At 39.6% G+C, this 71,928-nt stretch overlaps 10 protein-coding genes across 10 annotated transcripts in view; 5 read left to right on the top strand and 5 right to left on the bottom strand.

Annotated features, from left to right (window-relative positions):
* Positions 1-107, bottom strand: part of LOC113123657 (olfactory receptor 11H2-like) — a 942-nt gene extending 835 nt beyond the window's left edge. Inside the window, exon 1 of the mRNA XM_026295869.1 lies at positions 1-107. This exon is cut by the window's left edge and continues 835 nt beyond it. Within this exon, the coding sequence (XP_026151654.1) occupies positions 1-92 (92 nt within the window). The 5' untranslated portion in view covers positions 93-107.
* A 3,402-nt stretch (positions 108-3,509) lies between these two features.
* On the bottom strand, positions 3,510-4,451 carry LOC113123204 (olfactory receptor 11H2-like). The gene has a single exon (XM_026295025.1). The coding sequence runs from the start codon at positions 4,434-4,436 to the stop codon at positions 3,510-3,512; it is 927 nt and encodes a 308-aa protein (XP_026150810.1). The 5' UTR covers positions 4,437-4,451.
* A 3,450-nt stretch (positions 4,452-7,901) lies between these two features.
* Positions 7,902-8,837, top strand: LOC113123203 (olfactory receptor 11A1-like). The gene has a single exon (XM_026295024.1). The coding sequence runs from the start codon at positions 7,911-7,913 to the stop codon at positions 8,835-8,837; it is 927 nt and encodes a 308-aa protein (XP_026150809.1). The 5' UTR covers positions 7,902-7,910.
* Positions 8,838-14,821: 5,984 nt separating this feature from the next.
* LOC113123917 (olfactory receptor 6N2-like) lies at positions 14,822-15,748 on the bottom strand. The gene has a single exon (XM_026296293.1). It carries the CDS (start codon positions 15,746-15,748, stop codon positions 14,822-14,824), a length of 927 nt encoding a protein of 308 aa, XP_026152078.1.
* Positions 15,749-21,063: 5,315 nt separating this feature from the next.
* Positions 21,064-22,367, top strand: LOC113123201 (olfactory receptor 11A1-like). The gene is made up of 2 exons (XM_026295023.1): positions 21,064-21,164; positions 21,452-22,367. The coding sequence occupies exons 1-2, from the start codon at positions 21,064-21,066 to the stop codon at positions 22,365-22,367; spliced, it is 1,017 nt and encodes a 338-aa protein (XP_026150808.1).
* A 12,952-nt stretch (positions 22,368-35,319) lies between these two features.
* On the bottom strand, positions 35,320-36,246 carry LOC113123200 (olfactory receptor 51E1-like). The gene has a single exon (XM_026295022.1). It carries the CDS (start codon positions 36,244-36,246, stop codon positions 35,320-35,322), a length of 927 nt encoding a protein of 308 aa, XP_026150807.1.
* A 6,072-nt stretch (positions 36,247-42,318) lies between these two features.
* On the top strand, positions 42,319-43,254 carry LOC113123199 (olfactory receptor 11A1-like). The gene has a single exon (XM_026295021.1). The coding sequence runs from the start codon at positions 42,328-42,330 to the stop codon at positions 43,252-43,254; it is 927 nt and encodes a 308-aa protein (XP_026150806.1). The 5' UTR covers positions 42,319-42,327.
* Positions 43,255-46,173: 2,919 nt separating this feature from the next.
* On the bottom strand, positions 46,174-47,100 carry LOC113123681 (olfactory receptor 11A1-like). The gene has a single exon (XM_026295909.1). It carries the CDS (start codon positions 47,098-47,100, stop codon positions 46,174-46,176), a length of 927 nt encoding a protein of 308 aa, XP_026151694.1.
* Positions 47,101-49,770: 2,670 nt separating this feature from the next.
* On the top strand, positions 49,771-50,706 carry LOC113123198 (olfactory receptor 6N2-like). The gene has a single exon (XM_026295020.1). The coding sequence runs from the start codon at positions 49,780-49,782 to the stop codon at positions 50,704-50,706; it is 927 nt and encodes a 308-aa protein (XP_026150805.1). The 5' UTR covers positions 49,771-49,779.
* An 18,287-nt stretch (positions 50,707-68,993) lies between these two features.
* LOC113123197 (olfactory receptor 11A1-like) lies at positions 68,994-69,911 on the top strand. The gene has a single exon (XM_026295018.1). The coding sequence runs from the start codon at positions 68,994-68,996 to the stop codon at positions 69,909-69,911; it is 918 nt and encodes a 305-aa protein (XP_026150803.1).
* The last annotated feature ends 2,017 nt before the right edge of the window (positions 69,912-71,928 follow it).

Here is a 71,928-nt window from a genome sequence, read left to right as displayed (position 1 = left end):
GTAAACATGCAAAAAAAATATAGATATTTGTATTTTTGCACTTCTACATACCCATCAAGAGTTATGTATGTTACATTGAGTTCATTCTCCATTATTATTGTCCAATAGTAAAGGAAATAGAAAAATGAAATAATAAAACAGACATTCAGAGTGAAGTCATTGAAGGTGTGGAAAGTTTTTATAAGATTGCTTCAGCCTCCACTGATCTCATTAACCCTCTATCAAATTAGATATTCACTTGTGAAGAGACCCTGGGGGCCGGAAGTGTCTTAGGCATCATTAGTTACACATCGTTTGATCTTTTTCATTTGGACATGTGCTCTATTATGCAAACTTTCCAAGTCACAATATCAGCTGTTCTAGTCCACAAACGTTATTCTAAAATTATTTCCAAATATTTAAACAAACTTCAATCTTTACCTCCACTGACAATCAGCTCTCATTCCTGTTACACCACAGTTGAATGCAGATCAGGGTCTCTAGAGGTCCTGTGGTAGACAGCATTGAGTTTTGACTATCTCAGGCCCTAAGCTCTACTAAACAGAGGCTCACAGTATTGGAAACTAGGCTAAGGACATAAGAGGCACAGACCAAAAAGATAAATGTCATATTCTACGTCCAAGGTGTGCTCCCAGCAATAACAAGAACAGAGTCCACAGAAGCAGAAGCACACCACTGCCCACTGCCTGCAGGACCTAAGAGCAGACCACAGAAACTCCCCACAACAGGATCCAGTTACCATCACAATAGAAGACAGACAAAATATTCCTTTTAAAGTATAGTTTCATATGTATAGTTTACATATAGACACATACCTGTCATAGGCCATGGCTGCCAACAGTAAAAACTCTGCACTGCCTAAAGAGTAATTTGTAAAAAATTAAACAAGACAGGCTGAATATGAAATGATCTGTTTTTCAGATAAGAAGTCAATCAGCAGCTTTGGATAAACTGTAGTGCTGTAAAGAACAGAGTTCAGTAACAAAGCTGCAATGAAAATGTACCTAGGCTCATGGAGGTTTTTGTGAATCCAGATAAGACACACAATAGAAGAATCACTGCAAAGCATAAGAAGATATAACGTAAACATGATCATACAGTAAACATATCTGTATTTGTTAACTTCCATATATCCATCAAGAATTATGTGTGTAGCATTAAAATCATAATCAATTAATTTAAACCTAATGTTCTATAGTAAAGCAGGGAAATTATATAACCACTGAAAAAAAGAAAATGGGGAAAAAAGAAGTCTCATTATTGTGAAACCAACATCTAACCTGTATTAAAACATCTTATTCATTCACAAACTACTGACCTTGAAATGCGCTTGTGTGTTGATCTGCTACATCCACATAATGAAGTGTTTGAAGTTGTGGAAAGTTTTTATTAGATTGCTTTACCCTCCATGGATCTCATTAAACTTCCCACCTCAGCTGAAACTGTCCTGCAAAAAACTTCATTAACCTCTGGAGATCTGAAGTAACATCATTAGATCTCTGTTACTTGAGCCTGTGTCTCATCAACAACAACAACAACAACATCAACATCCACTAGCCAAAGTAGTCCTCTCTGTTGTGTGTGACCAGCTGTTTTCACAAAACTAGTTGAAATCAGAGAAAACAGAGTTTTATGTAACTGAGAACATTTATTAGGAATCTGGCTAGTAGGGTCATCAAACAGCAGGTTGTAAATGCAACAGATGAATATGTTAGTGGCAGTTAAGTCTAGCGTTAGCAGCTGGATCCACAGACATGCCTGGAAAGTAGCCAGCAGGATTGATAGTAGGTGCATGAAGATTTGAATGAAAACCAGGCTGGAGGCTAACATGAGGAAACACAAAGAGGCATGTCATTACCCTGAGAGAAGCCATCATGGCTAGAAATTGGGCTACTTCTGACACATTAACCAGAGTCTGGATGTCAGACATTTTCCCACATTTTTTCATCTGGGACCAGGCAGCAACCATCTTCTCTAGGTACAATGTTGATGATGACTTGCAAGGCAAGCAGGGCTTTATTAATGTCTTAATCTTTGGCTGCTCTGTTTATAATGGTCAGGTGTATAATCAAAAACAAGCAGAGTCAAAGCAAAGGTGAATCCAAACCAAAAAGGTATAATTAGGGCAAACCGGAACAAACAGATGTAGAGAGGCTACTCTGAGCACAATTGACATTCAGGCCATGAAAGAAATGTCCAAAGGTGTATGCTGAGGAAGATAATCAGGGAAGTGGAGACAGGTGTGGTAGGTGTTTTTCCTGGGAATCCCCCGTATTTCACACCAATATCCTGTCCCCTCCCATTCTGTTATTTCTCTTGGGAAACTCCCAACTCCCTTTAGCTTGACAAGGGTATGTATTGTTGGAAAAAGTATTATTAACAGTTACATTCCATTTAGCTTGTTAAATATTGTTTATGCACACATTGTTGCAAAGAGTTATGCAGACCTGACACACTAAAGAAAGAAGGTTAAAAGCACTGTCTCCACAGTGTGAAGAGACACACAAGGTATTGAAAAGAGCGTAGGTTTCTGCAGAAGGAACACACAACTTACACTCACACTAAAATTGCATATTAATATACCTATGTAAATGTAGATATGAATAGCAGGTTAAGAATGTGTTGTGACTCAGGGTAATTAGACACTGAAAGCTGGAGGCAGAGAAGAGACTGTACCTCGACACTGCTGAGTGATGAATAACTCCAAATAAGGGAATGACATAAGACTGAAGCTTCTAACTTCCTAGTTCTCACAACAGGGCGCTGGCCCCCAGGGATTGGAGGAGACAAGTGCCAAGAGGCCAGGACTGAGCCTGAGCACGAAAGAAGGGGAGTCAAGTCTACACCGGGACATTCCCCACCTGTAGTTAACTAATAAGATGTGATTTTTGGCTAACATATAATGTCATGTTTTCCTTTGTTTTGCATCTCTTTCCTGCATGCAGACTGCGATTTTCTGACCAGGAAGGGGTCCTTGTACAAGAGTTTGGAATTTCAATTAAGATTTGTGTGTGAACCAAAAGAATTTCTCCTCTGCTAATTTCCAATAAACGGACACGCTGACAGTATGGAAGGTGGTTCTTACATAATTTCAAATCTTGTAACCTTTTCTTCTACATCTCAGATGAAAAGTGCCTTTGTGTCCAAATAATGTCTATTATACCATTACAGGTTATATGTGGTCTTGGTGTAAACCCATCATGGAGGTTTCATGGTAGCGGTTTCTGTTCTTTCTAATTCTAAATTTAAGAAGTGGCTTAGCAGTCTCTGTCCCACCTGGAAGCAAACCGGTAAAAAAAACAATCTTAACAGGAGAAATTATGTCTTTTTAATGTCACTGATTTGTCATTACAGTATTCAGATTGTAAACACTCCGGACTGTTTCTGGACAGTGAGAAAAAAAGGATCTTTGCAGATTGGAAACAAATCTTTATATGAAATACCTCCCAAAATTCAAAACACAGCTCTACATTATTACTGAAGAAATGATCAGTTTCACTCTTAAGACATTAGATCACTTTGAATTGACAGAAAAACATCTTGAGATGTTTGGAGATTTCTTTCATTTTTAGTCCATATATGATTGGGTTAAATAGAGGATGATACAAAATCACTTGCAGCGTCATTATTAAACGCACAATTTTTGGAAAATCAGATCCCAGTCTAATTATAGTGACATCATATGCAGAGAAACAAGAGAAGCTCAGTAAAACCAACAGGTGAGGTAAAACGGTCTGAGCAGCTTTGTTTCTGACTTTTCTACCACTTCGATATGATATAATAAATATCCTGGTGTATGTAAAAAGTATGAAGAGCAGAGGAAGAAGTGCAGAGATTGTCAGTGCAACTGAACCAAATATAGATCGTGCTTTTGAGCTCACACAGTGGAGACTGTAAATAGAATTATTACAAAATATTCCATTTAAAAAAAAATTGCACAGTTTCATATCAGCACTCAGTATCGTTGGGACTGCAACATTACATGCAGGTACAAGCCAAGCTAAAACCAGGAAAATACTCACTGTGCTTTTCCTCATGATAGTTGGGTAGTGTAGAGGTTTACATATAGACACATACCTGTCATAGGACATGGCTGCCAACAGTAAAAACTCTGAACCACCTAAAGAATAACAGATGTAAAACTGAACCAGACAGGCCTGATATGATATGATCTGTTGTTCAGATAAAAAGTCGATCAGTAGCTTTGGGTAGATATTAGTGCTGTAAAGAACAGAGTTCAGTAACAAAGCTGCAATGAAAATGTACATAGGCTCATGGAGGTCTCTGTGTTTCCAGATCAGGTACACAATAGTAGAATTACTGCAGATTATTAGAATATAAACTGTAAACATGCAAAAAAAATATAGATATTTGTATTTTTGCACTTCTACATACCCATCAAGAGTTATGTATGTTACATTGAGTTCATTCTCCATTATTATTGTCCAATAGTAAAGAAAATAGAAAAATGAAATAATAAAACAGACATTCAGAGTGAAGTCATTGAAGGTGTGGAAAGTTTTTATAAGATTGCTTCAGCCTCCACTGATCTCATTAACCCTCTATCAAATTAGATATTCACTTGTGAAGAGACCCTGGGGGCCGGAAGTGTCTTAGGCATCATTAGTTACACATCGTTTGATCTTTTTCATTTGGACATGTGCTCTATTATGCAAACTTTCCAAGTCACAATATCAGCTGTTCTAGTCCACAAACGTTATTCTAAAATTATTTCCAAATATTTAAACAAACTTCAATCTTTACCTCCACTGACAACCAGCTCTCATTCCTGTTACACCACAGTTGAATGCAGATCAGGGTCTCTAGAGGTCCTGTGGTAGACAGCATTGAGTTTTGACTATCTCAGGCCCTAAGCTCTACTAAACAGAGGCTCACAGTATTGGAAACTAGGCTAAGGACATAAGAGGCACAGACCAAAAAGATAAATGTCATATTCTACGTCCAAGGTGTGCTCCCAGCAATAACAAGAACAGAGTCCACAGAAGAAGAAGCACACCACTGCCCACTGCCTGCAGGACCTAAGAGCAGACCACAGAAACTCCCCACAACAGGATCCAGTTACCATCACAATAGAAGACAGACAAAATATTCCTTTTAAAGTATAGTTTCATATGTATAGTTTACATATAGACACATACCTGTCATAGGCCATGGCTGCCAACAGTAAAAACTCAGCACTGCCTAAAGAGTAATTTGTAAAAAATTGAACAAGACAGGCTGAATATGAAATGATCTGTTTTTCAGATAAGAAGTCAATCAGCAGCTTTGGATAAACTGTTGTGCTGTAAAGAACAGAGTTCAGTAACAAAGCTGCAATGAAAATGTACCTAGGCTCATGGAGGTTTTTGTGAATCCAGATAAGACACACAATAGAAGAATTACTGCAAAGTATAAGAAGATATAACGTAAACATGATCACAAAATAAACAAATCTGTATTTGTTAACTTCCATATATCCATCAAGAATTATGTGTGTAGCATTAAAATCATAATCCATTAATTTAAACCTAATGTTCTATAGTAAAGCAGGGAAATTATATAACCACTGAAAAAAAGAAAATGGGGAAAAAAGAAGTCTCATTATTGTGAAACCAACATCTAACCTGTATTAAAACATCTTATTCATTCACAAACTACTGACCTTGAAATGCACTTGTGTGTTGATCTGCTACATCCACATAATGAAGTGTTTGAAGTTGTGGAAAGTTTTTATTAGATTGCTTTACTCTCCATGGATCTCATTAAACTTCCCACCTCAGCTGAAACTGTCCTGCAAAAAACTTCATTAACCTCTGGAGATCTGAAGTAACATCATTAGATCTCTGTTACTTGAGCCTGTGTCTCATCAACAACAACAACAACATCAACATCCACTAGCCAAAGTAGTCCTCTCTGTTGTGTGTGACCAGCTGTTTTCACAAAACTAGTTGAAATCAGAGAAAACAGAGTTTTATGTAACTGAGAACATTTATTAGGAATCTGGCTAGTAGGGTCATCAAACAGCAGGTAGATAAAGTTAGATTCTTAATTAAGCCATCCAGTGTTTTAGCACTGATAGCACTAACTGTTGACAGACCAACCAACAGTGGCAAACCAGAATAATTAAGATTCCTTTTGATGATACTAGAAGAAAGACGTTTGTCTATCAATATTTATTTCAGAGATGTAAATGTGACAGATGAATACATTAGTGGCAGTTAAGTCTAGTGTTAGCAGCAGGATCCATAGATATGGTTGGAAAGTAGCCAGCAGGATTGATAGTAGGTGCATGCAGATTTGAATGAAAACCAGGCTGGAGGCTAACATGAGGAAACACAAAGAGGCATGTCATTACCCAGAGAGAAGCCATCATGGCTAGAAATTGGGCTACTTCTGACACAGTCATTAACCAGAGTCTGGATGTCAGACATTAGCCTAAGCAGGGATGCCCAGACTGCCTTTTTCCTGGACACTTCCTCCAGCTCTTCCGGCGGACACCAAGGTGTTTCCAGGCCAGTCAAGTGACATAGTCCCTCCAGCATTTCCTGGGTCTTTCCCCAGGGTCTACTCCTGGTGGTACATGCCTGGAACACCTCCCTAGGGAGGCAGCCAGGAGGTATCTGGTACAGATGCCCAAGCCACCTCAGCTGGCTCCTCTCGATGTGGAGGAGCAGCGGCTCTACTCCAAGGTCCTCCTGGTTGACCAAGCTCCTCATCCTATTTCTAAGGGAGTGCCCAGCCACCCTGCGAAGGAAACTCATTTCAGTCGCTTGTACCCGAGATCGTGTCCATTCTTTCATGACCCAAAGCTCATGACCATAGATGAGAGTGGGAAAGTAGATTGACCGGTAAATTTCTAGCCAGGTACTTATGTGCACACCCCAAGAAATGGCATAAAACGTCAAGCTTCATAATAGAATTTACTCACTTATTCTGTATGTTCAGATGATGACATGCCACGCAGGTGAAGAAACATTTTGGATAGTTCTGGACAGCAATGAAGAGTTTACTTTGTCCTCAGAGGAAAAATGCGACGCATATGATGAACATTTGAATCTGCATTGTATTGCACTAATTACCTCTAAGCCACATTCCAGCCTGAAAGGCTCATTATGTGGGTCTTTGTCTTCTTGGGTAAATCACATGTTTATTCATGGTCAGACACACCTTCCTGCATATGCCATTTCGAAACAAAAAGTGTTTTAGAAAATTTGAATCAGTGTATTGTTTTCTGTGAGTGAACAAGATGACTTTCACATCATGTTGACAGAGGGTTCGGCCAAACATTCCCAACAGACCCTCACAATACGTTTAGGTCTGCTAAGTCTGTCCCGCTTCCTCCTCCGACCAGCAGATCCAATTCACCACCAGGTGGTGATGAGTTGACAGCTCTGCTCTCTTCACCTGAGTGTCCAACACTGCCAAAGGTCAGATGACAACTGAGCAACAGTAATATATAGTAAGAGTAATATTTTTTTACTTTGCCATTTTCCATACAAATGAACAGAATAATATCAATCAATAGTGTAAGTACCTTATAACAAAACAAAATTGCTGCTCACAAGACCCATTAAGAAGGTGATGTCAACAAGAGGAACAACAACCTTGGATTCAGGCCTCCAGAGTTTGATGAAGTTGTTTACATGTTAGTCGGTCTGGGTGGAAAGTTTAATGAGATCCATGGAGGATGAATCAGGCTGATAAAAATATTTCACAGGGTCCAACTGTTCTCTCTCTGAGGTTTGGACATGAGCACTTTGAAGATCAGGTAACTGTGAGTCAATATACGAAACTAATACAGCAGAAGTGTTACTACAATTTTCAAAGCAAAATCCTCTTCTATTTTATTTACATATTCCTGTTCGATATTGTCTGTCTGCCAGAATAATCAATAGTTTATATTTAACTTAATGGGGGAAGAAGTAAATATAACATATCTAATTTTTGGTGGGCATGTGGAGGTTCACAAATACAGATATCTTTATTTTATGGTTCTTTTTACAGTTTATATTCTAATACTCTGCAGTAATTCTACTATTGTGTACCTGATCTGGAAACACAGAGACCTCCATGAGCCTATGTACATCTTCATTGCAGCTTTGTTACTGAACTCTGTTCTTTACAGCACTAATATCTACCCAAAGCTACTGATTGACTTCTTATCTGAACAACAGATCATATCTTATCAGGCCTGTCTGGTTCAGTTTTATATGTTTTACGCTTTGGGAGGTTCAGAGTTTTTACTGTTGGCAGCCATGTCCTATGACAGGTATGTGTCTATATGTAAACCTCTGCAGTATCCAACTATCATGACAAAAAGAACAATTAGTGTCATTCTGGCTTTATCTTGGCTTGTGCCTGCATGTGAGGTTGGGGGAACAGCAACACTGAGCGCTAATCAAAAACTCTGTGGTTTTACTCTGAAAGTCATTTTTTGCAATAACTCAATTTACAAACTTCACTGTGTGCCTTCAAGAGCTTTATCCATACTTGGTTTGTTCATTTTGCTAAATGTTGCATATGTTCCTATGATTTTCATACTTTTTACATATGCAAAGATATTTGTAATCGCCTATCGAAGTAGCAAAGAAGTAAGGAAAAAAGCTGCAGAGACCTGTTTACCTCACCTGCTGGTTTTGATCAACTTTTCCTTGCTGTGCACATATGATGTCATATTAATGCGACTGGAATCAGATATTCCAAAAATTGCACAATTAGTAATGACTTTACAACTGATCTTGTATCATCCTCTATTTAATCCAATTATCTATGGACTAAAAATGAAAGAAATCTCTAAACACCTCAAGCGGTTGCTACATATAGACAAAAAGAATTAAGGTATTCAGTATTGATTAGTTCTTCAGTCATAACAATCCAGAGGTGATATTTCTCTGATGTGTGGAAAGAATTTCATGTCAGGGTTTGTTCTGATGACTAACACTCAGTAAAGACCATTGTCAGCTCCAACAATGTGGTGACTGTTTTCTGTAGTTTCTCTAAAACCAGTCATTTCTGTCCTGTGGGCTACAAGTTTCAGTCTGGATCTTAGATTTTTCTTGTACAAATCAATATGTGTGTAATAACACCTACATGCTATTTCAGGTTTATTGTGTTTTTCAGAGGTTTTTCATTGATGGTTTGTAACAGGATTTTTAAGTCAGTTTGCACACTAACAGAACAAATCAGTGGATGATGCAATTTGCATGTGCCTATGTTCTATACATGAACATTTGGAGACATATCCTAGAGTGTTATTTACAACCCACAGCTCTGTGTGAATCCAAGTTGTAGGACAAACTCCTTCATCTCGAAGTTCATTGCTCCCTGTGTAAGTGGATTTTAGCTGTTCTACATTGGAGGAAGCAGACAGTTAGGACAGGTCACGTAGTTTCTCCCACTTTCAGTCTGTACAAATGTTTAATTTTACAGATGACACCCGACTAGTGGGTGTAGTGACAGGTAATGATGAATCCTCTTGGTGAAGTTTTCTCTGTAACAGATTGGTGCATCTACAGCAATATGAAGTTCAAGCTAAGACGCATAATGTCTGTCCCTTTTTAACTGTTGATTTGTTTAAATTTATGTATTTATTATACTGTGGTACTTACATTGTGTTACTGTAGATTGGATCAGCTGTCATTGTGTCACTTTATCTGTATATGTATTTGTCCTATGAGAACTCACTAAAGTAACTTCCAGTCAACAGTAATGTAATACCATGAAGTTGCAAAAGTCAAATAATCTCTGTAGTAATGTAACTAAATTAATTGGTATCATTATAATAAAAGCAGACTGGCTCAACATAAATGTGTCTTTACACTTCAGCCCCCCCATAATTTACTGTCATATAATGTGGGCTGCTACATGTTCCAATCAGGGTACACATGAACCAGATTTGTGCATTAGTGGCAGATCTCGAAACTTTTAAATGGGGTGGCAAAATGTTTTGGTAGGGTTGTATACAGAGATGGTACACAGGGGTCCTTATACACAGTAAAAATGCAATTACAATACAATTAACATTTATTTTTACAATATATTTATTCCTACATTCCATTTATAAACACTTCCCACTCATTCTTAAACTTCAATAAACGACAGGGGACTACAGTGTGGGGGTGGGGTGGCAGCTGGCACCCACCTCCCACACTGTAGTCCCCTGTAGATCCACCCATGGTTTTCCTACATCTTGCAAGAACAATCATTTGTCAATAGTCAATTACATTAATGTGATGATCGGCAACTTGACTTCATGTCTCATTCTATTACTTTGAAGGACCATACAGGGTCTGGTTACATACTCCGTCTACACTCACTTGATTAAGTGATTGATTTCACCTGTGTTTTTTCAAATATTTTTTGTCAAATATTGTTGTTCTCCCTGTGCTCTTCATTCTTTTTACATACACCAGGATACTAATAATATGTTATCACAGCTCTGGAGAAGTCTGAAGAAATGCTGCACAGACCTGTTTACCTCACCTGATGGTTTTATTCAACTATTTCTTTTTAGTAATATATGATGTTATTACTGGAAACTGATTTCCCTAAAACTGCACATTTAGTAATGACTTTACAGTTAGTTGTGTATAATCCTCTATTTAATCCAATTATATATGGACTAAAAATGAAAGAAATTTATAAACACGTCAAGAAGTTGTTCTTTCAGGGTAAAACAAACTAATTTCATCAACCCTGATTCCTTATTGTGAAATAATATTGCAGAGATGTGATTTGTCTGATCACTGGAAATAATTTCATGTCAGGATTTGTTTAGTTTCCTTACAAACATTATAGTTCATTTTTTAGGAATTTTTCACTAAACAGTTGCCTGTTGTGTCTCCAGAAACTGTGCTCATTACAGGTTCTAACTGCTACTATTTTTATATAGCACATTTAAAACAACCAGGTCGAGCCAAAGTACTGTTCTATGAAACAACATATTACAATAAAATGTGCAGATAATTAAAATCGGTAAAAGCAACGAATAAATACAAAATAGTAAAGCAAAACTATATAAATAATAAAAACACCAAAGTGCAAAAGTCATTCTGATTTGAAAGTTAAGGAATATAAATAAGATTTCAACCAAGATTCGAAAACAGGTTTTTAAACGTAAATGTGATTTCTGCTGTGAATATTCTATGATGCAACTTGACCAACTCTTTCAGTGGTCTCCAATCATGAACTTTCAAACTTTTTTTGGACACATTTCTTCTGTGAAAGTCTTCAGACCCCCTTCACTTTTTTCAGTTTTATAATGCTGCAGCCTGATACTACAGTTCTTTATGATCATTTTTTATCAGTCCTACTCAGAGCCACATAACGACAAAACAGTATTTTATCACATTTCCATAAGTATTCAGACCATTTGCAACGATGTGAAAATTAGCTCAGGTGCCTCCCAATTCTCTTGATCATTGCTGAGATGTTTCTACACCTTGATTGGAGCCCAGCTGTGGTAAAATAAATTGATTGGACATGATTTGAATAGGCCCATGCCTGGCAATGCATATCAGGGGAAAAACAGGTCAAAGGAACTGCCTGCAGAGCTCAGAGACAGGATTGTTGATAGGCACAGAGCTGTGGAAGGATACTAAATATTTCTGCTGCACTGAAGGTTCCCAGGAGCACAGGGGTCTCCACAGTACTCAAAATGAAGAAGTTTCCATCTTACTAAGAGGTTTCCATCTTACTAAGAGGTGACCATCATTTCTTGGTCACCTCTTAGTAAGATGGCAAACTTCTTCATTGATCCCTCCACCGATCTGGGCTTTATAGCAGAGTGGCTAGACAGAAGCCTCTTAGTACAAAACACATGAAAGCTGCTTAGAGTTTACAAAAAAAAAAAAAAATCACAGAAGGACTCTCAGACTGTGGAAAAAAAAAGATTCTCTGGTCTGGTCTGATGAAGACTGAACCGTTTTGCCTCAATTCTAAACATTATGTCTGGAGGAAACCAGAAACCTTTCATCAGCTGCCCAGTACCATCCCAACAGTGAAGCATGGTGGAGGCAGCATCATGCTGTGGGTGTGTTTTTCAGCAGCAGGGGCGGAGAGACTGGTCAGAGTTGAGGGAAAGCTGAGTGGTGCAAAGTGCAGAGATATCCTCAATGAAAACCTGTTCCCCAGTGTTCAGGACCTTAGGATGGGCGGAAGGTTCAGCTTCCAACGTGACTACGACCCTACACCCACAACCAAAACAACACAGGACTGGTTTAGAGACAACCCTGTGAATGTCCTAGAGTGGTCCAGCCAGAACTCTGTCCAACATCTCTGGAGAGACCTGAAAATGGCTGTCCACCGATGGCCCCATCCAACCTGACAGAGCTTAAGAGGATTTTTAAAGACAAATTGCAGAAAATCCCCCAGTCCAGGTGTGCAAAGCTCATTGCGTCATACCCAAAAAGACTTGAGGCTGTAAATGCTGCCAAATGTAAATGATATTGCAGTTTTTGTTTTTAATAAATTTGCAAACATTCGTAAAATTCTGTGTTCACTTTGTCATGTGGCATTGAGTGTAGATTCATGAGAGAAAAAAATATTGAATTTTTAACAACTGCAAGGCAAGTCTATTTGTATAGCACAATTCATATGCAGAGTAATTCAAAGTGCTTTACAGAAATAAAAGACTAGTTAAAAGTACATAGGCAAGATTAAAGGAAACTGAGCCCAGATAAAACACTGTCAGTTGTTATCTGTTATATGCCACCTAAAAAGAAAGGTTATTTGCTTGGACTTAAACATTGCCAGAGATGAGGCCTTTCTAACATCATCGGGAAGACTATTCCAGGTTTTAGCTGCATAGAACTGAAACGCTGCTTCTCCCTGTTTAATCCTGACTCTGGGCACGAGTAGAAGGCCTGTCCCTGATGTTCTCAGAGTTCGAAATGGCTCATATGGCAGTAACATGTCAGAAATGTAATGTGGTGCTGAGCCATGAACAGACTTATACACAAGCAGCGCTGTTTTAAAGTCTATTCTCTGAGCGACAGGAAGCCAGTGCAGAGATCTGAGAACAAGAGTAATGTGGTTGTACTTTCTAGTTCTAGTCAGGACCCGAGCAGCAGTCTTCTGAATGTACTGTACAGCTCTTTTTGAGAGCCCGTGAACAGGCCGTTACAGTAATCTAACCTGCTAGAGATAAATGCATGGATGAGTCTTTCCAAGTCTGATTTAGACATGATCCCTTTGATTCTGGCAATGTTTTTGAGATGATAAAATGCTGAGGATGTTATCGATTTAATGTGTCTGTTAAAATTCAAGTCTGAGTCCATGATTACCCCTAGATTTCTAACTTGATTTTTAAATTTTAGAGAAAGAGACTCGAGGTGACTGCTGACACTTTCTCTTTGTTTCTGGGGTCCAAAGATAATTATTTCAGTCTTGTCACTGTTTATTTGGAGAGAGTTGTTTTGCATCCACACAGTGATCTGTTCAATACAGCTGCACAGTGAATCGACTGGTCCATACTCAACAGCTGTGAGTGAAATGTAAATCTGAGTGTCATCTGCATAGTTATGGTAGGACACATTATTGCTTATTGCGTATTAACTGGCCTAAAGGAAACATGTAAAGATTGAACAAAAAGGGTCCCAAGGTGGACCCCTGGGGGACTCCACATGTCAACGCCATTTGGTCTGACACACAGTTACCAACTTCAATGAAATATTTCCTGTCTTCAAGATAGGACTTAAACCATTTAAGGGCAGTACCAGAGATCCCTATCCAGTCCTCTAACCTTTGTAACAGGATCACATGGTCCACTGTGTCAAAAGCAGCACTTAGATCCAGCAGCACTAAGACAGAGACTAAACAACTTTTTCAATGAGTTTGCCTAAAAACGGCAGGTTTGATATGTGTCAGTAGTTGTTCAGTACCATAGCATAAAGGCTGCTCTTCTTCAGGATAAGCTTGATGACAGCAATTTTCAGGGCCCTTGGAAATGTTCCAGACTGTAATGAGTTATTAACTAATTGAGTGAGTTGTGGTAACAAACTGCTTAGTGCTGATTTCAGAAATCTAGTGGGTAAAACATCAAGGCAGCTGGTGGATGAACTCAGACTAGAGATGATCTTTTCAACTGTTATGTCATTTACAGGGGTAATTTAGGGGTGTAAAGTGTGTCAATTCTGGATGGCTGCAGAGTTGGTATCTGTGTTGTGCAGTTTATTATTTCTGATAGAAATGTAAATTTAGGAGGAGTGGATTCAATAAGAACTGCATTTCCTGTCCTGCTATCTAACCATGTTTCTGTTAAAAACATTAAATCAAGATTTTAAGAAGAAATAAAATAATTGTAGTATCAGGCTGCACCATAACAAAATGAACAAAGGTGAAGGGGGTCTGAATATTTTCTGAATGCACTGTAAATCCAAATGGTGACATTTATTTGGCCAGGCAGTGTATGCACTACATTCCTAAATAGTGATGAAAAATATGGATTGCAGTATGGCTCAAAAGAGTCCATTCAGTGCTCCACTCATATGATTAAGATTTGTTTGTAAGAGAATTCAATATAAATGTGTTATATCCAGTGCGTTTAGAGTGATAATTGTAAGCATGTAGCAAACTTATCACAACCCACTGGTCCAAACAAGAACCAAACTGTGAATTGCCATTCTTTAATTGATGATCTATGAAGTATGAACTAATCACAGAAAGTCATAGTGATCTGACCATTTGTGAATGGTAAGAAACAGAAATTCATCATACACCTCAAAGTAATTCAAGCAGTAAATCATGAGTCATGCATGAGTCAAAGTCAGTTAGGTGTATGATTTGAACATGATTGTAAAGTGTTACAGGCAAACCTCTGTCATCAGATGATTCTGGCTGGACAGAACAACCTTTTGAGATGTTTAGAAATTTCTTTCATTTTCAGTCCATATATCAGTGGATTAAACAAAGGATGGTACAAAGCTGCTTGTAAAGTCATTATTAAACGTGCAGTTTTTGGAAAACTGGATTCAATTCTAACTATAATCACATCATACATACTCAAACAGGAGAAACTGATTAAAACCAGCAGGTGAGGTAAACAGGTCTCTGCAGCTTTTCTCCTGACTTCTCTACCACTTCGATAGGCGATAATAAGAATCTTTGTGTACGTGAAAATTATGAAGAGAAAAGGGAGAATTACCAGGTATATCAAACCAACTGCTCCATATAAAGTACTTACACTTGATCTTACACAATGAAGCTCATAAATTACATTGTTACATGATATTCCTTTGAAAGAAAAGTTACACAGTTTAGTTTTAGCATTCAGTATTGTTAGGCCTGCAAAATGACATGCAGATGAAAACCAAGCTAAAAACAGGAAAATACTCACATTGGTTTTTGTCATGATAGTTGGATACTGCAAAGGTTTACATATAGACACATACCTGTCATAGGACATGGCTGCCAACAGTAAAAACTCTGAACCACCTAGATTGTAAATAAAAAAACCCTGAAAGAGACATGCTGAATATGATATGATCTGTTTTTCAGATAAAACATCAATCATAAACTTTGGGTAAATAGCAGTGCTGAAAAGAACAGAGTTCATTAACAAAGCTGCAATGAAAATGTACATAGGCTCATGGAGGTTTTTGTGAATCACTATCAGACACACAATAGTAGAATTACTGCAGATTATTAGAATATATGCTGTAAACATGATCACAAAATAAACAAATCTGTATTTGTCCAGTTCAACATACCCATCAAGAGTTATATATGTGAGATTTAACTCATAATCCATTAGTGTTATCTGAAATATTCAGAAAGAAAACAGATTATATAAACAGTGAATATCAACAAAGCAATAAAGAAGTCTGATTATTACTACACCAACACTGTTAGATAGCTGACATTGAAATGTAATTGATGTAGGCTCAGCTAAAGAAAATGAACTGTTTGTTGGTTGTGGACAGTTTTTATTAGATTGCTTCACCCTCCATGGATCTCATTAAACTTTTTAGTGAAGTAGAAACTGATCTGTAAAGAACTTTATCAACCTCCGGAGACCTGAAGCTACAATATCATTTGATCTTTATGACTTTATGTTTCAGCTAATGCAACCACAGGGGGGCACAATCCAGTGTCTTCATGTGCTGGTCCCAAGTCCGGGAAAATGCAGAGGGTTGTGTCCGGAAGGGCATCCGATGTAAAATTTAAGCCAAATCAAACATGGGAATCACAAATATGACTTCCATACCGGATCGGTCGTGACCCAGTCGGGGCAGACTTCAACAAACATGTTGGTGAGGGAAACAGAGGGGACGAGGAAGTGATGGGTAAGTTTGGTATGAAGGACAGGAATGCAGAAGGACAGATGGTGGTAGACTTTGCAAAAAGGATGGAAATGGTTGTAGTGAACAGGAGGTTCTTCCAGATGACTGGACAGCTACAGCTAAAGTGATCAGGGAGACAGGTAGGAGGGTACTTGTGTCATCTGGAAAGAGGAAAGCAGATAAGGAGACTTGGTGGTGGAATGAGGAACTTCAGGAGTGTGTTAAGAGGAAAAGGTTAGCTAAGGAGAAGTGGGACACTGAGAGGACAGAAGAGAACAGACAGGAGTACAGGGAAAAGTCACCATAAGGTGAAGGTAGAGGTGGCGAAGGTGTCAGAGCCCGAAGGCTCTTGTTTTTAAAAGGACCAAAACGCTCACAGGACCAGTACTCAGTGCAGACAGGGTTTATTAACAGAACTCAAAAATACAGAACAAAGGCTTGGATCGAAGGGACACAAAGGGTTAACAGCAGACAACACGGGACTTTGGGAAACAACACAGGAGCATAGAGCTCGGGAATACACTGAATACAGGGACCACACACTGACAGGAACACAGACTCATACGGGGAACTTGGGACGGTCTGATCACACACGCACTGGACACAGACTCACACAGGGGACTCGGAACAGTCTGGGCACACACGCTCGCGGGAACACAGAATCACACAGGGCAATCGGGAACAATCTGGTCACACACGCTCACGGGGATGCAGACTCACTCAGGAAACTCGGGAAGGGGCATCCACCCTGGGCCACACACTCGCTCGGGGACACAACAGGGGACCCTACAGACACACACAAAACTGCCAGGGTCACGCACACACAGGGGACACCGCAGGCAGACAGAAAACAAAAGACACGGCCTGGGTCACTCACACAGACGCACCAGGCTACACAGACGGATTCACTGATCCACACCACCAGTATATACAGCAACGACATTGAAATGTCATTCGGACTGGACAAGCCGGTCATCAGATACCCCGCTGGCATAATAAGCTGGCCAAAAGAGGACATAGAAGCCACTGATGTCAAGACAAGGAAGCTCCTCACAATGCATGGAGGACTTCACCCCAAATCCAGCATCCTGAGACTGTACACTAAGAGGAAGGAAGGAGGCTGCGGACTGGTGAGCGTCAGAGCCACCATCCAAGATGAAACAGCAAAGATCCATGAGTACATCAGAAAGATGGCCCCAAGCGATGGAATACTTAGTTAATATCTCAGGCAACAGAAGCCCGATGCAGAGGAAGAAGAGCAAGAACCATCATGGCAGGACAAACCCCTGCACAGTATGTACCACCGACAGATACAAGAAGTGGCTGATATAGAAAAGTTCTACCAGTGGCTGGAAAAACCTGGACTGAAAGACAGCACAGAGGCACTGATCGTAGCAGCACAAAAACAGGCCCTGAGCACAAGATCGATAGAGGCCGGGGTCTACCTCACCAGGCAGGACCCCAGGTGCAGGCTGTGCAAAGATGCCCCTGAGGCAATCCAGCACATAACAGCAGGTTGTAAGATGCTAGCAGGCAGAGCGTACATGGAACGCCATAACCAAGTGGCCACATCTGACATGAAAACCATCAGACATGCTCCAGCACCGACCACCACACACACTAAAACTTTCTTCTCCTGTTTGTCCAGGCACACAGGGTCATTCAGGTCCCAGCTGGATGTGAAAAATAATGAATTTCTCTGGTGTCAGCATGTGCAGCAGTGACAGACACAGCTGGGAACAGTAAATATGATTTTTACTCAAACCATCATGGTTTTGAGCACATACTAATCTCTAGTACAATAAGATTAAAAAAAAAAAGATTTTTTGCAGGCTTGTATATTTAAGTGTAATTAATGTTTATCACATTTTGTACTAATATACATTTGTATTCCTGAAATAATATATGCAAACATCTGATGTGACATCTTCAAATTTTAATCAATATGAACATAATCAATACACACAAATCCAATGATATGATCCTATTCAACGGCAAGGCAAATTTATTTGTATAGCACCATTCATATACTACATAATTCAAAGTGCTTTACAAGGCATATAATTACATTAAAAGCATGGAAAAGAGCATCTAAAAACAAAGACATTTAACATAAAATGCATTTAAATCAAATAAAATAAATTAAAATAAGATGTAAAAGCACATTAAGAAAACAAGAATGAACAATAATTTGAAGGCAGCAGTAAACAACAGTGTTTTCAGTCCTGATTTGAATGAGCTGACAGTTTGAGCAGACCTCAGGTGTTCAGGAAGTTTGTTCCACAACAGAGTAAACAGTACACAGAAGAGTAAACAGTTTGTTTACATTTGTCATTGATTTTATATGAAAATATTTTACGTAATCACATGTTTGAATGATTATCATGATGTTCTATCAGATGATTCTGGCTGGACAGAACAACCTTTTGAGATGTTTATAAATTTCTTTCATTTTCAGCCCATATATCAGTGGATTAAACAAAGGATGGTACAAAACTATTTGTAAAGTCACTGTCAAACGTGCAGATTTTGGAAAACTGGATTCCACTTGAGCTATAATAATATCATATATACACAAACAGGAGTAACTGATTAAAACCAACAGGTGAGGTAAACAGCTCTCTGCGGCTTTTCTCCTGACTTCTCTACCACTTTGATAGGTGATAATAAGAATCTTTGTGTACGTGAAAACTATGAAGAGAAAAGGGAGAATAGAAAAGATCTACTAAAGCAACTACACCATATACAGATATTACTTTTGATTTTACACATTGAAACCCATTAATTTTCATTGTTTTCAAAATATTCCTTTTAAAGTAAAGTTACACAGTTACCCAGTATTTCTGGGACTGCAATATGGCAAACAGGCAAAATCCAAGCTAAATCCAAGAAAATACAGATGTTTGTTGTTGTCATGATAGTGTGATTCTGCAGAGGTTTACATATAGATACATACCTGTCATAGGACATGGCTGCCAACAGTAAAAACTCTGAACCAAGTAAAGAATAATTTGTAAAAAGACAGGCTGAATATGATATGGTCTGTTTTCACATAAGAAGTGGATACATTTTGGGTAGCTTTAAGTGATAAGCTTTGGATAAACAGTATTGCTGTAAAGAACTGAGTTAAGTAACAAAGCTGCAATGAAAATGTACATAGGCTCATGGAGGTTTTTGTGAACCCAGATAAGACACACAACAGAAGAATTACTGCAGAGTAACACATGTTTTCATCTGCAACCAGGCAGAAATCATCCTGCCTAGGTACAATGTAATGTTCAATGTAATATCAATATATTATTACAAGGTTGTCCAGTTTCCTGATCTTGTTTGAAACTCATCATACTGATATAATCAATACATCACAAAAACTTTAATCCATTTGTAACCTCAGCCATGCAATCCAGTAAATACAGTTTGATATCTGTGCAGGTAGTACATATTGGAAGTTGAACCAAACATTACTGGTAGAAATGGGAGAAAACTCAGGTGGTCCTCCAGTGAAAAAAACAAAACAAAATAAACATTCAAATTTAAAAACAGCTGGATGCAACAATTTATTTTCAGTGGAGGCACAGCACCACCCCCATTCATAGGTCTCCCAGATTTTAGTATCCAAATATTGACAGGTAGGACTTACACAGGTTTGGTGTTACATAAACTGTTTTCTGCTGATTCCCTCTAAGACAACAGAAATAGATTTTCAAAGGTCTAGGTCCCCTCCTCATCCAGTCAATATCAGTGGCATGGACACTGAAGTGGTGCCAGCCTACAAATATCTAGGCATGTAGCTGGACAATAAGTTGGATTAGTCACTTAACACAGATGTTCTATATCAAAAAAGGCAGACCACTTTTCCTCCCAGGGTCTTTAGTCGATGGCAGAAGAATGCCATCCATCCATCCATCTATCTATCTTCTTCCGCTTATCTGGGGCCGGGTCGTGGGGGAAGCAGCCTAAGCAGGGATGCCCACACTTCCTTTTCCATCGACACTTCCTCCACTCTAACCTCCGGCGGACACCAAGGTGTTTCCAGGCCAGTCAAGTGACATAGTCCCTCCAGCATTTCCTCATGAGTCCCCAGGGTCTCCTCCTGGTGGTACATGCCTAGAACACCTCCCTAGGGACACACCCAGGAGGCATCTGGTACAGATGCCCGAGCCACCTCAGCTGGCTCCTCACAATGTGGAGGAGCAGCGGCTCTACTCCAAGGTCCTCCTGGTTGACCAAGCTCCTCATCCTATTTCTAAGGGAGTGCCCAGCCACCCTGCGAAGGAAACTCATTTCAGTCGCTTGTACCCGAGATCTTGTCCATTCTTTCATGACCCAAAGCTCATGACCATAGATGAGAGTTGGAAAGTAGATTGACCGGTAAATTTCTAGCCAGGTACTTATGTGCACACCCCAAGAAATGGCATAAAACGTCAAGCTTCATAATAGAATTTACTCACTTATTCTGTATGTTCAGATGATGACATGCCACGCAGGTGAAGAAACATTTTGGATAGTTCTAGACAGCAATGAAGAGTTTACTTTGTCCTCAGAGGAAAAATGCGACGCATATGATGAACATCTGAATCTGCATTGTATTGCACTAATTACCTCTAAGCCACATTCCAGCCTGAAAGGCTCATTATGTGGGTCTTTGTCTTCTTGGGTAAATCACATGTTTATTCATGGTCAGAAACACCTTCCTGCATATGCCCTTTCGAAACAAAAAGTGTTTTAGAAAATTTGAATCAGTGTATTGTTTTCTGTGAGTGAACAAGATGACTTTCACATCATGTTGACAGAGGGTTCGGCCAAACATTCCCAACAGACCCTCACAATACGTTTAGGTCTGCTAAGTCTGTCCCACTTCCTCCTCCGCCAGCGGATCCAAAGGTCAGAAGGTCAGATGACAGCTGAGTAATAGCAGGTATATTTTTTTTACTTTGCCATTTTCCATAAAAAATGAACAGAATAATATCAATCAATAGTGTAAGTACCTTATAACAAAACAAAATAGCTGATCACAAGACCCATTAAGAAGGTGATGTCAACAAGAGGAACAGCAAACTTGGATTCAGGTCTCCAGAGTTTGATGAAGTTGTTTACATGTTAGTCGGTCTGGGTGGAAAGTTTAATGAGATCCATGGAGGATGAATCAGTCTGATAAAAATATTTCACAGGGTCCAACCAACATATCTAATTTTTGGTGGGCATGTGGAGGTTCACAAATACAGATATCTTTATTTTATGGTTCTTTTTACAGTTTATATTCTAATACTCTGCAGTAATTCTACTATTGTGTACCTGATCTGGAAACACAGAGACCTCCATGAGCCTATGTACATTTTCATTGCAGCTTTGTTACTGAACTCTGTTCTTTACAGCACTAATATCTACCCAAAGCTACTGATCGACTTCTTATCAGAACAACAGATCATATCTTATCAGGCCTGTCTGGTTCAGTTTTATATGTTTTACGCTTTGGGAGGTTCAGAGTTTTTACTGTTGGCAGCCATGTCCTATGACAGGTATGTGTCTATATGTAAACCTCTGCAGTATCCAACTATCATGACAAAAAGAACAATTAGTGTCTTTCTGGCTTTATCTTGGCTTGTGCCTGCATGTGAGGTTGGGGGAACAGCAACACTGACTGCTAATCAAAAACTCTGTGGTTTTACTCTGAAAGTTATTTTTTGCAATAACTCAATTTACAAACTTCACTGTGTGCCTTCAAGAGCTATATATATATATGGTTTGTTTATTTTGCTAAATGTTGCATATGTTCCTATGATTTTCATACTTTTTACATATGCAAAGATATTTGTAATCGCCTATCGAAGTAGCAAAGAAGTCAGGACAAAAGCTGCAGAGACCTGTTTACCTCACCTGCTGGTTTTGATCAACTTTTCCTTGCTGTGCACATATGATGTCATATTAATGCGACTGGAATCAGATATTCCAAAAATTGCACAATTAGTAATGACTTTACAACTGATCTTGTATCATCCTCTATTTAATCCAATTATCTATGGACTAAAAATGAAAGAAATCTCTAAACACCTCAAGCGGTTGCTACATCTAGACAAAAAGAATTAAGGTATTCAGTATTGATTAGTTCTTCAGTCATAACAATCCAGAGGTGATAATTCTCTGATGTGTGGAAAGAATTTCATGTCAGGGTTTGTTCTGATGACTAACACTCAGTAAAGACCATTGTCAGCTCCAACAATGTGGTGACTGTTTTCTGTAGTTTCTCTAAAACCAGTCATTTCTGTCCTGTGGGCTACAAGTTTCAGTCTGGATCTTAGATTTTTCTTGTACAAATCAATCCGTGTGTAATAACACCTACATGCTATTTCAGGTTCATTGTGTTTTTCAGAAGTTTTTCATTGATGGTTTGTAACAGGATTTTTAAGTCAGTTTGCACACTAACAGAACAAATCAGTGGATGATGCTATTTGCATGTGCCTATGTTCTATACATGAACATTTGGAGACATATCCTAGTGTTATTTACAACCCACAGCTCTGTGTGAATCCAAGTTGTAGGACAAACTCCTTCATCTCGAAGTTCATTGCTCCCTGTGTAAGTGGATTTTAGCTGTTCTACATTGGAGGAAGCAGACAGTTAGGACAGGTCACGTAGTTTCTCCCACTTTCAGTCTGTACAAATGTTTAATTTTACAGATGACACCAGACTAGTGGGTGTAGTGACGAGTAATGATGAATCCTCTTGGTGAAGTTTTCTCTGTAGCAGACAAGTGCATCTACAGCAATATGAACTTCAGTGTTGATAAAAGCAGAGGGGTTGTTGTTGACTTAGATAAGAGTATAAGAGTAAATTCTGTCCACTGGTCAATAATGACCAGGAAAACAACAGGTGGATAAAGCCAGAGGACACCTGAACAAACATGTAGGGTCTTCTCCAATATGAGTCCACCCCTTTTGACAAAGATATATAAACCTGATTCTGTAACACAAAGTCAGAGAATTCTGCAAAGACTTCTCTCCAGGCACCCGTGATTACACCTGAGATGATTCATCACACTTGTGGTTGTTTCTGAGAATTAGCAACTCTCAAACTTAAAGAAATTTCCACGACAGATGTTACTGTATAAAGGTTGTATCGAGGGCATTTTTAACTTTTGCCATTACAATGTGGTTTGGAAACCCCAAGTTGGAACAATTTTAGGATGCACTTTACTACCTCCACTCCAGTGTCTGGCTTTGTCCATTCTGGGCTACTGTAGAAACATAGGAGCACTGCACACAGACCCACATTCCATAGACTCAGGACCTGTCCATGCTCTTCCCACTCTCTCCTGACTTATTGTTTATGCTCAGGTCAGCAGCAGAGAGAAATTTCATGAATAAACCCTTTACCTATGCATTACTCACGCTTCGATCACGTTCCCGCTACACCCAAAATTTTTAACTTATGATACATTTACATTTAAACCCCAAGTCAGCACCATTACCGTCCTATTTACGCTGTAGATACGCTGCTGACGACCAACTCACGGGCCAACCCACTGTACTTACACCTACCCCAACTAAGATACGCTCTTTTCTCATGAAAGTGTAGGTGATGTACACAGAAGTACATGCACGGGTTCTCTCTTTGTCAACAGGGCCTGAGTAGAATGGGAATTAAATGGCGGCGGTGCCGCCAGCGTTAATGAAGGTATAATTAGCGGTGGTCCCACACTCCCAAATTGATACTGTCCTGTTCACAGTGTTGCCGATCAGTTACACTTGACTTCCATCCCATTCCCGTTTAACTTCTGCGCTTCTCGACCCATTCCTGCTCTACTGCCGCTCTCTAGTGGTCGGGGGAGAGGTTTTTGAGCAGGTTCAAAACAGCTCCCGCCTATCCCGCTTTTGCCAATTGAGGCTGCTCTGTTACTGTTTTTATCCTGACCACAACCACTTTCCATCCTCTTGGGAACGTCCAAAATTTCGAGGTCGGGAGTAGAGTAGGGTTTTGTGGAATGTGGGTCTTAGATTAAGAAAATGTAACGGTTGGTATTTTCTGGTGCTTACACACTAATGTACACACTAAAATCTCTCTAAATAAAACAAATCGAACCTTTAACTAAGTGGCATAATTTATTGTAGGTTTATTTTGTTTTTATTTTTCTCACTAATATAAAGATGTTTTGAAACAAACAAGCATTTTAACCTTGTCAAATGGACACCTCTGAAATGAAATAGTCCACCACACACAAAAACCAGTGTGTCCAGGCACAGAATCATTCAAGTCACAGCTGGAATTGAGAAAAAAAGGATTTCTCTGGCGTCAGCATGTGCAGCAGTAAATATGATTTTTGCTCAAAGAGTGGTTAAAGTATACATGCTGAAAAACTACAAATAGAAGATTAAAATGAAAATTCAGAGGTGTATACTATATTAGTGCTAAGAATAACCACATCAGCCAATATATCACATTTATATTACTGAACTTTCTTATGTAAACATTGACATTAGGATAAATATTTTTTTTCCCTACACTACAATCTACTGTATAAAATAATCTAAATTTCATTTGTTGTTTTAATTTGTTTCATTCATGCCATTAAAGAATAATAGTGGAAAATTCCTGATCAGAATTACATTGTTGAACTTGAGGATAACTTCAGTGTGTTAACAAACAGTAAACTGCCTCTTTGTCATGCAAATAAAAGCATTTTTTAGATATTCTTTTTAGAATTCACATTTATCTGTGATTATTTCAGAAAAAATGACTATACATTAATAACCAAGTTAAGAGACCAAGAATGCCATGCCATGCTATGTGCCTTGTTTCTGTTTCATGATTAGAAAAATACGAGTTTAGTTGCAACCCCTGGATTCTCTGAGTTGTCCCCCCCAGATCACCAGGAGCCTCTGACCATGGAAAAACTGTACCATCAGATATTGCTCTGTGTGGAAACAAACTGGACTAAACTTCCCATCTGTCTCGGCTCCCTCGGCATTAACGGGTCCTGGCTTAGACAGCAACCAAGCTTACCATAGACTATTCCGGCTTCTTTCCCACATCCCGGTCACTCCATCTACCACGTTCAGTTTTCTGAACCTCCAGCTGTAGTCTACTCGATCCTAGACGTAAGGGTCCAGGACTCAGGATCGTCTCTGCAGATAGTCTGTGTTGAGGTACTCTTAGTCCATCAGGGATGGGACAAACTGAAAGTAGGGGACCCACAAATATGGGTCAGCGTGGTCCAATAGTCGATATCATAAGGGGCAAATATGGTGACAAAGCGGTGGCATGCCTTTTATTTTTATTCTTACTTATGTATTTTTAACCTGTCTTTTATTTCTGTAAAGCACTTTGAATTACTCTGTGTATGAATTGTGCTATATAAATAAACTTGCCTCACACACTCACACTCACTCCTATGGGCAATTTAGAGTCACCAATCAACCTGACATACATGTTTTTGGACTGTGGGAGGAAACCGGAGTACCTGGAGAAAACCCACACAAGCACAGGGAGAACATGCAGACTCCACACAGAAAGGTCTCTGATGGGTTTCAAACCAGGAACCTTCTTGCTGTGAGGCAACAGTGCTAACCACTGAATCACTGTGCTGCCACGCTTATATCATACAAATAAATAAATACAAACAGCCTATGTGGTGAAATTTTCATAGTGGCCTCTTGATAGTCAGAAATCATGGATGAAGGCCTTGATGACTGAGACTTTTCTTTCATAGCTCACAGCATGGATGGAGATTTTCTTTAAAATATAACTAATCTGGTTTACGACCTAAGGGCCATTCATATCATTCAGTTCATTACTGATGAGCGACTGGAACTGGTCGTCACATTCGTTTATGTATTCTACATGAACCTGTGTGTAAACTGTAGTACTGCTTGATTCATTCTGAGTCCATCATCAAAGCTATGAAACAACAGTCCATCAGCTGCAACTCATCTGTCCACTGCTGCCACCTGTTACTGATCCATCATTACCATCATGGGTCAACTGTTCATTTATGGACCAATCTCAGTATCCATGCTGAGAGACTCATGGACTTTAAGGTGCTGTCCAGCTTTTGTGCAGCCATTTTAAGTCTTTTATGCATATTTTATATAAACTGGAATTCTCTAGACTTCATAGAGCCAGATTTCCAGAGAAGCATTGGCTGGACAAGAATTCAGCAAAATAGTCCAGAATTGAGGCAGAAAGCAGAGAAATCAATTAGAAATATGACAATTCAGAAAAAAATCTCAATTCAGAAAAAAATCTCAATTCAAAAGATTATTTCTGTTTGAGCAAATAATCTCAATTAAGGTCCACTTATGAAGTTTTTCAGAAATGTTAGGAATATCTCACAAAAAGAACAAAAAGGACAAAAAGAAGAGTCAGTTTCTTTCTGGCTTTATCTTGGCTTGTGCCTGCATGTCAGGAGATAGGACCTGCAACAATGAGCGCTAATCAAAAACTCTGTAGTTTTACTTTGAAAGTAATTTTTTGCAATAACTCAATTTATAAACGTTTTTGTGTGAGTTCCAGAGCTGTAACTGTATATGGTGTGTTTTGTCAAATATTGTTGTTCTCCCTGTGCTCTTCATACTTTTTACATACACCAGGATACTTATAATATGTTATCACAGCTGTGGAGAAGTCAGGAGAAAAGCTGCACAGACCTGTTTACCTCACCTGATGGTTTTATTCAACTATTTCTTTTTAGTAATATATGATGTTATTACTGTTCGACTGGAAACTGATTTCCCTAAAACTGCACATGTAGTAATGACTTTACAGTTAGTTTTGTATAATCCTCTATTTAATCCAATTATATATGGACTAAAAATGAAAGAAACTTATAAACACCTCAAGAAGTTGTTCTTTCAGGGTAAAACAAACTAATTTCATCAACACTGATTCCTTATTGTGAAAGAATATTGCGGATATGTGATTTGTCTGATCACTGGAAATAATTTCATGTCAGGATTTGTTTAGTTTCCTTACAAACATTATAGTTCATTTTTTAGAGATTTTTCACTAACAACAGTTGCCTGTTATGTCTCCAGAAACTGTGCTCATTACAGGTTCTAACTGCTGCTATTTTTATATAGCACATTTAAAACAACCAGGTTGAGCCAAAGTACTGTTCTATGAAACAACATATTACAATAAAATGTGCAGATAATTAAAATCAGTAAAAGTAACGAATAAATGCAAAATAGTAAAGCAAAACTATATAAATAATAAAAACACCAAAGTGCAAAAGTCATGCTGATTTGAAAGTTAAGGAATATAAATAAGATTTCAACCAAGATTCAAAAACAGGTTTTTAAACGTAAATGTGATTTCTGCTCTGAATATTCTATGATGCAACTTGACCAACTCTTTCAGTGATCTCCAATCATGAACTTTCAAACTTCTTTTGGACACATTTGTTCTGTGAAAGTCTTCAGACCCCCTTCACTTTTTTCAATTTTGTAATGCTGCAGCCTGATACTACAGTTCTTTATGATCATTTTTTATCAGTCCTACTCAGAGCCACATAACGACAAAACAGCGTTTTAGAAAAGTTTGTACATTTTTCAAAAGAAATAACTGAAATATCACATTTCCATAAGTATTCAGACCCTTTGCAACAATGTGAAAATTAGCTCAGGTGCCTCCCAATTCTCTTGATCATTGCTGAGATGTTTCTACACCTTGACTGGAGCCCAACTGTGGTAAATTAATTTGATTGGACATGATTTGAATAGGCTCATGTCTGGCAATGCATATCAGGGGAAAAACAAAATCATGAGGTCAGAGGAACTGCCTGCAGAGCTCAGAGACAGGATTGTTGATAGGCACAGAGCTGGGGAAGGATACCAAAAATTTCTGCTGCGCTGAAGGTTCCCAGGAGCACAGGGGTCTCCACAGTACTCAAAATGAAGAAATTTGCCATCTTACCAAGAGGTGAGCAAGAACCGATGGTCACTCTGACTGAGCTCCAGGGATTGTGTGGAGATGGGACAAAGTTCCAGAAGGACAACCATCACTGCAGCCCTCCACCAATCTGGGCTTTATAACAGAGTGGCTAGACAGAAGCCTCTTAGTGCAAATACTTGAAAGCAAAAAGAGTTTGATTCTGATTCTCTGGTCTGGTCTGATGAAGACTGAACTGTTTGGCCTCAATTCTAAACATTATGTCTGGAGGAAACCAGAAACCTCTCATCAGCTGCCTAGTACCATCCCAACAGTGAAGCATGGTGGAGGCAGCATCATGCTGTGGGTGTGTTTTTCAGCAGCAGGGACTGGGAGACTTGTCAGGGTTGAGGGAAAGCTGAGTGGTGCAAAGTATAGAGATATCCTCAATGAAAACCTGTTCCCCAGCACTCAGGACCTTAGGATGGGCGGAAGGTTCATCTTCCAACATGAATACGACCCTACACCCACAACCAAAGCAACTCAGGAGTGGTTTAGAGACAACCCTGTGAATGTCCTAGAGTGGTCCAGCCAGAACCCTGTCCAACATCTCTGGAGAGACCTGAAAATGGCTGTCCACCGATGGCCCCATCCAACCTGACCGAGCTTAAGAGGATTTTTAAAGATGAATTGCAGAAAATCCCCCAGTCCAGGTGTGCAAAGCTCATTGCGTCATACCCAAAAAGACTTGAGGCTGTAAATGCTGCCAAATGTAAATGATATTGCAGTTTTTGTTTTTAATAAATTTACAAACATTCATAAAATTCTGTGTTCACTTTGTCATGTGGCATTGAGTGTAGATTCATGAGGGGAAAAAAACTGAATTTTTAACAACTGCAAGGCAAGTTTATTTATATAGCACAATTCATATGCAGAGTAATTCAAAGTGCTTTACAGAAATTAAAGACTAGTTAAAAGTACATAGGCAAGAATCAAGATAAGAAACAGCAAATAGTGAAATTACAATTAAAGGAAACTGAGCCCAGATAAAACACTGTCAGTTGTTATCTGTTATATGCCACGCTAAAAAGAAAGGTTTTTAGCTTGGACTTAAACATTGCCAGAGATGAGGCTTGTCTAACATCATCGGGAAGACTATTCCAGGTTTTAGCTGCATAGAACTGAAACGCTGCTTCTCCCTGTTTAATCCTGACTCTGGGCACGAGCAGAAGGCCTGTCCCTGATGTTCTCAGAGTTCGAGATGTTCATATGGAATCAGCATGTCAGAGATGTAATGTGGTGCTGAGCCATGAAGAGACTTATACACAAGCAGGGCTGTTTTAAAGTCTATTCTCTGAGGGACAGGAAGCCAGTGCAGAGATCTGAGAACAGGAGTAATGTGGTTGTACTTCCTAGTTCTAGTCAGGACCTGAGCAGCAGCGTTCTGAATGTACTGTAGCTGCCTTACAGCTCGTTTTGAGAGCCCCGTGAACAGGCTGTTACAGTAATCTAACCTGCTAGAGATAAATGCATGGATGAGTCTTTCCAAGTCTGGTTTAGACATGATCCCTTTGATTCTGGCAATGTTTTTGAGATGGTAAAATGCAGATGATGTTATCGATTTAATGTGGCTGTTAAAATTCAAGTCTGAGTCCATGATTACCCCTAGATTTCTAACTTGATTTTTAAATTTTAGAGAAAGAGACTCGAGGTGACTGCTGACACTTTCTCTTTGTTTCTGAGGCCCAAAGATGATTATTTCAGTCTCGTCACTGTTTATTTGGAGAAAGTTGTTTTGCATCCACACAGTCACACGATGAATCGACTGGTCCATACTCACCAGCTGTAAGTGAAATGTAAATCTGAGTGTCATCTGCATAGTTATGGTAGGACACATTATTGCTTATTGCGTATTAACTGGCCTAAAGGAAACATGTAAAGAAAAACATGTAAAAACATGTAAAAACATTAAACCAAGATTTTAAGAAGAAATAAAATTATTGTAGTATCAGGCTGCACCATAAAAAAATGAACAAAGGCGAAGGGGGTCTGAATATTTTCTGAATGCACTGTAAATCCAAATGGTGACATTTATTTGGCCAGGCAGTGTATGCACTACATTGCTAAATAGTGATGAAAAATATGGATTGCAGTATGGCACAAAAGAGTCCATTCAGTGCTCCACTCATATGATTAAGATTTGTTTGTAAGAGAATTCAATATAAATGTGTTATATCCAGTGCATTTAGAGTGATAATTGTAAGCATGTAGCAAACTTATCACCACCCACTGGTCCAAACAAGAACCAAACTGTGAATTATCATTCTTTAATTGATGATCTATGAAGTATGATCTAATTACAGAAAGTCATAGTGATCTGACCATTTGTGAATGGTAAGAAACAGAAATTCATCATACATCTCAAAGTAATTCAAGCAGTAAATCATGAGTCAAAGTCAATTAGGTGTATGATTTGAACATGATTGTAAAGTGTTACAGACAAACCTCTGTCATCAGATGATTCTGGCTGGACAGAACAACCTTTTGAAATGTTTAGAAATTTCTTTCATTTTCAGTCCATATATCAGTGGATTAAACAAAGGATGGTACACAATTGTTTGTAATGTCATTATTAAACGTGCAGTTTTTGGAAAACTGGATTCCACTCTAACTATAATTGTGTCATACACACTCAAACAGGAGAAACTGATTAAAACCATCAGGTGAGGTAAACAGGTCTCTGCAGCTTTTCTCCTGACTTCTCTACCACTTTGATAGGTGATAATAAGAATCTTTGTTTATGTGAAAATTATGAAGAGCAAAGGGAGAATTACCAGGTATATCAAACCAACTGCTCCATATAAAGTACTTACACTTGATCTTACACAATGAAGCTCATAAATTACATTGTTACATGATATTCCTGTGAAAGAAAAGTTACACAGTTTAGTTTTAGCATTCAGTATTGTTAGGCCTGCAAAATGACATGCAGATGAAAACCAAGCTAAAAACAGGAAAATACTCACATTGGTTTTTGTCATGATAGTGTGATACTGCAGAGGTTTACATATAGACACATACCTGTCATAGGACATGGCTGCCAACAGTAAAAACTCTGAACCACCTAGATAGTAAATAAAAAAACCCTGAAAGAGACAGGCTGAATATGATATGATCTGTTTTTCAGATAAGACATCAAACAGAATATTTGGGTAAAGAGCAGTGCTGAAAAGAACAGAGTTCATTAACAAAGCTGCAATGAAAATGTACATAGGCTCATGGAGGTTTTTGTGAATCACTATCAGACACACAATAGTAGAATTACTGCAGATTATTAGAATATATGCTGTAAACATCATCACAAAATAAACAAATCTGTATTGGTTCAGTTCAACATACCCATCAAGAGTTAAATATGTGAGATTTAACTCATAATCCATTAGTGTTATCTGAAATATTCAGTACGAAAACAGATTATATAAACAGTGATAATCAACAAAGCAATAAAGAAGTCTCATTATTACTACACCAACACTGTCAGATAGCTGACATTGAACTGTAATTGATGTAGGCTCAGCTAAAGAAAATGAACTGTTTGTTGGTTGTGGACAGTTTTTATTAGATTGCTTCACCCTCCATGGATCTCATTAAACTTTTTACTAAAATAGAAACTGACCTGTGAAGAACTTTATCAACCTCCAGAGACTTGAAGCTTCAACATCATTTAATCATTTTAACTGAATATTTCAGTTGTAATAGGCCATATCAAGAATTGTAAGTAGTCTTTCTGTTTTCTCTCTATTTGTTTCAGCCATCACACTCCTGAATCAGTAGTTTCCATCTACCAGTATTCCCATTACCTTTACACATTATAATTTCTACATATTGTTTTAATTGGATATTTTTTCCATATTTATATTTTCTTCCTATCCTATGCTTGCTTCAAATTGTTTCCTGCCTTTTCACAAACATGTTAATGCTCACAATGATTATGTTGTTACTGTGTATATGACAAATAAATCTTTTTTTGATCTTCGAAAATCACACATGCTCCATGTCAACACGGTGAATCAGTGGTGTCACACTGTCTGCTCCCAGCAGCAGGCTGTGGGTTTGAACCCTTGTGGACCCGGGGCCTTTCTGTGTGTCTGTGGGTTTTCTCCTCCCACAGGCCAATCACATGCAGGTCAGGTTTAGGGTCTGAACCCAGGTGGACCCGGGGCCTTTCTGTGTGGAGTCTGCATGTTGTCCCTGTGTCTGTGTGGGTTTTCTCCTCCCACAGTCCAAACACATGCAGGTCAGGATTAGGGTCTGAACCCAGGTGGACCCGGGGCCTTTCTGTGTGGAGTCTGCATGTTGTCCCTGTGTCTGTGTGGGTTTTCTCCTCCCACAGTCCAAACACATGCAGGTCAGGTTTAGGGTCTGAACCCAGGTGGACCCGGGGCCTTTCTGTGTGGAGTCTGCATGTTGTCCCTGTGTCTGTGTGGGTTTTCTCCACCCACAGTCCAAACACATGCAGGTCAGGATTAGGGTCTGAACCCAGGTGGACCCGGGGCCTTTCTGTGTGGAGTCTGCATGTTGTCCCTGCGTCTGTGTGGGTTTTCTCCTCCCACAGTCCAAACACATGCAGGTCAGGATTAGGGTCTGAACCCAGGTGGACCCAGGGCCTTTCTGTGTGGAGTCTGCATGTTGTCCCTGCGTCTGTGTGGGTTTTCTCCTCCCACAGTCCAAACACATGCAGGTCAGGTTTAGGGTCTGAACCCAGGTGGACCCGGGGCCTTTCTGTGTGGAGTCTGCATGTTGTCCCTGTGTCTGTGTGGGTTTTCTCCACCCACAGTCCAAACACATGCAGGTCAGGATTAGGGTCTTAACCCAGGTGGACCCGGGGCCTTTCTGTGTGGAGTCTGCATGTTGTCCCTGTGTCTGTGTGGGTTTTCTCCACCCACAGTCCAAACACATGCAGGTCAGGATTAGGGTCTGAACCCAGGTGGACCCGGGGCCTTTCTGTGTGGAGTCTGCATGTTGTCCCTGTGTCTGTGTGGGTTTTCTCCTCCCACAGTCCAAACACATGCAGGTCAGGATTAGGGTCTTAACCCAGGTGGACCCGGGGCCTTTCTGTGTGGAGTCTGCATGTTGTCCCTGTGTCTGTGTGGGTTTTCTCCTCCCACAGTCCAAACACATGCAGGTCAGGATTAGGGTCTTAACCCAGGTGGACCCGGGGCCTTTCTGTGTGGAGTCTGCATGTTGTCCCTGTGTCTGTGTGGGTTTTCTCCTCCCACAGTCCAAACACATGCAGGTCAGGATTAGGGTCTGAACCCAGGTGGACCCGGGGCCTTTCTGTGTGGAGTCTGCATGTTGTCCCTGTGTCTGTGTGGGTTTTCTCCTCCCACAGTCCAAACACATGCAGGTCAGGTTTAGGGTCTGAACCCAGGTGGACCCGGGGCCTTTCTGTGTGGAGTCTGCATGTTGTCCCTGTGTCTGTGTGGGTTTTCTCCACCCACAGTCCAAACACATGCAGGTCAGGATTAGGGTCTGAACCCAGGTGGACCCGGGGCCTTTCTGTGTGGAGTCTGCATGTTGTCCCTGCGTCTGTGTGGGTTTTCTCCTCCCACAGTCCAAACACATGCAGGTCAGGATTAGGGTCTGAACCCAGGTGGACCCAGGGCCTTTCTGTGTGGAGTCTGCATGTTGTCCCTGCGTCTGTGTGGGTTTTCTCCTCCCACAGTCCAAACACATGCAGGTCAGGATTAGGGTCTGAACCCAGGTTGACCCGGGGCCTTTCTGTGTGGAGTCTGCATGTTGTCCCTGTGTCTGTGTGGGTTTTCTCCTCCCACAGTCCAAACACATGCAGGTCAGGTTTAGGGTCTGAACCCAGGTGGACCCGGGGCCTTTCTGTGTGGAGTCTGCATGTTGTCCCTGTGTCTGTGTGGGTTTTCTCCACCCACAGTCCAAACACATGCAGGTCAGGATTAGGGTCTTAACCCAGGTGGACCCGGGGCCTTTCTGTGTGGAGTCTGCATGTTGTCCCTGTGTCTGTGTGGGTTTTCTCCACCCACAGTCCAAACACATGCAGGTCAGGATTAGGGTCTGAACCCAGGTGGACCCGGGGCCTTTCTGTGTGGAGTCTGCATGTTGTCTTTGTGTCTGTGTGGGTTTTCTCCACCCACAGTCCAAACACATGCAGCTCAGGTGGTTGGTGACTCTAAATTGCCCGTAGGTCTGAATGTGAGTTGGTGTCTGTCTGTGTGTGTCAGCCCTGTGATTGGCTGCTGATCTGTCCGTTTCTTAATTAATTAACTTAATGAATTTCTCTGGTGTTTATAGACACTGATTTTTTCTCCAAAGATGTTTTTTTTTCTTTTTTAAACCTGTCCTGTCAAACTGCTTTGGCATACAGTACTGAGGGTCTGGATGCCTTGTTGAGGTCGAACGAACTCCTTTTGCTGAACAGATCTTGTTTATTTTGATGGACTTTGTCCTGGACTAAATGGAGAGGAGGGTGATGGTTGTTGTACTAGTTATCAAGAAAGGGTTAATTAGAGATTACACCTGTAATCCTTAAATAATTCAGTATCCAGGATGCCTTTTAAAAAGTGAACTTAATAACTGTTATTTTTAATGATTTGGGGAAACTCATTGATAGAAGAAAAAGGGGCAAAAGGTTTTGGTAGAGTTGCATAAGAAGGTGGTATATATGAGTCCTTATTCTTGCATGGGACAGTGACAACTGCTCTTGGGTGATGTGGCATAAGGGCACATACTTACTGCTTACTCTTTTCTATAAAACCTTTATAATCAATAGTTTACTTTCCACTACTCACACCATAAGGGCAGTGACCCACCAGCCAGTGCACTTTGCAATTTCATTCAGCCACTAATAAACAACCAGAAAGACAACTGGACTTCACTAATTTGTTACTGCTTAAAAAAAGGTACCAGTACAATTTTAATACGTGTCAAAGGCCACAGCTGATATGAAAACCATCACTGATGCTCCAGCACCAACAACCAAACACTAAACCTTTGTTGCCCTGTTTGTCCAGTCACACTGGGTCATTCAGGTCACAGCTGGATGTGAAAAATAATGACTTGCTCTGCTGTCAGCATGTGCAGCCCTGATAAAGAAAAATCTGCTGCTCTTTATAAAAAATGGTTTAATTCACTTATTGCATCATTAATTGCATCTGGCTGGACAGAACAACCTTTTGAGATGTTTAGAAATTTCTTTCATTTTCAGTCCATATATCAGTGGATTAAACAAAGGATGGTACAAAATTGTTTGTAATGTCATTATTAAATATGCAGGCTTTGGAAAATTTGATTCCACTCTAACTATAATCGTGTCATACACACTCAAACAGGAAAAGTTGATTAGAACAATCAGGTGAGGTAAACAGGTCTCTGCAGCTTTTCTCCTGACTTCTCTACCACTTTGATAGGTGATAATAAGAATCTTTGTGTATGAGAAAATTATGAAGAGCAAAGGGAGAATTACCAGGTATATTAAACCAACTGCTCCATATAAAGTAATTACACTTGATTTTACACAATGAAGCTCATAAATTACATTGTTACATGATATTCCTTTGAAAGAAAAGTTACACAGTTTAGTTTTAGCATTCAGTATTGTTAGGCCTGCAAAATGACATGCAGATGAAAACCAAGCTAAAAACAGGAAAATACTCACATTGGTTTTTGTCATGATAGTGTGATACTGCAGAGGTTTACATATAGACACATACCTGTCATAGGACATGGCTGCCAACAGTAAAAACTCTGAACCACCTAAAGAATAAATGATAAAATATTGAAAGAGACAGGCCTGATATGATATGATCTGTTTTTCAGATAAAACATCAAACAGAATCTTTGGGTAAAGAACAGTGCTGAAAAGAACAGAGTTCAGTAACAAAGCTGCAATGAAAATGTACATAGGCTCATGGAGGTTTTTGTGAATCACTATCAGACACACAATAGTAGAATTACTGCAGATTATTAGAATATATGCTGTAAACATGATCACAAAATAAACAAATCTGTATTTGTCCAGTTCAACATACCCATCAAGAGTTAAATATGTGAGATTTAACTCATAATCCATTAGTGTTATCTGAAATATTCAGTAAGAAAACAGATTATATAAACAGTGATAATCAACAAAGCAATAAAGAAGTCTCATTATTACTACACCAACACTGTTAGATAGCTGACATTGGAATGTAATTGATATGCTCAGCTAAAGAAAATGAACTGTTTGTTGGTTGTGGACAGTTTTTATTAGATTGCTTCACCCTCCATGGATCTCATTAAACTTTTTAGAAATAGAAACTGACCTGTAAAGAACTTTATCAACCTCCAGAGACCTGAAGCTACAACATCATTTGATCTTTATGACTTTATGTTTCAGCTAATGCAACCACAGGGGGGCACAGTCCAGTGTCTTCATGTGCTGGTCCCAAGTCCGGGAAAATGCAGAGGGTTGTGTCAGGAAGGGCATCCGACGTAAAATTTAAGCCAAGTCAAACATGGGAATCACAAATACGACTTCCATACCGGATCGGTTGCGACCCGGTCGGGGCAGACTTCAACTGACATGTTGGTGAGGGAAACAGAGGTGACGAGGAAGTGATGGGTAAGTTTGGTATGAAGGACAGGAATGTAGAAGGACAGATGGTGGTAGACTTTGCAAAAAGGATGGAAATGGTTGTAGTGAACAGGAGGTCAGGAGGTTCTTCCAGATGACTGGACAGCTACAGCTAAAGTGATCAGGGAGACAGGTAGGAGGGTACTTGGTGTATCTGGAAAGAGGACAGCAGATAAGGAGACTTGGTGGTGGAATGAGGAAGTTCAGGAGTGTGTTAAGAGGAAAAGAGAGAAGAGGAAGGGCAGGAGTGTAGGACTTAGAGTAGGGACTTTGAATGTAGGGACTTTGTCAGGGAAAACTAGAGAGTTGGCTGATATGATGAAGAGAAGAAAGGTGGATATCTTGTGTGTTCAGGAGACCAGGTGGAAAGGTAGCAAGGCCTATAGATTAGGAGCAGGGTTCAAGCTGTTCTATCATCGTGTGGATGGAAAGAGGAATGGAGTAGGAGTTATCCTGAAAGAGGATTTTGCTAGGAATGTTCTGGAGGTTTAGAGAGTGTCAGATAGGGTGATGAGTCTGAAGCTGGAAGTTGAAGGTGTGATGTTGAATGTTGTCAGTGGTTATGCCCCACAGGTAGGATGTGAGTTAGAAGAGAAGGAGAAATTCTGGAGGGAGATGGATGAGGTGATCCAGGGTATCCCTAGTGGTGGGAGAGTGGTGATTGGGACAGACTTCAACGGACATGTTGGTGAGGGAAACAGAGGTGACGAGGAAGTGATGGGTAAGTTTGGTATGAAGGACAGGAATGCAGAAGGACAGATGGTGGTAGACTTTGTAAAAAGGATGGAAATGGCTGTAGTCAACACATTTTTTCAGAAAAGGGAGGAGCATAGGGCGACATATAAGAGTGGAGGCAGGAGCACACAAGTTAATTACATCTTGTGCAGACGTTCCAACCTGAAAGAGAACAGTGACTGCAAAGTAGTGGCTGGGGAGAGTGTAGCCAGACAGCACAGGATGGTGGTGTGTAGGATGACTCTGGTGGTGAGGAAGATGAAGAGGACAAGGGCAGAGCAGAGGACCAAGTGCTGGAAGTTGAAAAAGGAAGAGTGTTGTGTGGCTTTCAGGGAGGAGCTGAAACAGGCTCTGGGAGGTCAGGAGGTTCTTCCAGATGACTGGACAGCTACAGCTAAAGTGATCAGGGAGACAGGTAGGAGGGTACTTGGTGTGTCATCTGGAAAGAGGAAAGCAGATAAGGAGACTTGGTGGTGGAATGAGGAAGTTCAGGAGTGTGTTAAGGGAAAAGGTTAGCTAAGAAGAAGTGGGACACTGAGAGGACAGAAGGGACTGGTAAGCATCAGAGCCACCATCCAAGATGAAACAGCAACGATCCATGAATACATCAGAAAGATGGCCCCAAGCGATGGAATACTTAGTTAATATCTCAGGCAACAGAAGCCTAATGTAGAGGAAGAGGAGCAAGAACCATCATGGCAGGACAAACCCCTGCACAGTATGTACCACCAACAGATACAAGAAGTGGCTGATATTGAAAAGTCCTACCAGTGGCTGGAAAAAGCTAGACTGAAAGACAACACAGAGGCACTAATCGTAGCAGCACAAAAACAGGCCCTGAGCACAAGATCGATAGAGGCTGGGGTCTACCACACCAGGCAGGACCCCAGGTGCAGGGTGTGCAAAGATGCCCCTGAGGCAATCCAGCACATAACAGCAGGTTGTAAGATGCTAGCAGGCAGAGCGTACATGGAACGCCATAACCAAGTGGCCACATCTGACATGAAAACCATCAGACATGCTCCAGCACCGACCACCACACACACTAAAACTTTCTTCTCCTGTTTGTCCAGGCACACAGGGTCATTCAGGTCCCAGCTGGACGTGAAAAATAATGAATTTCTCTGGTGTCAGCATGTGCAGCAGTGACAGACACAGCTGGGAACAGTAAATATGATTTTTACTCAAACCATCATGGTTTTGAGCACATACTAATCTCTAGTACAATAAGATTAAAAAAAAAAGATTTTTTGCAGGCTTGTATATTTAAGTGTAATTAATGTTTATCACATTTTGTACTAATATACATTTGTATTCCTGAAATAATATATGCAAACATCTGATGTGACATCTTCAAATTCTAATCAATATGAACATAATCAATACACACAAATCCAATGATATGATCCTATTCAAAGGCAAGGCAAATTTATTTGTATAGCACCATTCATATACTACATAATTCAAAGTGCTTTACAAGGCATATAATTACATTAAAAGCATGGAAAAGAGCATCTAAAAACAAAGACATTTAACATAAAATGCATTTAAATCAAATAAAATAAATTAAAATAAGATGTAAAAGCACATTAAGAAAACAAGAATGAACAATAATTTGAAGGCAGCAGTAAACAACAGTGTTTTCAGTCCTGATTTGAATGAGCTGACAGTTTGAGCAGACCTCAGGTGTTCAGGAAGTTTGTTCCACAACAGAGTAAACAGTACACAGAAGAGTAAACAGTTTGTTTACATTTGTCATTGATTTTATATGAAAATATTTTACGTAATCACATGTTTGAATGATTATCATGATGTTCTATCAGATGATTCTGGCTGGACAGAACAACCTTTTGAGATGTTTATAAATTTCTTTCATTTTCAGCCCATATATCAGTGGATTAAACAAAGGATGGTACAAAACTATTTGTAAAGTCACTGTCAAACGTGCAGATTTTGGAAAACTGGATTCCACTTGAGCTATAATAATATCATATATACACAAACAGGAGTAACTGATTAAAACCAACAGGTGAGGTAAACAGCTCTCTGCGGCTTTTCTCCTGACTTCTCTACCACTTTGATAGGTGATAATAAGAATCTTTGTGTACGTGAAAACTATGAAGAGAAAAGGGAGAATAGAAAAGATCTACTAAAGCAACTACACCATATACAGATATTACTTTTGATTTTACACATTGAAACCCATTAATTTTCATTGTTTTCAAAATATTCCTTTTAAAGTAAAGTTACACAGTTACCCAGTATTTCTGGGACTGCAATATGGCAAACAGGCAAAATCCAAGCTAAATCCAAGAAAATACAGATGTTTGTTGTTGTCATGATAGTGTGATTCTGCAGAGGTTTACATATAGATACATACCTGTCATAGGACATGGCTGCCAACAGTAAAAACTCTGAACCAAGTAAAGAATAATTTGTAAAAAGACAGGCTGAATATGATATGGTCTGTTTTCACATAAGAAGTGGATACATTTTGGGTAGCTTTAAGTGATAAGCTTTGGATAAACAGTATTGCTGTAAAGAACTGAGTTAAGTAACAAAGCTGCAATGAAAATGTACATAGGCTCATGGAGGTTTTTGTGAACCCAGATAAGACACACAACAGAAGAATTACTGCAGAGTAACACATGTTTTCATCTGCAACCAGGCAGAAATCATCCTGCCTAGGTACAATGTAATGTTCAATGTAATATCAATATATTATTACAAGGTTGTCCAGTTTCCTGATCTTGTTTGAAACTCATCATACTGATATAATCAATACATCACAAAAACTTTAATCCATTTGTAACCTCAGCCTGACAACATGCAATCCAGTAAATACAGTCTGATATCTGTGCAGGTAGTACATATTGGAAGTTGAACCAAACATTACTGGTAGAAATGGGAGAAAACTCAGGTGGTCCTCCAGTGAAAAAAAAAAACAAAATAAACTTAAAACAAATTTAAAAACAGCTGGATGCAACAATTTATTTTCAGTGGAGGCACAGCACCACCCCCATTCATAGGTCTCCCAGATTTTGGTATCCAAATATTGACAGGTAGGACTTACACAGGTTTGGTGTTACATAAACTGTTTTCTGCTGATCCCCTCTAAGACAACAGAAATAGATTTTCAAAGGTCTAGGTCCCCTCCTCATCCAGTCAATATCAGTGGCATGGACACTGAAGTGGTGCCAGCCTACAAATATCTAGGCATGTAGCTGGACAATAAGTTGGATTAGTCACTTAACACAGATGTTCTATATCAAAAAAGGCAGACCACTTTTCCTCCCAAGGTCTTTAGTCGATGGCAGAAGAATGCCATCCATCCATCCATCTATCTATCTTCTTCTGCTTATCTGGGGCCGGGTCGTGGGGGAAGCAGCCTAAGCAGGGATGCCCACACTTCCTTTTCCCTGGACATTTCCTCCACTCTAACCTCCGGCGGACACCAAGGTGTTTCCAGGCCAGTCAAGTGACATAGTCCCTCCAGCATTTCCTCATGAGTCCCCAGGGTCTCCTCCTGGTGGTACATGCCTAGAACACCTCCCTAGGGACACACCCAGGAGGCATCTGGTACAGATGCCCGAGCCACCTCAGCTGGCTCCTCACAATGTGGAGGAGCCTGGTTCTACTCCAAGGTCCTCCTGGTTGACCAAGCTCCTCATCCTATTTCTAAGGGAGTGCCCAGCCACCCTGCGAAGGAAACTCATTTCAGTCGCTTGTACCCGAGATCTTGTCCATTCTTTCATGACCCAAAGCTCATGACCATAGATGAGAGTGGGAAAGTAGATTGACCGGTAAATTTCTAGCCAGGTACTTATGTGCACACCCCAAGAAATGGCATAAAACGTCAAGCTTCATAATAGAATTTACTCACTTATTCTGTATGTTCAGATGATGACATGCCACGCAGGTGAAGAAACATTTTGGATAGTTCTAGACAGCAATGAAGAGTTTACTTTGTCCTCAGAGGAAAAATGCGACGCATATGATGAACATTTGAATCTGCATTGTATTGCACTAATTACCTCTAAGCCACATTCCAGCCTGAAAGGCTCATTATGTGGGTCTTTGTCTTCTTGGGTAAATCACATGATTATTCATGGTCAGACACACCTTCCTGCATATGCCCTTTCGAAACAAAAAGTGTTTTAGAAAATTTGAATCAGTGTATTGTTTTCTGTGAGTGAACAAGATGACTTTCACATCATGTTGACAGAGGGTTCGGCCAAACATTCCCAACAGACCCTCACAATACGTTTAGGTCTGCTAAGTCTGTCCCACTTCCTCCTCCGCCAGCGGATCCAAAGGTCAGAAGGTCAGATGACAGCTGAGTAATAGCAGGTGTATTTTTTTTACTTTGCCATTTTCTATACAAATGAACAGAATAATATGTATCAATAGTGTAAGTACCTTATAACAAAACAAAATAGCTGCTCACAAGACCCATTAAGAAGGTGATGTCAACAAGAGGAACAACAACCTTGGATTCAGGTCTCCAGAGTTTGATGAAGTTGTTTACATGTTAGTCGGTCTGGGTGGAAAGTTTAATGAGATCCATGGAGGATGAATCAGGCTGATAAAAATATTTCACAGGGTCCAACCGTTCTCTCTCTGAGGTTTGGACATGAGCACTCAGTGAGTTTGAAGATCAGGTAACTGTGAATCAATATACGAAACTAATACAGCAAAGGTGTTACTACAATTTTCAAAGCAAAATCCTCTTCTATTTTATTTACATATTCCTGTTCGATATTGTCTGTCTGCCATAACAATCAATAGTTTATATTTAAATTAATGGAGGAAGAAGTAAATATAACATATCTAATTTTTGGTGGGCATGTGGAGGTTCACAAATACAGATATCTTTATTTTATGGTTCTTTTTACAGTTTATATTCTAATACTCTGCAGTAATTCTACTATTGTGTACCTGATCTGGAAACACAGAGACCTCCATGAGCCTATGTACATTTTCATTGCAGCTTTGTTACTGAACTCTGTTCTTTACAGCACTAATATCTACCCAAAGCTACTGATTGACTTCTTATCTGAACAACAGATCATATCTTATCAGGCCTGTCTGGTTCAGTTTTATATGTTTTACGCTTTGGGAGGTTCAGAGTTTTTACTGTTGGCAGCCATGTCCTATGACAGGTATGTGTCTATATGTAAACCTCTGCAGTATCCAACTATCATGACAAAAAGAAGAGTCAGTATCTTTCTGGCTTTATCTTGGCTTGTGCCTGCATGTGAGGTTGTGGGAACAGCAACACTGAGCGCTAATCAAAAACTCTGTGGTTTTACTCTGAAAGTCATTTTTTGCAATAACTCAATTTACAAACTTCACTGTGTGCCTTCAAGAGCTTTATCCATACTTGGTTTGTTCATTTTGCTAAATGTTGCATATGTTCCTATGGTTTTCATACTTTTTACATATGCAAAGATATTTGTAATCGCCTATCGAAGTAGCAAAGAAGTCAGGACAAAAGCTACAGAGACCTGTTTACCTCACCTGCTGGTTTTGATCAACTTTTCCTTGCTGTGCACATATGATGTCATATTAATGCGACTGGAATCAGATATTCCAAAAATTGCACAATTAGTAATGACTTTACAACTGATCTTGTATCATCCTCTATTTAATCCAATTATCTATGGACTAAAAATGAAAGAAATCTCTAAACACCTCAAGCGGTTGCTACATCTAGACAAAAAGAATTAAGGTATTCAGTATTGATTAGTTCTTCAGTCATAACAATCCAGAGGTGATAATTCTCTGATGTGTGGAAAGAATTTCATGTCAGGGTTTGTTCTGATGACTAACACTCAGTAAAGACCATTGTCAGCTCCAACAATGTGGTGACTGTTTTCTGTAGTTTCTCTAAAACCAGTCATTTCTGTCCTGTGGGCTACAAGTTTCAGTCTGGATCTTAGATTTTTCTTGTACAAATCAATATGTGTGTAATAACACCTACATGCTATTTCAGGTTCATTGTGTTTTTCAGAAGTTTTTCATTGATGGTTTGTAACAGGATTTTTAAGTCAGTTTGCACACTAACAGAACAAATCAGTGGATGATGCTATTTGCATGTGCCTATGTTCTATACATGAACATTTGGAGACATATCCTAGTGTTATTTACAACCCACAGCTCTGTGTGAATCCAAGTTGTAGGACAAACTCCTTCATCTCGAAGTTCATTGCTCCCTGTGTAAGTGGATTTTAGCTGTTCTACATTGGAGGAAGCAGACAGTTAGGACAGGTCACGTAGTTTCTCCCACTTTCAGTCTGTACAAATGTTTAATTTTACAGATGACACCAGACTAGTGGGTGTAGTGACGAGTAATGATGAATCCTCTTGGTGAAGTTTTCTCTGTAGCAGACAAGTGCATCTACAGCAATATGAAGTTCAGTGTTGATAAAAGCAGAGGGGTTGTTGTTGACTTATATAAGAGTAAATTCTGTCCACTGGTCAATAATGACCAGGAAAACAACAGGTGGATAAACACAAATTTCTGGGCAACACAATTTCCTCTTCATTAAAATGGAAAGATAATGGCTGTGCTTAAAAAAAGCCCAACAGAGTTTTTTTTCTGCAGCAACAGAGAACATTTGTTTCTCTGAAGGATGTGTGGGGGTTTTACACCATGTCAAAGGGTCACTTTGACCATGCATGGTGTGTGGATTTTATTGGTGTAGTGTTTTAGGGGGTTGTAAATAACTGCCAACAATTTGTTTAGTGCTGGTAGAGGCCTGAAGCCAGAGGACACCTGAACAAACATGTAGGGTCTTCTCCAATATGAGTCCATCCCTTTTGACAAAGATATATAAACCTGATTCTGTAACACAAAGTCAGAGAATTCTGCAAAGACTTCTCTCCAGGCACCCGTGATTACACCTGAGATGATTCATCACATTTGTGGTTGTTTCTGAGAATTAGCAATTCTCAAACTTAAAGAAATTTCCACGACAGATGTTACTGTATAAAGGTTGTATCGAGGGCATTTTTAACTTTTGCCATTACAATGTGGTTTGGAAACCCCAAGTTGGAACAATTTTAGGATGCACTTTACTACCTCCACTCCAGTGTCTGGCTTTGTCCATTCTGGGCTACTGTGGAAACATAGGAGCACTGCACACAGACCCACATTCCATAGACTCAGGACCTGTCCATGCTCTTCCCACTCTCTCCTGACTTATTGTTTATGCTCAGGTCAGGAGCAGGGAGAAATTTCATGAATAAACCCTTTACCTATGCATTACTCACGCTTCGATCACGTTCCCGCTACACCCAAAATTTTTAACTTATGATACATTTACATTTAAACCCCAAGTCAGCACCATTACCGTCCTATTTACGCTGTAGATACGCTGCTGACGACCAACTCACGGGCCAACCCACTGTACTTACACCTACCCCAACTAAGATACGCTCTTTTCTCATGAAAGTGTAGGTGATGTACACAGAAGTACATGCACGGGTTCTCTCTTTGTCAACAGGGCCTGAGTAGAATGGGAATTAAATGGCGGCGGTGCCGCCAGCGTTAATGAAGGTATAATTAGCGGTGGTCCCACACTCCCAAATTGATACTGTCCTGTTCACAGTGTTGCCGATCAGTTACACTTAACTTCCATCCCATTCCCGTTTAACTTCTGCGCTTCTCGACCCATTCCTGCTCTACTGCCGCTCTCTAGTGGTCGGGGGAGAGGTTTTTGAGCAGGTTCAAAACAGCTCCCGCCTATCCCGCTTTTGCCAATTGAGGCTGCTCTGTTACTGTTTTTATCCTGACCACAACCACTTTCCATCCTCTTGGGAACGTCCAAAATTTCGAGGTCGGGAGTAGAGTAGGGTTTTGTGGAACATGGGTCTTAGATTAAGAAAATGTAACGGTTGGTATTTTCTGGTGCTTACACACTAATGTACACACTAAAATCTCTCTAAATAAAACAAATCGAACCTTTAACTAAGTGGCATAATTTATTGTAGGTTTATTTTGTTTTTATTTTTCTCACTAATATAAAGATGTTTTGAAACAAACAAGCATTTTAACCTTGTCAAATGGACACCTCTGAAATGAAATAGTCCACCACACACAAAAACCAGTGTGTCCAGGCACAGAATCATTCAAGTCACAGCTGGAATTGAGAAAAAAAGGATTTCTCTGGCGTCAGCATGTGCAGCAGTGAATATGATTTTTGCTCAAAGAGTGGTTAAAGTATACATGCTGAAAAACTACAAATAGAAGATTAAAATGAAAATTCAAAGGTGTATACTATATTAGTGCTAAGAATAACCACATCAGCCAATATATCACATTTATATTACTGAACTTTCTTATGTAAACATTGACATTAGGATAAATATTTTTTTTCCCTACACTACAATCTACTGTATAAAATAATCTAAATTTTATTTGTTGTTTTAATTTGTTTCATTCATGCCATTAAAGAATAATAGTGGAAAATTCCTGATCAGAATTACATTGTTGAACTTGAGGATAACTTCAGTGTGTTAACAAACAGTAAACTGCCTCTTTGTCATGCAAATAAAAGCATTTTTTAGATATTCTTTTTAGAATTCACATTTATCTGTGATTATTTCAGAAAAAATGACTATACATTAATAACCGTTGTTAATGCATCAGATGATTCTGGCTGGACAGAACAACCTTTTGAGATGTTTAGAAATTTCTTTCATTTTCAGTCCATATATCAGTGGATTAAACAAAGGATGGTACAAAATTATTTGTAATGTCATTATTAAACGTGCAGTTTTTGGAAAACTGGATTCCACTCGAGCTATACTCACATCATACACACTCAAACAGGAATAATTCATTAAAACCAGAAGGTGAGGTAAACAGGTCTCTGCAGCTTTTCTCCTGACTTCTCTACCACTTCGATAGGCGATAATAAATATCTTTGTGTATGTGAAAATTATGAAGAGCAAAGGGAGAATTACCATGTCTAAAAAGGCAATCAAACCATATACAGTTATCACACTTGATCTTATACACTGAAGTCCATAAATTGCATTTGTACAAAATATTCCTTTTAAAGTAAAGTCACACATTTTAGCCTGAGCACTCAGTATTGTTGTCACTGCTACCTGAAAAACAGGCACAAGCCAAGCTACAAGCAGTAAAACACTGACAACAGTTGTTGTCATGATAGTTGGATACTGCAGAGGTTTACATATAGACACATACCTGTCATAGGACATGGCTGTCAACAGTAGAAACTCTGCACCACATGAAGTGTAAAATATAAAATATTGAAAGAGACAGGCTGAATATGATATGATCTGTTTTTCAGATAAAAAGTCAATTAACAACTTTGGGTAGATATTAGTGCTGAAAAGAACAGAGTTCAGTAACAAAGCTGCAATGAAAATGTACATAGGCTCATGGAGGTTTTTGTGAATCCAGATAAAACACACAATAGTAGAATTACTGCAGATTATTAGAATATATGCTGTAAACATGATGAGAAAATATAGATATTTGTATTTGTGCACTTCCACGTGCCCACCGAGATTTATATATGTTATATTAAGTTCATTCTCCATTTATATTAACTAAAATAAATGTTTACTAATAAAACATACAGATTACAGATCCAACATAGACTAAAGGAGTGTCATTTGTTCAAACACAGCAGACCCTTCTGCAAAAACCTGACAGTGTTTGAGGCTGCTGGAAGTTTTATTAGATGGCTTCATCCTCTATGGATCTCATTAAACTTTCTTCTGAAAGAGTCTGACTTGTGAAGACTGTCATCAAACCCTGGAGGCCTGAAGTTGCAGGACTGTTTGGCCTCTTTTACTTAGACACATATTTTATCCTATATGTCACTGTGTAATATTAAAATTCTTCAATAGAAATGGGTTGATGGCCTATGTGATAAATATACATTCTGGACTATAAATTTCACCTGTATATTAGTCTCTCCAAACTTTGTTTGTTTGCATGACTAGCTAGAGAACTAAAAAAGTGTGACTTTTTTACAGTTGACCTATTAAGTCACAGACTGAACAATGGCAAATAAGTTAGCAAGCGGTTAACTGGTAGCATGTTAGCTGTGACAACATGGAAAATATGGACAACTAGCTAAATGCATTTCATATGTGCTGTGTGCCTTACTTTTTGGACAAATGAGAGGCACGCTATCCTTTGTGTGCTATAGTGTTATCTGAAGGCAGACACCACCATATGCTCCTGGGGTGCGCCACGAACATGACCTCTGCTATGCCCCACTTTGTGTGCTCTGTGGATCTGCACCTAGGCCGTTTTGTGTCAGATGAAGGTGTGTACATGCAGGACTAGCTCAAGTGACTGCTGCATTATCAGGGTGTGTTGAGCTGACTTTGAGAAATTTGATTAAACACGACTTCTGTTGGACTAACATGTTTACAAGTACAAAATAAAATGAAATCCCCCAGTGAGCGGAATAAAAGCAAAGCCATGGGATAAACTAAAGGCAACAATGGTGCTAAAATCAAGAACACCCTTAAACAATCAAATCAAATGAGTTTCTATTTTTGCTTTGAAGAAGAAGAATTTTTTATATCAAGGAGAAGACAATTCCACCTTACAGTTGAATTAGAGCCATGCATGGAGACTAAAAATCTGACTAAAGCATTCAATACACTGGTCATTAAAGGAAGTCACCTATCGATAACTACAGACTTTTCCTTATTGCTTAAGAATGTCAATCAGCAGCACAAAGTCTTTTTGTTAGTCAGAATGTAGAGTCAGAATGTGCACTCACACACCTACCATCCATTTGCTCTTGGACTTTAAGTCTTTGTCCTTTAATTATCTTCTTACAACCTGCATCCGAAGACTGCACAGAATGACTGTGGCAAAATCCAAATCACGGGAACGGGGATACACCACCAACCAGAAGTGGAGGCAGGGGCTCCAGAAAGGCTCCAGCACCGGGAGAGCTAAAGTATTGGACCCCACAGCAAGAGCCAAAGTTTTTAGAAAGACGTAAGGGCTGATGCAGGGTCCCCACAGATTCCATCTTGATACCATGGACCACATGAAGCAATCTCTGTGTCATCACTACTTGGCATGGAGAATGGGGACCTGGGAGTCTGGTATGAATCTGACAAACTGTGTCCTGTAGTTGAGGCCTCTTAGGCCTGGAATAACTAGCTCTTGCAGCTGAAGCTTCTTGTACCTTTGTTAGTGTTTCCATTAGGTTCACTTGAGGTTCTTATAAAACAAAGAAAAACTAGAAACTCATTTGACTTGATCGGACACAGCACCAGCATTCGACCATGGCAGCATAGGGACCAACTCTGCCAGGAACTGCAGCAAGGAAGATGTCGTGGAGACAAGGCTACGGAAGCAGAAATCTGTTCAAGTAAAATATGATTAGCTTGGGCTGAGGCCAGAGAGATGAGTTCATTGATGAGATTCTTCTTCTTCTAGACTTCAACCATAAGTCAACTTACTATTTCCAACAGGCTAAAATAAGCAGAATTACAATGTCAAAGAGTTATAGGAGGTGTATACAGTGATCTGTGTCTTCTTTGCTTTGCTCATAATGGTTTTGTGGTCAGATAAATAACACAAATACCAAAACTTCAAAACCACTTCAAAAGCAGTAGATCCAGTTTGGGACCTCATTTATGACAACAGGCTTTATAAAAATGTTTTTCCATAGGGGAAGTTAAATAATGTCTCAAAATGCAGGTTTGAAAATCAGTTGCTGTTGTCTGGGTCTGTTGCTGTTGTTCCAAACTAGATGGAAGCAGATGATAGTAAGAAGCTGAGTAGTAACAGGTTTATTTTTTACTTTGCCATTTTCCATAAAAAATTAACAGAATAATATGAATCAATAGAATAAGTACCTTATAACAAAACAAAATAGCTGCTCACAAGACCCATTAAGAAGGTGATGTCAACAGGAGGAACAACAACCTTGGATTCAGGCCTCCAGAGTTTGATGAAGTTGTTTACATGTTAGTCAGTCTGGGTGGAAAGTTTAATGAGATCCATGGAGGATGAATCAGGCTGATAAAAATATTTCACAGGTTCCAACAGTTCTCTCTCTGAGCTTTGGACATGAGCACTCAGTGAGTTTGAAGATCAGGCAACTGTGAATGAATATACGAAACTAATACAGAAAAGGTGTTACTACAATTTTCAAAGCAAAATCCTCTTCTATTTTATTTACATATTCCTGTTAGATATTGTCTGTCTGCCATAATAATCAATAGTTTATATTTAACTTAATGGAGGAAGAAGTAAATATAACATATCTAATTTTTGGTGGGCATGTGGAGGTTCACAAATACAGATACCTTTTTTTTATGGTTCTTTTTACAGTTTATATTCTAATAATCTGCAGTAATTCTACTATTGTGTACCTGATCTGGAAACACAGAGACCTCCATGAGCCTATGTACATTTTCATTGCAGCTTTGTTACTGAACTCTGTTCTTTACAGCACTAATATCTACCCAAAGCTACTGATCGACTTTTTATCTGAACAACAGATCATATCTTATCAGGCCTGTCTTGTTCAGTTTTATATGTTTTACGCTTTGGGAGGTTCAGAGTTTTTACTGTTGGCAGCCATGGCCTATGACAGGTATGTGTCTATATGTAAACCTCTGCAGTATCCAACTATCATGAGAAGAAGCACAGTGAGTATTTTCCTGGCTTTATCTTGGCTTTTGCCTGCATGTCAGCTTGTGGGATCGGCAACACTGAGCGCTAATCAAAAACTCTGTAACTTCACTCTGAAAGTCATTTTTTGTAATAACTCCATTTATAAACTTCACTGTGTGTCTTCAAGAGCTATATATATATATGGTTTGTTCATTTTGCTAAATGTTGCATATGTTCCTATGGTTTTCATACTTTTTACATATGCAAAGATATTTGTAATCGCCTATCGAAGTAGCAAAGAAGTCAGGACAAAAGCTACAGAGACCTGTTTACCTCACCTGCTGGTTTTGATCAACTTTTCCTTGCTGTGCACATATGATGTCATATTAATGCGACTGGAATCAGATATTCCAAAAATTGCACAATTAGTAATGACTTTACAACTGATCTTGTATCATCCTCTATTTAATCCAATTATCTATGGACTAAAAATGAAAGAAATCTCTAAACACCTCAAGCGGTTGCTACATCTAGACAAAAAGAATTAAGGTATTCAGTATTGATTAGTTCTTCAGTCATAACAATCCAGAGGTGATATTTCTCTGATGTGTGGAAAGAATTTCATGTCAGGGTTTGTTCTGATGACTAACACTCAGTAAAGACCATTGTCAGCTCCAACAATGTGGTGACTGTTTTCTGTAGTTTCTCTAAAACCAGTCATTTCTGTCCTGTGGGCTACAAGTTCCAGTCTGGATCTTAGATTTTTCTTGTACAAATCAATCTGTGTGTAATAACACCTACATGCTATTTCAGGTTTATTGTGTTTTTCAGAGGTTTTTCATTGATGGTTTGTAACAGGATTTTTAAGTCAGTTTGCACACTAACAGAACAAATCAGTGGATGATGCTATTTGCATGTGCCTATGTTCTATACATGAACATTTGGAGACATATTCTAGTGTTATTTACAACCCACAGCTCTGTGTGAATCCAAGTTGTAGGACAAACTCCTTCATCTCGAAGTTCATTGCTCCCTGTGTAAGTGGATTTTAGCTGTTCTACATGGGAGGAAGCAGACAGTTAGGACAGGTCACGTAGTTTCTCCCACTTTCAGTCTGTACAAATGTTTAATTTTACAGATGACACCCGACTAGTGGGTGTAGTGACGAGTAATGATGAATCCTCTTGGTGAAGTTTTCTCTGTAGCAGACTAGTGCATCTACAGCAATATGAAGTTCAGTGTTGATAAAAGCAGAGGGGTTGTTGTTGACTTATATAAGAGTAAATTCTGTCCACTGGTCAATAATGACCAGGAAAACAACAGGTGGATAAACACAAATTTCTGGGCAACACAATTTCCTCTTCATTAAAATGGAAAGATAATGGCTGTGCTTAAAAAAAGCCCAACAGAGTTTTTTTTCTGCAGCAACAGAGAACATTTGTTTCTCTGAAGGATGTGTGGGGGTTTTACACCATGTCAAAGGGTCACTTTGACCATGCATGGTGTGTGGATTTTATTGGTGTAGTGTTTTAGGGTTTTAGAGGGTTGTAAATAACTGCCAACAATTTGTTTAGTGCTGGTAGAGGCCTGAAGCCAGAGGACACCTGAACAAACATGTAGGGTCTTCTCCAATATGAGTCCATCCCTTTTGACATATATATATTAACCTGATTCTGTAACACAAAGTCAGAGAATTCTGCAAAGACTTCTCTCCAGGCACCCGTGATTACACCTGAGATGATTCATCACACTTGTGGTTGTTTCTGAGAATTAGCAACTCTCAAACTTAAAGAAATTTCCACGACAGATGTTACTGTATAAAGGTTGTATCGAGGGCATTTTTAACTTTTGCCATTACAATGTGGTTTGGAAACCCCAAGTTGGAACAATTTTAGGATGCACTTTGCTACGGGTTCTCTCTTTGTCAACAGGGCCTGAGTAGAATGGGAATTAAATGGCGGCGGTGCCGCCAGCGTTAATGAAGGTATAATTAGCGGTGGTCCCACACTCCCAAATTGATACTGTCCTGTTCACAGTGTTGCCGATCAGTTACACTTGACTTCCATCCCATTCCCGTTTAACTTCTGCGCTTCTCGACCCATTCCTGCTCTACTGCCGCTCTCTAGTGGTCGGGGGAGAGGTTTTTGAGCAGGTTCAAAACAGCTCCCGCCTATCCCGCTTTTGCCAATTGAGGCTGCTCTGTTACTGTTTTTATCCTGACCACAACCACTTTCCATCCTCTTGGGAACGTCCAAAATTTCGAGGTCGGGAGTAGAGTAGGGTTTTGTGGAATGTGGGTCTTAGAAAATGTAACGGTTGGTATTTTCTGGTGCTTACACACTAATGTACACACTAAAATCTCTCTAAATAAAACAAATCGAACCTTTAACTAAGTGGCATAATTTATTGTAGGTTTATTTTGTTTTTATTTTTCTCACTAATATAAAGATGTTTTGAAACAAACAAGCATTTTAACCTTGTCAAATGGACACCTCTGAAATGAAATAGTCCACCACACACAAAAACCAGTGTGTCCAGGCACAGAATCATTCAAGTCACAGCTGGAATTGAGAAAAAAAGGATTTCTCTGGCGTCAGCATGTGCAGCAGTAAATATGATTTTTGCTCAAAGAGTGGTTAAAGTATACATGCTGAAAAACTACAAATAGAAGATTAAAATGAAAATTCAAAGGTGTATACTATATTAGTGCTAAGAATAACCACATCAGCCAATATATCACATTTATATTACTGAACTTTCTTATGTAAACATTGACATTAGGATAAATATTTTTTTTCCCTACACTACAATCTACTGTATAAAATAATCTAAATTTCATTTGTTGTTTTAATTTGTTTCATTCATGCCATTAAAGAATAATAGTGGAAAATTCCTGATCAGAATTACATTGTTGAACTTGAGGATAACTTCAGTGTGTTAACAAACAGTAAACTGCCTCTTTGTCATGCAAATAAAAGCATTTTTTAGATATTCTTTTTAGAATTCACATTTATCTGTGATTATTTCAGAAAAAATGACTATACATTAATAACCAAGTTAAGAGACCAAGAATGCCATGCCATGCTATGTGCCTTGTTTCTGTTTCATGATTAGAAAAATACGAGTTTAGTTGCAACCCCTGGATTCTCTGAGTTGTCCCCCCCAGATCACCAGGAGCCTCTGACCATGGAAAAACTGTACCATCAGATATTGCTCTGTGTGGAAACAAACTGGACTAAACTTCCCATCTGTCTCGGCTCCCTCGGCATTAACGGGTCCTGGCTTAGACAGCAACCAAGCTTACCATAGACTATTCCGGCTTCCTTCCCACATCCCAGTCACTCCATCTACCACGTTCAGTTTTCTGAACCTCCAGCTGTAGTCTACTCGATGTAAGGGTCCAGGACTCAGGATCGTCTCCGCAGATAGTCTGTGTTGAGGTACTCTTAGTCCATCAGGGATGGGACAAACTGAAAGTAGGGGACCCACAAATATGGGTCAGCGTGGTCCAATAGTCGATATCATAAGGGGCAAATATGGTGACAAAGTGGTGGCATGCCTTTTATTTTTATTCTTGCTTATGTATTTTTAACCTGTCTTTTATTTCTGTAAAGCACTTTGAATTACTCTGTGTATGAATTGTGCTATATAAATAAACTTGCCTCACACACTCACACTCACTCCTATGGGCAATTTAGAGTCACCAATCAACCTGACATACATGTTTTTGGACTGTGGGAGGAAACCAGAGTACCTGGAGAAAACCCACACAAGCACAGGGAGAACGTGCAAACTCCACACAGAAAGGTCTCTGATGGGTTTCAAACCAGGAACCTTCTTGCTGTGAGGCAACAGTGCTAACCACTGAATCACTGTGCTGCCACGCTTATATCATACAAATAAATAAATACAAACAGCCTATGTGGTGAAATTTTCACAGTGGCCTCTTGATAGTCAGAAATCATGGATGAAGGCCTTGATGACTGAGACTTTTCTTTCATAGCTCACAGCATTGATGGAGATTTTCTTTAAGATATAACTAATCTGGTTTACGACCTAAGGGCCATTCATATCATTCAGTTCAGTACTGATGAGCGACTGGAACTGGTCGTCACATTCGTTTATGTATTCTACATGAACCTGTGTGTAAACTGTAGTACTGCTTGATTCATTCTGAGTCCATCATCAAAGCTATGAAACAACAGTCCATCAGCTGCAACTCATCCGTCCACTGCTGCCACCTGTTACTGATCCATCATTACCATCATGGGTCAACTGTCCATTTATGGACCAATCTCAGTATCCATGCTGAGAGACTCATGGACTTTAAGGTGCTGTCCAGCTTTTGTGCAGCCATTTTAAGTCTTTTATGCATATTTTATATAAACTGGAATTCTCTAGACTTCATAGAGCCAGATTTCCAGAGAAGCATTGGCTGGACAAGAATTCAGCAAAATAGTCCAGGATTGAGGCAGAAAGCAGAGAAATCAATTAGAAATATGACAATGCAGAAAAAAATCTCAATTCAGAAAAAAATCTCAATTCAAAAGATTATTTCTGTTTGAGCAAATAATCTCAATTAAGGTCCACTTATGAAGTTTTCAGAAATGTTAGGAATATCTCACAAAAAGAACAAAAAGGACAAAAAGAAGAGTCAGTGTCTTTCTGGCTTTATCTTGGCTTGTGCCTGCATGTCAGGACATAGGACCTGCAACAATGAGCGCTAATCAAAAACTCTGTAGTTTTACTTTGAAAGTAATTTTTTGCAATAACTCAATTTATAAACGTTTTTGTGTGAGTTCCAGAGCTGTAACTGTATATGGGCTGTTTTGTCAAATATTATTGTTCTCCCTGTGCTCTTCATACTTTTCACATACACCAGGATACTTATAATATGTTATCACAGCTGTGGAGAAGTCAGGAGAAAGTTGTTCTGTCAGGGTAAAACAAACTAATTTCATCAACACTGATTCCTTATTGTGAAAGAATATTGCAGAGATGTGATTTGTCTGATCACTGGAAATAATTTAATGTCAGGATGTGTTTAGTTACCTTACAAACATTACAGTTCATTTTTTAGAGATTTTTCACTAAAAACAGTTGCCTGTTGTGTCTCCAGAAACTGTGCTCATTACAGGTTCTGTACTGTAATATGAAACAACATATTCAAATAAAATGTGCAGATAATTAAAATCGGTAAAAGCAACGAATAAATACAAAATAGTAAAGCAAAACTATATAAATAATAAAAACACCAAAAGTCATGCTGATTTGAAAGTTAAGGAATATAAATAAGATTTCAACCAAGATTCAAAAACAGGTTTTTAAACGTAAATGTGATTTCTGCTGTGAATATTCTATGATGCAACTTGACCAACTCTTTTAGTGATCTCCAATCATGAACTTTCAAACTTCTTTTGGACACATTTCTTCTGTGAAAGTCTTCAGACCCCTTTCACTTTTTCGTTTTGTAATGCTGCAGCCTGATACTACAGTTCTTTATGATCATTTTTTGTCAGTCCTACTCAGAGCCACATAACGACAAAACAGTATTTTATCACATTTCCATAAGTATTCAGACCATTTGCAACGACGTGAAAATTAGCTCAGGTGCCTCCCAATTCTCTTGATCATTGCTGAGATGTTTCTACACCTTGATTGGAGCCCAACTGTGGTAAATTAATTTTATTGGACATGATTTGAATAGGCTCACGTCTGGCAATGCATATCAGGAGAAAAACAAAGTCATGAGTTCAAAGGAACTGCCTGCAGAGCTCAGAGACAGGATTGTTGATAGGCACAGAGCTGGGGAAGGATACTCAACATTTCTTCTGCACTGAAGGTTCCCAGGCGCACAGGGGTCTCCACAGTACTCAAAATGAAGAAGTTTGCCATTTTACTAAGAGGTGACCAAGAACCGATGGTCACCTCTTAGTATGATGGCAAACTTCTTCATTGATCCCTCCACCGATCTGGGCTTTATAGCAGAGTGGCTAGACAGAAGCCTCTTAGTGCAAAACACATGAAAGCTGCTTAGAGTTTGCAAAAAAAAAAAAAAAAAAATCACAGAAGGACTCTGAGACTGTGAAGAACAAGATTCTCTGGTCTGGTCTGATGAAGACTGAGCTGTTTGGCCTCAATTCTAAACATTATGTCTGGAGGAAACCAGAAACCTCTCATCAGCTGCCCAGTACCATTCCAACAGTGAAGCATGGTGGAGGCAGCATCATGCTGTGGGTGTGTTTTTCAGCAGCAGGGGCTGAGAGACTGGTCAGGGTTGAGGGAAAGCTGAGTGGTGCAAAGTGCAGAGATATCCTCAATGAAAACCTGTTCCCCAGTGCTCAGGACCTCAGGATGGGCGGAAGGTTCACCTTCCAACATGACTACGACCCTACACCCACAACCAAAACAACACAGGAGTGGTTTAGAGACAACCCTGTGAATGTCCTAGAGTGGTCCAGCCAGAACCCTGTCCAACATCTCTGGAGAGACCTGAAAATGGCTGTCCACCGATGGCCCCATCCAACCTGACCGAGCTTAAGAGGATTTTTAAAGATGAATTGCAGAAAATCCCCCAGTCCAGGTGTGCAAAGCTCATTGCGTCATACCCAAAAAGACTTGAGGCTGTAAATGCTGCCAAATGTAAATGATATTGCAGTTTTTGTTTTTAATAAATTTACAAACATTCATAAAATTCTGTGTTCACTTTGTCATGTGGCATTGAGTGCAGATTTATGAGGGGAAAAAAACTGAATTTTTAACAAGTGCAAGGCAAGTTTATTTGTATAGAACAATTCATATGCAGAGTAATTCAAAGTGCTTTACAGAAAAAAAAGACAAGTTAAAAGTACATAGGCAAGAATCAAGATAAGAAACAGCAAATAGTGAAATTACAGTTAAAGGAAACTGAGCCCAGATAAAACACTGTCAGTTGTTATCTGTTATATGCCATGCTAAAAAGACAGGTTATTTGCTTGGACTTAAACATTGCCAGAGATGAGGCTTGTCTAACATCATCGGGAAGACTATTCCAGGTTTTAGCTGCATAGAACTGAAACGCTGCTTCTCCCTGTTTAATCCTGACTCTGGGCACAAGCAGAAGGCCTGTCCCTGATGTTCTCAGATGTAATGTGGTGCTGAGCCATGAAGAGACTTATACACAAGCAGTGCTGTTTTAAAGTCTATTCTCTGAGAGACAGGAAGCCAGTGCAGAGATCTGAGAACAAGAGTAATGTGGTTGTACTTCCTAGTTCTAGTCAGGACCTGAGCAGCAGTGTTCTGAATGTACTGTAGCTGCCTTACAGCTCTTTTTGAGAGCCCCGTGAACAGGCCGTTACAGTAATCTAACCTGCTAGAGATAAATGCATGGATGAGTCTTTCCAAGTCTGGTTTAGACATGATCCCTTTGATTCTGGCAATGTTTTTGAGATGATAAAATGCTGACGATGTTATCGATTTAATGTGGCTGTTAAAATTCATGTCTGAGTCCATGATTACCCCTAGATAGACTGCTGACACTTTCTTTGTTTCTGTGGTCCAAAGATGATTATTTCAGTCTTGTCACTGTTTATTTGGAGAGAGTTGTTTTGCATCCACACAGTGATCTGTTCAATACAGTAACACAATGAATCAACTGGTCCATATTCACCTGCTGTGAGTGAAATGTAAATCTAAGTGTCATCTGCATAGTTATGGTAGGACACATTATTGCTTATTGCGTATTAACTGGCCTAAAGGAAACATGTAAAGATTGAACAAAAGGGGTCCCAAGGTGGACCCCTGGGGGACTCCACATGTCAACGCCATTTGGTCTGACACACAGTTACCAACTTCAATGAAATACTTCCTGTCTTCAAGATAGGACTTAAACCATTTAAGGGCAGTGCCAGAGATGCCTATCCAGTCCTCTAAACTTTGTAACAGGATCACATGGTCCACTGTGTCAAAAGCAGCACTTAGATCCAGCAGTACTAAGACAGAGACTGAGCATGGTCTCAGTGCTGTGATGGGGCCTAAATCCTGACTGAAAATCATCAAAGCAGTTGTTTAGCAGGAGAAAGTCAGTAAGTTGTTGATAATCAACTTTTTAAAGGATTTTGCCTAAAAACGGCAGATTTGATATGGGCCAGTAGTTGTTCAGTAGCATCAAGACTGCTCTTCTTCAGGAGAGGCTTGATGACAGTAATTTTCAGGGCCTTCGGAAATGTTCCAGACTGTAATGAGTAATAATTGAGTGAGTTGTGGTAACAAACTGCTGAGTACTGATTTCAGAAATCTAGTGGGTAAAACATCAAGGCAGCTGGTGGATGAACTCAGACTGGAGATGATCTTTTCAACTGTTATGTCATTTACAGGTGTAAAGTGTGTCAATTCTGGATGGCTGCAGAGTTGGCATCTGTGTTGTGCAGTTTATTATTTCTGATAGAAATGTAAATTTGGGTGGAGTGGATTCAATAAGAACTGCATTTCCTGTCCTGCTATCTAACCATGTTTCTGTTAAAAACATTAAATCAAGATTTTAAGAAGAAATAAAATTATTGTAGTATCAGGCTGCACCATAACAAAATGAACAAAAGCGAAGGGGGTCTGAATATTTTCTGAATGCACTGTAAATCCAAATGGTGTCATTTATTTGGCCAGGCAGTGTATGCACTACATTCCTAAATAGTGATGAAAAATATGGATTGCAGTATGGCACAAAAGAGTCCATTCAGTGCTCCACTCATATGATTAAGATTTGTTTGTAAGAGAATTCAATATAAATGTGTTATATCCAGTGCGTTTAGAGTGATAATTGTAAGCATGTAGCAAACTTATCACAACCCACTGGTCCAAACAAGAACCAAACTGTGAATTATCATTCTTTAATTGATGATCTATGAACTAATCACAGAAAGTCATAGTGATCTGACCATTTGTGAATGGTAAGAAACAGGAAGTCATCATACATCTCAAAGTAATTCAAGCAGTTAATCATGAGTCATGCATGAGTCAAAGTCAATTAGGTGTATTATTTGAACATGATTGTAAAGTGTTACAGACAAACCTCTGTCATCAGATGATTCTGGCTGGACAGAACAACCTTTTGAGATGTTTAGAAATTGCTTTCATTTTCAGCCCATATATCAGTGGATTAAACAAAGGATGGTACACAGCTGCTTGTACATTCATTATTAAATATACAGGCTTTGGAAAATTTGATTCCACTCTAACTATAATCGTATCATACACACTCAAACAGGAGAAACTGATTAAAACCAGCAGGTGAGGTAAACAGGTCTCTGCAGCTTTTCTCCTGACTTCTCTACCACTTCGATAGGCGATAATAAGAATCTTTGTGTATGAGAACATTATGAAGAGCAAAGGGAGAATTATCAGGTATATTAACCCAACTGCTCCATATAAAGTAATTACACTTGATCTTACACAATGAAGCTCATAAATTACATTGTAACATGATATTCCTTTGAAAGAAAAGTTACACAGTTTAGCTTTAGCATTCAGTATTGTTAGGCCTGCAAAATGACATGCAGATGAAAACCAAGCTAAAAACAGGAAAATACTCACATTGGTTTTTGTCATGATAGTTGGATACTGCAGAGGTTTACATATAGACACATACCTGTCATAGGACATGGCTGCCAACAGTAAAAACTCTGAACCACCTAAAGAATAAATGATAAAATATTGAAAGAGACAGGCTGAATATGATATGATCTGTTTTTCAGATAAAAAGTCAATCAGTAGCTTTGGGTAAAGAACAGTGCTGAAAAGAACAGAGTTCAGTAACAAAGCTGCAATGAAAATGTACATAGGCTCATGGAGGTTTTTGTGAATCACTATGAGACACACAATAGTAGAATTACTGCAGATTATTAGAATATATGCTGTAAACATGCTCACAAAATAAACAAATCTATATTGGTTCAGTTCAACGTACCCATCAAGAGTTATATATGTGAGATTTAACTCATAATCCATTAGTGTTATCTGAAATATTCAGTAAGAAAACAGATTATATAAACAGTGTAAACACAACATTGATAATCAACAAAGCAAAAAAGAAGTCTCATTATTACTACACCAACACTGTCAGATAGCTGACATTGAAATGCTCAGCTAAAGAAAATGAACTGTTTGTTGGTTGTGGACAGTTTTTATTAGATTGCTTCACCCTCCATGGATCTCATTAAACCTTTTAGAAATAGAAACTGACCTGTAAAGAACTTTATCAACCTCCAGAGACCTGAAGCTACAACATCATTTGATCTTTATGACTTCATGTTTCAGCTAATGCAACCACAGGGGTCACAATCCAGTGTCTTCATGTGCTGGTCCTAAGTCCGGGAAAATGCAGAGGGTTGTGTCAGGAAGGGCATCCGACGTAAAATTTAAGCCAAATCAAACACGGGAATCACAAATACAACTTCCATACCAGATCGGTCGCAACCCGGTCGGGGCAGACTTCAACTGACATGTTGGTGACGGAAACAGAGGTGATGAGGAAGTGATGCGTAAGTTTGGTATGCAGGACAGGAATCCAGAAGGACAGATGGTGGTAGACTTTGCAAAAAGGATGGAATTGGTTGTAGTGAACACATTTTTCCAGAAAAGGGAGGAGCATAGGGTGACATATAAGAGTGGAGGCAGGAGAACACAAGTTGATTACATCTTGTGCAGACGTTCCAACCTGAAAGAGATCAGTGACTGCAAAGTAGTGGCTGGGGAGAGTGTAGCCAGACAGCATAGGATGGTGGTGTGTAGGATGACTCTGGGTGGTGAGGAAGATGAAGAGGACAAGGGCAGAGCAGAGGACCAAGTGCTGGAAGTTGAAAAAGGAAGAGTGTTGTGTGGCTTTCAGGGAGGAGCTGAAACAGGCTCTGGGAGGTCAGGAGGTTCTTCCAGATGACTGGACAGCTACAGCTAAAGTGATCAGGGAGACAGGTAGGAGGGTACTTGGTGTGTCATCTGGAAAGAGGACAACAGATAAGGAGACTTGGTGGTGGAATGGGGAAGTTCAGGAGTGTGTTAAGAGGAAAAGGTTAGCTAAGAAGAAGTGGGACACTGAGAGGACAGAAGAGAACAGACAGGAGTACAGGGACATGCAGCATAAGGTGAAGGTAGAGGTGGCAAAGGCCAAACAAAGGGCATATGAGGATTTGTATCAACCTCAAGCCAATTGCACGCCTCCATCAAGTGCGGCATCTACCAAGGAGATGCTCTGTCCCTGCTGCTGTTCTGCATAGGCCTGAACCCCCTCAGCCAGATCATCACTAAGACTGGCTTTGGATACCGACTACAAAATGGAGCAACTATCAGCCACCTCCTGTACATGGATGACATCAAGCTGTATGCCTGGAGTGAGCGAGACATTGACTGACTGATCCATACCACCAGGATATACAGCAACGACATTGGAATGTCATACGGACTGGACAAGTGTGGTCGAATGATAACAAAGAGAGGGAAGCTTGTCAGGACTGAAGGAGTTAAACTTCCAGAAGGCAGCATAGCGGATCTTGATGGAAGCTACAAGTACCTTGGAATCCCACAGGCAAATGGGAACCAAGAAGCCGCAAGTCCTAAGAAGTCAGCTAAATGGGAAGAACAAGGTCCAAACCATCAACACCTACGTCCTGCCGGTCATCAGATACCCCGCTGGCATAATAAGCTGGCCAAGAGAGGACATAGAAGCCACTGATGTCAAGACAAGGAAGCTCCTCACAATGCATGGAGGACTTCACCCCAAATCCAGCATCCTGAGACTGTAAACTAAGAGGAATGAAGGAGGCCGAGGACTGGTAAGTGTCAGAGCCACCATCCAAGATGAAACAGCAACAATCCATGAGTACATCAGAAAGATGGCCCCAAGCGATGGAATACTTAGTTAATATCTCAGGCAACAGAAGCCCGATGTAGAGGAAGAAGAGCGAGAACCATCATGGCAGGACAAACCCCTGCACAGAATGTACCACCGACAGATACAAGAAGTGGCTCATATAGAAAAGTCCTACCAGTGGCTAGACTGAAAGACAACACAGAGGCACTAATTGTAGCAACACAAGAACAGGCCCTGAGCACAAGATCGATAGAGGCTGGGGTCTACCACACCAGGCAGGACCCCAGGTGCAGGCTGTGCAAAGATGCCCCTGAGACAATCCAGCACATAACAGCAGGTTGTAAGATGCTAGCAGGCAGAGCGTACATGGAACGCCATAACCAAGTGGCCAGCATAGTGTACAGGAACATCTGCGATGAGTATGGGCTGGAGGTCCCAAGGTCAAAATGGGGCACACCTCCAAAGGTGGTTGAGAATGACCGAGCTAAGATCCTGTGGGACTTCCAGATACAGACCGACAAACTGGTGATGGCTAACCAACCGGACATAGTAGTGGTGGACAAACAATAGAAGAAAGCCATAGTGGTAGATGTAGCGATCCCAAGTGACAGCAACATCAGAAAGAACATGAGAAGCTGGAGAAATTCCAAGGGCTGAAAAAAGAACTAGAAAAGATGTGGAAGGTAAAAGCAACAGTGGTCCTTGTGGTAATCGGCATCCTCCGGGCTGTGACCCCCAAACTGGAACAACATCAGAGCTCTCAGTTCAGAAGAGCGCAGTGATAGGAACAGCAAAGATATTGCGAAGAACCCTCAAACTCCCAAGCCTCTGGTAGAGGACCCGAGATGGAGGGAGACACACACACCAACCATATGGGTGAGAAGGGAAATTTATATATACTTTATTCTAAGTTTTATATACTTTTCATTGGATTTGAAAGGTACTGTGATGAACCTTGTAGCCTTGTAGACTATGTTTTGGGACATACATGGTACAGTTTTGCGTGTCTTGTGAGTCATCATTATGGGCTAATCCTGCTGGGGGATGAGTTACCTTCAGTGTGAAAGATTCAAGATTTAGTAATATTTCTGTTAATAATGTTAGAAATACAGACCTTACTGGCCTTATTTATTTTAGTGTTGTAAATTAGACATTTGAATAAGATCGGGGCATCAGCAGCAATAATGCGGTCGGTGTACTGGTCCGTTGTGGTGAAGAAGGAGCTAAGCAGGAAGGCGAAGCTCTCGATTTACCGGTCAATCTACGTTCCTACTCTCACCTATGGTCATGAGCTTTGGGTCATCGGATACAAGCAGCTGAAATGAGCTTCCTCCGCAGGGTGGCCGGGCGCTCCCTTAGAGATAGGGTGAGGAGCTCTGTCACCTGGGAGTAGCTCGGAGTAGAGCCGCAGATCCTCCACATCGAGAGGAGTCAGTTGAGGTGGCTCCAGCATCTGTTTCGGATACCTCCTGGGCACCTCCCTGGGGAGGCATGACACGCTGGAGGGACTATGTCTCCCGGCTGGCCTGGGAACGCCTCAGTGTCCCCCCGGAAGAGCTGGAGGAAGTGTCCAATGAGAAGAAAGTCTTGGTCCCTGCGACCCGGTCCCAGATAAGCGGAAGAAGATGGATGTATGGCTGGAACAAGATGGTATCCAACTGGCTTAAACTTACCAGCAGGCAACGATCAACAAAAGCAACCATCACAGGGAGTTGATTGAAAAACAAGCTACAGGCTGTTAGAATGAACCTTTCAATATGGTCAAAGGCCACATCTGACATGAAAACCATCAGACATGCTCCAGCACCGACCACCACACACACTAAAACTTTCTTCTCCTGTTTGTCCAGACACACAGGGTCATTCAGGTCCCAGCTGGACATGAAAAATAATGAATTTCTCGGGTGTCAGCATGTGCAGCAGTGACAGACACAGCTGGGAACAGTAAATATGATTTTTACTCAAACCATCGTGGTTTTGAGCACATACTAATCTCTAGTACAATAAGATAAAAAAAAAAAGATTTTTTGCAGGCTTGTATATTTAAGTGTAATTAATGTTTATCACATTTTGTACTAATAAACATTTGTATTCCTGAAATAATATATGCAAACATCTGATGTGACATCTTCAAATTCTAATCAATATGAACATAATCAATACACACAAATCCAATGATATGATCCTATTCAAAGGCAAGGCAAATTTATTTGTATTGCACCATTCATATACTACATAATTCAAAGTGCTTTACAAGGCATATAATTACATTAAAAGCATGGAAAAGAACATCTAAAAACAAAGACATTTAACATAAAATAAATTTAAATAAAATAAAATAAATTAAAATAAGATGTAAAAGCACATTAAGAAAACAAGGATGAACAATAATTTGAAGGCAGCAGTAACCAACAGTGTTTTCAGTCCTGATTTGAATGAGCTGACAGTTTGAGCAGACCTCAGGTGTTCAGGAAGTTTGTTCCACAACAGAGTAAACAGTACACAGAAGAGTAAACAGTTTGTTTACATTTGTCATTGATTTTATATGAAAATATTTTACGTAATCACATGTTTGAATGATTATCATGATGTTCTATCAGATGATTCTGGCTGGACAGAACAACCTTTTGAGATGTCCTGAAATTTCTTTCATTTTCAGTCCATATATCAGTGGATTAAACAAAGGATGGTACAAAACTATTTGTAAAGTCATTATCAAACGTGCAGATTTTGGAAAACTAGATTCCACTTGAGCTATAATAATATCACACAGTGGGTACGGAAAGTATTCAGACCCCTTTAAATTTTTTTAATATATTATATTAAATATAATATTTTTGCCAAAATCAAAAAAGTTCATTTTATTTCTCATTAATGTACACTCAGCACCCCATCTTGACAGAAAAAAACAGAAATGTAGAAATTTTTGCAATAAAGAATGTATTCAGACCCTTTGCAGTGACACTCATATTTAACTCACATGCTGTCCATTTCTTCTGATCCTCCTTGAGATGGTTCTGCGCCTTCATTGGAGTCCAGCTGTGTTTAATTAAACTGATTGGACTTGATTAGGAAAGGCACACACCTGTCTATATAAGACCTTACAGCTCACAGTGCATGTCAGAGCAAATGAGAATCATGAATTGCCCAAGGAGCTCAGAGACAGAATTGTGGCAAGGCACAGATCTGGCCAAGGTTACACAAGAATTTCTGCAGCACTCAAAGTTCCTAAGAGCACAGTGGCCTCCATAATCCTCAAATGGAAAAAGTTTGGGACGACCAGAACTCTTCCTAGACCTGGCCGTCCAGCCAAACTGAGCAATCGTGGGAGAAGAGCCTTGGTGAGAGAGGTAAAGAAGAACCCAAAGGTCACTGTGGCTGAGCTCAGAGATGCAGTAGGGAGATGGGAGAAAGTTCCACAAAGTCAACTATCACTGCAGCCCTCCACCAGTTGGGGCTTTATGGCAGAGTGGCCCGACGGAAGTACAAGACACGTGAAAACCCACATAGAGTTTGCCAAAAAACACATGAAGGACTCCCAGACTATGAGAAATAAAATTCTCTGGTCTGATGAGACCAAGATTGAACTTTTTGGCGTTAATTCTAAGCGGTATGTGTGGAGAAAACCAGGCACTGCTCATCACCTGCCCAATACAATCCCTACAGTGAAACATGGTGGTGGGAGCATCATGTTGTGGGGGTGTTTTTCAGCTGCAGGGACAGGACGACTGGTTGCAATTGAAGGAAAGATGAATGTGGCCAAGTACAGAGATATCCTGGAAGAAAACCTCTTCCAGAGTGCTCAGGACCTCAGACTGGGCCGAAGGTTCACCTTTCAACAGGACAATGACCCTAAGCACACAGCTAAAATAACAAAGGAGTGGCTTCGGAACAACTCTGTGACCGTTCTTGACTGGCCCAGCCAGAGCCCTGACCTAAACCCAATTGAGCATCTCTGGAGAGACCTGAAAATGGCTGTCCACCAACGTTCACCATCCAACCTGACAGAACTGGAGAGGATCTGCAAGGAAGAATGGCAGAGGATCCCCAAATCCAGGTGTGAAAAACTTGTTGTATCACTCCCAAGAAGACTCATGGCTGTACTAGCTCAAAAGGGTGCTTCTACTCAATACTGAGGACAGGGTCTGAATACTTATGACCATGTGATATTTCAGTTTTTCTTTTTTAATAAATTTGCAAAAATTTCTACATTTCTGTTTTTTTCTGTCAAGATGGGGTGCTGAGTGTACATTAATGAGAAATAAAATGAACTTTTTGGATTTTGGCAAATGGCTGCAATGACACAAAGAGTGAAAAATTTAAAGGGGTCTGAATACTTTCCGTACCCACTGTATATAAAACAACAAAAAATAGAAATATATAATAGAAGACAATAAAAGGTGATATAAGAAAATACCCATGTAAAAGCATCAATAATATTAATTCTGAAATTAAATTTTTAACTGACTCCTGTGACTCCTCTGTGAAACTCCTGAAGTTTGCAGATGACACCATTGTCATTGGTCTCATCCAGGACGATGAAGTCGGCATACAGACAGGAGGTGGAGCAGCTGGCTTTCTGGTGCAGTCACAACAACTTGGAGCTAAACACACTCAAAACAGTGGAGATGGCTGTGGACTTCAGGAGAAATGCCCCCCCACCCCCCCTCTCACCATTATGAACAGCACTGTGGCACTAGTGGAGTCATTCAGGTTCCTGGGCACCACCATCTCTCAGGACCTGAAGTGGAACTTCCACATCGACTCCATCATGAAGAAGGCCCAGCAGAGGTTGTACTTCCTGTGCCAGCTGAAGAAGTTCAACCTTCCACAGACGCTGCTGACCCAGTTCTACTCAGCAGTCATCGAGTCTGTCCTGTGCTCCTCCATCACTGTCTGGTTTAGTTCCGCTTCTAAATCAGACATCCAAAGACTTCAGAGAACAGTTCGGACTGCTGAAAAGATCATCGGTGTTCCCCTACCCACCCTCCAAGACCTGTTCACCTCCAGAGTGAGAAAAAGAGCTCAGAAAATCACTCTGGATGCCACCCACCCGAGCCACCACCTCCTCCAGCTCTTACCCTCTGGACGGCGCTTCAGAGCTCCAAACATCAAGACAGCCCGGCAGAAAGGAAGCTTCTTCCCTCAGGCCAGCCAACTCTTAAACTCATAGCTCTCTACCATTCCCTCCTACCACCTGCACTATGTCACTGGCACCTTTTGCTCTTTGCACACCACCTAGTTCCCCTTACATTCTGTCTTCAGGTTATCGGTGCATTTTTCTTTAGTTTTTATAGCATTTGTTTCTGTAGCATTTATGTTTACTGTTTTTACCCCTTGTAGCATTTGTATCTATGTCTGTTTGCACTGGAGTACCCCCCTGTACCTAAACAAATTCCTTGTGTGTGTGTGCTCACACACTTGGCAATAAAGCTCATTCTGATTCTGATTCTGAAAGTCATAGTGATCTGATCATTTGTGAATGGTAAGAAACAGGAAGTCATCATACATCTCAAAGTAATTCAAGCAGTCATGCATGAGTCAAAGTCAATTAGGTGTATGATTTGAACATGATTGTAAAGTGTTACTCTGTCATGCCTTCCTAAACTGAAGCCACATATTTCGCATTAGAACAAATTATTGACCTTCTACAGCGTAATACATTTGTCACAAGAACTAATGTTTTTATAACATGAAATGCTAACAGGTGAACGCTAACAGCTAACACTTTGAGTGAAAAGATAAATGACTATATATATATATATATATATATATATATATATATATATATTGTTATGACCCTAGTGGTCATTATGTGTGTTGTTGGCTCTCCCCTCCCCATTATGTGTGGAAGAAGGAAGGAGGGGGCGTGAAGTCCAGAGGCCCGTGGATTGGTCCGTTCGGACCGGATTGGTGTTCCTGGATTGGTCCAGCCATCAGGAAGGAAGATAAGAAGCCCACGAACTGCTGTTCGAGAGAGCGATTCTCCCATCTTGATCACTCCCAAACAACCGTTGGCAAAAAATCGTATTAGATAAGTTCAGAGTTAGTATTTGTTTCGATTAGAGGATTTTGTGTTGATAGTGTTTTCTTTGTTTACGATTAGCAGTATTTAGATTCTTAGGCTACGTTTGTGTTTTGTTTTCTCCTGTTTTGTTTTAGGAGTTCCAGGCTAACTACCTGTGATTTTGTGTTGTTTTCTTTAGATTAGATATCGTAGGGCTATTATAGCGTTTCTGTTATCGATTTTCGTTTGTTTGATACCGTAGGGCTAAATCTAGCGTTTTTGTTTGAGTAGGGCTAACTTAGCGTTTGTGTTTTGTTGAACATTCTGTATTGTATTCTGTGTTTTCGACAGAATAAAAATTTCGTAAATCGTAATTCGGATTTCCGTGTTGGTTGAGAGTGGAAGAGGTTGGAGGAAAACTCCACAATCGTGTTACGCTCCGGTAACCCGTAGGCCGGGCGTAACAATATATATATATATTTTATTTCTATAGAAATGAACAGAGTGATGTCGTTTACGTAACAGTGCATTGAAAATAACAGCAGGTCCTAATCCTCAGTAAAACAGGTGGAACAACAAACTTGGATTCAGGTCTCCAGAGTTTGATGAAGTTGTTTACATGTTGTCAGTCTGGGTGGAAAGTTTAATGAGATCCATGGAGGATGAATCAGTCTGATAAAAATATGTCACAGGGTCCAACAGTTCTCTGTCTGAGCTTTGGACATGAGCACAGTTTGAAGATCAGGTAACTGTGAATGAGAAAGAGAGTCTAATACAGGATAGAAGAGTCTATTACAAACTTAAAGGTGAAACCTCCTATTCCTGTTTCTATTTAAAAAAGTATTCTTGTTTGTCTTTCTTAATGGAGGAAGATATAATCCAACATTTTTAAAATCTTCAGAAGTCAAACACCTCAATTTTTAGTCACATATTTTTGTTATATGAAATATCTGTCTGATAAATCAATAGTTTATAGTTTGTCTTTCTTAATGGAGGAAGATTTAAATGTGACATATATAACATTTGGTGGGCATGTGGACATTGACAAATACAGATACCTTTATTTTATGGTTTTTTTTACAGTTTATATTCTAATAATCTGCAGTAATTCTACTATTGTGTACCTGATCTGGAAACACAAAAACCTCCATGAGCCTATGTACATTTTCATTGCAGCTTTGTTACTGAACTCTGTTCTTTTCAGCACTAATATCTACCCACAGCTACTCATCGACTTTTTATCTGAACAACAGATCATATCTTATCAGGCCTGTCTGGTTCAGTATTTTATGTTTTATACTTTAGCTGCTTCAGAGTTTTTTCTGTTGGCAGCCATGGCCTATGACAGGTATGTGTCTATATGTAAACCTCTGCAGTATCCAACTATCATGACAAAAAGAACAATCAGTGTCTTTCTGGCTTCATCTTGGCTTGTGCCTGTCTGTCATGTTGTGGGATTAACAACACTGACTGCTAATCAAAAACTCTGCAGTTTTACTCTGAAAGTCATTTTTTGCAATAACTCAATTTACAAACTTTTTTGTGTGAGTTCCAGAGCTGTAACTTTCTATGGTTTGTTTTTGTTGGTGAATGATGTTGTTCTCCCTGTGATTTTCATACTTTTTACATACACCAGGATACTTATAATATGTTATCACAGCTGTGGAGAAGTCAGGAGAAAAGCTGCACAGACCTGTTTACCTCACCTGATGGTTTTAATAAACTATTTCTTTTTGTCAACATATGATGTTATTACTGTTCGACTGGAATCAGACTTTCCAAAACTTGCACGTTTAGTAATGACTTTACAGTTAGTTTTGTATAATCCTCTATTTAATCCAATTATATATGGACTAAAAATGAAAGAAATTTATAAACACCTCAAGAAGTTGTTCTGTCAGGATTAAATGCAATAATTGTATTAATGCAGGTTAATATTCTGAAATAATCAGGCAGAGATATGACTTGACAGATCCCTGAAAAATATTGTCAGGGTTTGTTTTGATTCCTGACAAACGGTAAAGATCATTGTTAGCTTCAAGAATGTGAACACTGATCAGTTTCTGCCATTATTCCAAAACATGACATTTCAAGATCATAAGTTTCATTCTGAATGTTTCATTGTGCTTTAAATTAACTGTATATATGGATAACCCTAACTAATAAAGATATACAGTTCCATTAGAAAGTCACATGGAGTAGATTTTAACACACTAAATTTAGCTCTTTTAAATGTCAGGTCTTTGGTAGGCAAATCATTTTTAATTAATGATTTATTATTAAGCACAAGCTTGATTTTATATTTTTAACTGAAACATGGTTAGGACAAGATAATAATGCTGCAGTTCTTATTGAATCAACCCCTCCAAATTTCAGTTTCATGAGTGAAACAAGAATACATAAGAAAGAAGGTGGAGTTGCCATTTTATTTAGTGATAGCCTCAAATGCAAAAACATATCATATGGAAAGTTTGACTCCTTTGAATATGTTGCTCTTCATACCAAATCCTCCTGTCGAGCAATATTTGTAACTATTTATAGACCCCCAAAGTACAATGCACATTTTTTTGACGAGTTTGCTAAATTACCATCTATTGTATGCATTGATTTTGATTGTATTGTTTTAGTGGGTGACTTTAACATTCATGTTGATAATCTCAATGATGCAAGTGCAAAAGAACTCTTGAACATCCTGGACAACTTTGGGCTTTCTCAGCATGTAACAGATCCAACACATATCAAGGGACACACACTGGATCTAATAATCTCTAAAGGTCTTAATATTTCTGAGGTGGTGGTGACCGATGTTGCTCTTTCTGATCATTGCTGTGTTTTTTTTTAAAACAACCACCCCTGCTGTTTTGAACACAGGTGAAACAGAGGTAGTCAAAAAGCGGAATATTAATGAGAAGAGCTGTGCATTATTCATTCAGGTTTTTGCACCATCACCAACCATGGCATCAGCCCCTGTTGATGATCTTGTAAGCAGTTTCAGCTCCAAAGTTATGACTGTTATTGATTCCATTGCCCCAATTAAGACCAAGGTCTTGTCAGCAAGAAAAAAGTCAAAGTCACCTTGGAGAAATGCCACAGTGGTTAAAATTCAGAAAAGAATATGCAGACAGGCAGAACATAAGTGGCGTAAAACCAAACTCCAGGTTCATTTCGACTTGTACAAAGAGAGTCTTCACAAATATAACCAAAAATTAAAAAATGCAAGGCAATCATTTTTCTCAGAGGTTATCAATAGAAACAGCAATAATGCCCGCACATTGTTTTCTGTTGTAGACAGACTCACAAACCCAGCACCCTCTCTTCCTTCTGAACTTCTGTCCAAAAAGTCATGCAATGATTTTGCAGCTTTTTTCACAGACAAAATATCAAAGATAAGACAAACTATCTCTAGCTGCAGTTCAAGGAACATGAATCTAGAACATTTTGATCTCCTTGATCACAGAGCTCTGGCAGAAACGCTTCTACAATTAAAATCTACATCATGCTGCCGATCATCAGACTTTTTCACCTTGTTCTACCCATGTGAAGTTAAGTAAGCTATTTTTGTTTCATGGTGTAAATGTTTTTGCCAAAGAGGATTTTTGTTAGTACCAAGTTAAGAGACCAAGAATACCATGCCAGATTATGTGCCTTGTTTCTTGTTTCATGATTAGAGAAATAGGAGTTCTGTTAATAGTTGCAACCCCTGGATTCTCTGAGTTGTCCCCCCCAGATCACCAGGAGCCTCTGACCATGGAAAAACTGTACCATCAGATATTGCTCTGTGGGAAACAACCTGGACTCAACTTCCCATCTGTCTCGGCTCCCTCGGCATTACCGGGTCCTGGTTTAGACAGCAACCAAGCTTACCATTGACTACTACGGCTTCCTTCCCACATCCCGGTCACTCCATCTACCACGTTCAGTTTT

Source organism: Mastacembelus armatus, chromosome 21 (genome assembly GCF_900324485.2).
Source record: "Mastacembelus armatus chromosome 21, fMasArm1.2, whole genome shotgun sequence".
Lineage (NCBI taxonomy): Eukaryota > Metazoa > Chordata > Actinopteri > Synbranchiformes > Mastacembelidae > Mastacembelus > Mastacembelus armatus.
Note: the sequence above shows the minus strand (reverse complement) of the source record. Positions and strands in the feature narration are given on the sequence as shown.

Bases quoted from the DNA above. Each gene is read 5' to 3' on its own strand.
- LOC113123197 (XM_026295018.1), top strand. From the start codon at position 68,994: ATGGAGGAAGATTTAAATGTGACATATATAACATTTGGTGGGCATGTG.
- LOC113123199 (XM_026295021.1), top strand. From the start codon at position 42,328: ATGGAGGAAGAAGTAAATATAACATATCTAATTTTTGGTGGGCATGTG.
- LOC113123198 (XM_026295020.1), top strand. From the start codon at position 49,780: ATGGAGGAAGAAGTAAATATAACATATCTAATTTTTGGTGGGCATGTG.
- LOC113123917 (XM_026296293.1), bottom strand. From the start codon at position 15,748: ATGGATTATGAGTTAAATCTCACATATATAACTCTTGATGGGTATGTT.
- LOC113123201 (XM_026295023.1), top strand. From the start codon at position 21,064: ATGTTGACAGAGGGTTCGGCCAAACATTCCCAACAGACCCTCACAATA. The intron at 21,165-21,451 runs GTCAGAAGGTCA...AATATTTCACAG, and splicing joins CTCCGCCAGCGGATCCAAAG to GGTCCAACCAACATATCTAA.
- LOC113123681 (XM_026295909.1), bottom strand. From the start codon at position 47,100: ATGGAGAATGAACTTAATATAACATATATAAATCTCGGTGGGCACGTG.
- LOC113123200 (XM_026295022.1), bottom strand. From the start codon at position 36,246: ATGGATTATGAGTTAAATCTCACATATTTAACTCTTGATGGGTATGTT.
- LOC113123204 (XM_026295025.1), bottom strand. From the start codon at position 4,436: ATGGAGAATGAACTCAATGTAACATACATAACTCTTGATGGGTATGTA.
- LOC113123203 (XM_026295024.1), top strand. From the start codon at position 7,911: ATGGGGGAAGAAGTAAATATAACATATCTAATTTTTGGTGGGCATGTG.